The sequence below is a fragment of the Akebia trifoliata genome, chromosome 2 (assembly GCF_017979445.1).
Source record: "Akebia trifoliata isolate Shusen 1 chromosome 2, ASM1797944v1, whole genome shotgun sequence".
NCBI lineage: Eukaryota > Viridiplantae > Streptophyta > Magnoliopsida > Ranunculales > Lardizabalaceae > Akebia > Akebia trifoliata.
The window spans coordinates 28,544,358-28,616,446 of record NC_141376.1 but is presented as its reverse complement, the minus strand read 5'-3'; the positions used below and the strand labels follow the sequence as shown (position 1 = coordinate 28,616,446).

Sequence of the window (72,089 nt, the reverse complement as noted above, 5' to 3'; positions counted from 1 at the left end):
ATAGTACCCCATCCGCATAATCTTCTTGGCTAGCATGTGACCATTCATGTGAGGTCCACAGACTCCACCATGTACAGTCTCTATTAACCGTTTCGCTTCTGCTTCTGCAACACATTGGAGTAAGACCTCATGATGTGATTTTTTATACAGAATGCCATTGCTAATGAAGAATTGTCCTGTCAATTTTTGAATGGTTCTTCGATCATTTGACGTTGCATCTAAGGGAAGGGTTCGATCTTCGAGATATGCCCTGATGTCTGAGTACCAAGACTTTTCTTTGGGTTATTCTATTTCGACGGGTAGACAATAGGCTGGCCCGTCCTGAATTCCAATCTCAATTGGGTCGATGACCAGATCTTCTGAGATACTAATCATGGAAGCAAGCGTAGCTAGTGCATCGACAAACTGGTTCTTAGCTCTTGGCATGTAGGTGAATGAGATTCTGTCAAAGTGTGAGCTTAGTTTCTCTAGATACTCGTGGTAAGGGACTAGTCTCTGTTATCGAGTTTTCCATTCTCTAGTCGTCTGATAGACTACCAGGCTTGAATCTCCGAAAACATCAATCTCATCTACTTCGAGATCTAGTGCTACTTTTAACCCTGCTATGCACGCCTCGAATTCAGCTTCATTGTTAGAGTATTGGAATTTCAATCTGATTGCGATCGGTATATGGGACCCATCTGGTTTAATCAAGACTGCCCCTATTCCGTTTCCTCTCTGATTAGCTGCTCCGTCGAAGTACATTTTCCAGCCTGGTTCTTCGTCATCATCATCGTTTTCAATCTCGACAAATAATATGGCTTCATCCGGAAAGTTCGTCTTTAACGGCTCATAATTAGGCAACGGGTGCTCGGTGAGGTGGTCAGCGATGGCTTTCCCTTTTATGGCTTTTTGGTTGACATATGTGATGTCGAATTCTGATAACAATAACTGTCATTTCGCTGTATGACCTATTAGTGCTGATTTTTCGAATAGGTATTTCAAGGGGTCCATCCTGGCATAAGCATAGTCGAGTAGCTGAGTAAATAATGACGTAGTTGTTGAGATGCCCAAACCAATGCACAGCAAGTCTTTTCGAGTGCTGGGTATTTCGCTTCGTAGTTAGTGAATTTCTTGTTGAGATAGTAAATGGCCTGTTCCTTCCATCTTGATTCATCGTGTTGCCCTAGCACACACCCCATAGATGTTTCTTGCACTGAGATGTACATCAGCAGAGGTCACCCTGGCGTAGGGGGACTAAGACTAGTGGATTGAACAGATATTGCTTGATCTTGTCGAATACTTCTTGACAGTCTTTGTTCCACTTCTTCGGTGTATCTTTCCTTAATAGCTTAAAGAATGGCTCACAGATAGGTATGAGCTGAGCAATGAAACGACTAATGTATTGTATCCTTCCCAGAAAGCCCCAAACGTCTTTTTCTGTAACGGGTGCCTTCATTTTCAGGATATATTTAGTCTTTGCCGGATCTATTTCAATGCCCCTTCTGCTGACGACGAATCCTAGTAGCTTGCCCGATGTTGCCCCGAACACGCATTTTGCCAGATTTAACCTTAAGCTGTACTTCCTCAGCCTGTCGAACAACTTCTTTAGATTGACCAGATAATTTTCTTCAATGCTGGATTTAGCGATCATGTCATCTATGTAGACCTCCATTTCCTTATGGATCATGTCATGGAATAATGCGGCCATTGCCCGTTGGTAAGTCGCCCCCGCGTTCTTTAGCCAGAATGGCATGACTTTGTAGTAGAAAGTACCCCATGGTTTGATGAACGCTATTTTCTCTTGGTCTTCTTCTGCTATTTTTATCTGGTTATAGCCTGAGAAGCTATCCATGAACGAGAACATGCTGTGCCCTGCTGTACTATCGACTAGAGTGTCGATGTGTGGAAGTGGAAAATCATCCTTAGGACTGGCCTTGTTCAAGTCTCGATAGTCAACACACATGCGTATTTCCCGTCCTTCTTGGGTACTGGTACAATGTTAGCTAACCATTCTGGGTACGTGGAGACTATAAGAAACCCTACTTTGAATTGCTTCATGACCTCATCCTTGACCTTGAGGGTCCATTCAGGCTTCAGTCTTCTCAGTTTCTGTTTGATTGACTTACTTCCAAAAGCAATGGGTAGTTTGTGGACGACCAGATCTGTATCTAAACCCGGCATATCCCTGTATGACCATGCGAAGACGTCTTGATATTTTCGTAGGAATTCGACCATATCTTCTTTCTACTGTGACGTCAACAAGGCTCCGATCTTGAGAATTCGTGGGTCCTCTTCGGTACCAAGATTCATTGAGTTTGTATCCTCGACGTTTGGCTGAGCACCTCTCTCATGACGTTCTACCAAATCTTTGATTTCTTTGGGTGGGTATTCCATTTTGTCCTCAGACTCTTCTTCTCTCCTCATGAGGTCGAAGTCGAGTTCAAGATTGAAATCATACTCATCCCTTTCAAATTCTGTTTTATCTGAGTACTCATTTAATGGAGACAGATCCCTTGAAAACTCCTTTTTTGGTTTTTGAAAAATATCTATTTTTTGGGGTTTTGAAAGCTTTTTGATTTTTTTGGTTTTTGAGAAATTTTTGATTTTTTTACCTTTTGAGAAATATTTATTTTTTTGTGATTTTCTAGATACCTGAAATAAGAAGAACAATCATGCGAATTTGTTAATAAAGATAGGGAGCCCTCAAAATAGTCTTTACACGAGGATGAGGGCTCATTATGATCCTCGGGCAAATTGATGTCGCCTAACGACATTTTTTTTGAGGCCTCAACAGCCTCAAGAGTTAACGGGAATTATTCCCAGTTGTGCAATGTCTCCCCTTCTTTGAGGGGCGGATGAGATGAACGAGTGATTCGTCGGATGATTTGGTTGGTGGTTTGGAGATGACTATGATCTCCGATTGATTGTTGTCAGGTTGGGGCATAGTCCCTCCCAAACTTGGTGGGATGATGACTGATGCCCAGTCGATACCTGATGAAAATGGTGAATTGTTCTCTCGGTTAGTAGTGACCTCCACTTCAGTGGTCTTTTGAGCAGTCTCTGATGGACTTTCCTCGGAATTCCCATTGAACAAAACGTCAATGCCTTCTACGAAGGATGATTGGGTCTTCTTGAACGTGCAGTAGTGCGATATTTACCATTTTTGGCCTTTTTGCTGATAGTGGTTCTGATAAGTTGTCGGATCTGGCATGTGATTTTGGGAAGTTAACATTGATGTGAGGGACTCGCCCCAGATTCCAGATGTTCGATTCCCGATTTTACTTTATTGCTAGTCGAAGTTCCCTTTTCTTATCATTCATTTATGCAATGTCCCTTTTCGTGGGCCTAAACCCTAGACCAAAACAGGGAGTATGCTTCATTGCTTCGACCGGTGTAGCTCTTCCTCTTCCTCCCAGCCCCAACCCTTGCTTGGGTCGATATCCCGATCTTTTCATAACCCGCCCAATCATCAGGTTTGTTCTTAATAGCTTTGCCCTCACCTTCTCCTTCCCCTTCTCGATGTGATTGACAGCAGTGAATTGGTATGAATGGTAAAATGTTTTGTCCTTTGTCATCTCGATATCAATGAATGGCACATCTGGAGCTCTTCCAGTTGGAATAAGGTTCTCTGCCAATACTGATATCATCCTCTGTCCCATGATAAATTTGACTATTTGGTGTAATGAGGAAGGTACAGCTCCGGCAATATGGATCCAAGGTCTGTCCAATAACAAGTTGAATGTCGTTGATATTTCCATGACTTCAAATGTTATTTCGAAGGTGCAAGGACCTATCGTGATAGGTAAATCCACCTCTCCCAGGGAGTCCCTTCTTGAACTATCGAAGCCTCGGATAACCTTGTTATTGGGTTTCACATACGACCAGTCAGCGTTGAGTTTTCGGAAGGTTTCTAGCGGACAGATGTTAAGCACCGAGCCATTATCAATCAATACTCTAACGACCATCATGCCCTTGCATATGACCATGATGTTCAGTGGTTCGACGTGCCCTGTTCCCTCAGGCGTAAATTCATTCTCTGTGAAAATAATAGGATTGGAGGCCATGATCTGACCGACTGTTTGTTCCAACTGTGCTGGTGTCGTGGTCGAAGGTACATGTGATTTCCCCAAAACTCTTAGCAGTACCTCTTGGTACTCTTTCGATTTTTACATCAGTCCCAGGATACTAATCTGAGCTGGCTGTTTGTTCAATCTGTCCACTCTATTATGCTCACTCTTGAGAATGAGCTTAACGAAGTCTGTAGCTTCCTTGTCGGTGACCTTTGCCTTTTCTTCTGTCTTCTCATCCTTATACAGCTTATCCTTTCCCTTTGCTTTACTTTTTTCTTCATCTATCCCCTCTTCCATTGTCTCTTCGGTTTTTACCCCGATGTTTTCTCCATTTTCTGGTAATTTTTGGCATTTTTCTACCCTTGTCATATGGTCTATTTCCGCCACTATTATTTCTTTCACTGTTTCGACCCCCGAGGTTGTGGTGATAGTGGTCTCATAGCTCTAAGGAACTGCCTGTTTGGAGCTATAGGGGAATGGTTTAGGTGAGTGTATGATCATGGGGGGTGGATCGGACTTCATATTGAGGATGAGGGGTGGTGGCGGCGTTTTAAAGGTAGTGGTGGTGTATGGAATGACAAGTGGTGGACGTGAGGATGGAGCGTAGGATACGTGAAGGGGGGGTCGAGTTGATCCTTGAGAATATGGTGATGTACATGGTATAACAAGGGGATGTCGGGTTGGACTTTGATGGTTGGATGATCCGCAAGATATGACTAGAGGTGGTCGTAGCAGCATTTTGATGAGTGGGATGGATGGTAAGGTCAGCCATTTTGAGAGGCAATTGTGGATTTGGAGGTGGATTGGTTGTGTAGTGGTTGACTGTGTTAACTGACGATATCTTTGGCTCCTGGGTTAAGTGGACCCTAATTTTTGTCCCAGCCGGTGCTATCAAATCCGAAGGATTGAAGTTGAGCTCTCCGCAGACGACATTTATCCTATGCCTACTCCCCTCTCCATTGTGAGTGGGTAAGGGGTTTTGATTGACATTCTGTTGCTGGGGCGGGTTGGCAGGCCCATCTAGGATGAGGGCCTTTTTATCAATTAGGTTCTGTAATTGATGGTTGACCTGCCAGCATTGGTTCGTAGAATGCCCTGGTGCACCCATGTGGAATTCGCAGAATAAATTGGGGTTGTACCCTGGTCCTTTGGCAGCCTCCAGATTTGGTGGGCGTTTTGTAAGATACTTACCCCTGAGTAAGAGTGCCAATAATTCTGATAATGTCATGGGTAACCTAGTAAACACTCTATTCACTCTGTTGGGTCGTGCTTGCTGGCTCTGCCCGTATAGTGGTGCCTGCTGTGCAACTGGTGGAGGATTTGCCCTGAATTGATTTTGAGGGGGAGGGTTCCATGTTGGCGGTGCTGGTGCCCATGAAGTTGTCGGTGTTGGTGGTCTCGGTGCTGGTGAGGGAATGAAGAGGGGTCGGTTTGACTGTACGTTATTGACCTGAGTCTCTTCCCTTTTCTTTCCTAGAGGCACTGGCTTTCTCTGAGAAGGGATTCCCGTTGTTGCCCCTAGACTCGTGAAATCGAAGATCAGACCCGTTCGGATTCCGTCCTCGACCCTATCTGCCACTTGTACCAGATTCGAGAATGTGCTTTTGGTGTGCCCCACCAGATGAGTGTAGAAGGCATGCCCTAGTGTTGAGATAAACGTAGTGTTCATCTCTTGATATGTCATTGCGGGCCTTACTTGTGAGGCAGATTCTCGCCATCTCTGGGCATACTCCTTCACCGTCTCCCTCTACTTCCTTGTCATTTTGGCCATATCGTTTCGATCTAGCCCCACATCAGTATTGAACCGGTAATTTTGCCAGAATATTTTGGCTAAGTCTTGCCAGTTCTTAATGAGTGAATGATCTAGTCCAGAAAACCATTTGAGCGTCGGCCCGGTGAAGCTCTTTTGAAATAACTGTACCAACAACCTATCATCCTCGCCGTACTAGCACATGGAACCACAATACAACTTCAGATGTGACAGCGGACACCCTACTCCGTTATAGTTTTCAAACTCCGTGCATTTGAACTTGGCCGGTAGTTGAGCATTAGGGTAGAAGCACAAATCCTTGAATCGGGTTCCGTTCATAGTGTTGAGGCCCTTCATCCTCCTCATCTCTTCCTGTAAAGATTCGATCTGCTGAGCCAATTTTTCGTCTATTGCACTTTTGGCTTTCGTAGCTCTATATTCACATTCATCGTCAGGAATGACCACTGGGGGCGGTCGGTTCTGTGGAATATAGAGTGGAGGTCCCTGGTATTCAGGTACTGCAGGTAGCATCGTAGTCTGCGATCCCTGCGGAGGTTGTTCAGGTAACTTTTGATTCGATCCGGATGCGTATTGCTGTATCGTTTGTGCTTGTAGGATGCTGGCGTTGGCTAACACAGTACTGACTATTTTTTCTTGTCTTTCGATTATCTTTAGTAATGCTGTTATTTGCGGGTCGATACCTGATGCTTCGGTCACTGGAGGTTGTGTTGGTTCGAAAGAACTCATGGTGACGGTAGATGACCGGAGAAAATAGGGAGGCACTTTTAGCTGCTTGTATTTCTTTCGCTTGGCCACCTGTGGGTACAGAAAACCAACAGCTACTATCTTATTTACAAAAATAAGTATGCATGGTGTTTTATTAGATTAGGTAAAGTTGTTTATTATGAGTTTCGACGAAAAGGTAATTTCTCGGCACAGAACCGACATCACTACGGAGTTGGTAAGACGTTTTACAAAATAATTACATCAGCACGGAGCTGGCATCAGCACGGAGTCGACATCAACACGGAGTTGGCATCAGCACTGAGCTGGCATCGACACGGAGTCGGTAAACATTTTGAAAGCAAAGTTATCTCAGCATGAGCTGGCATCGACACGGAGTCAGGAAAATATTTTGAAAAGGTAATTTCATCAGCACAGAGCTAGCATCGACACGGAGTCGGGAAAATATTTTGAAAAATAATTTTATCAGCACGGAGCTGGCATCGACACGGAGTCGAAAAAATATTTTGAAAAAGTAATTTCATCAGTACGGAGCTGGCATCGATACGGAGTCGGGAAAACATTTTTGAAAGGTAATTTCATCAGCACAGAGCTGGCATCGACACGGAGTCGAGAAAGTATTTTGAAAAGGTAATTTCATCAGCACGGAGCTGGCATCGACACAGAGTTGGAAGTAATTTCATAAGATAAATCGAGTTGGAATAACTCATATTTTCTTTATAGCCTCCAATTCAGCTCTCTGAAATCACCGCTGGTTAGGCAGATCTCCAAGGAAGAGGCGGCGCACAATGGCACTCTTAAATCACCTTGTTCCTTGAATAAATGTAGTCTATCCCCCTCGTATCAATAGGGTAAGATCTTTCTAGGCACCGACTTTGATCAAAGACTGCAATTGGTGCTTCTTGAAGTCTTTTGTTTTTTATTTTTTCTATTTTTTTATTATTATTATTTTTTTTGTTGAAAAAGTTGAATGCCTTTGAGTTGATTGATCAATTTTTATCTTTGTTAGCTTATGAACTTGGTTCGAAATTGAATCTGGATTCGGCATGTAGTGGATCTGGGTCTTAGTCCCAGTTGGAATGGATCTGGGTCACGGACCCAGTTGAACGGATCTGGGTCAAGGACCTAGTTGTATTGGATCTGGGTCGTGGACCCAGTTGAACGGATCTGGGTGGGGACCCAGTTGTATTGGATCTGGGTCGTGGACCCAATTGACATGGATTTGGATCTGGGTCATGGACCCAATTGAACGGATCTGGGTGGGAACCCAGTTGTATTGGATCTGGGTTGTGAACCCAATTTGAATGGATCTGGCTTGTGGACCCAGTTGGGTTGGATCTGGGTCGTAACCCAGTTGAAAATGGATCTGGGTTGTAAACCTAGTTTGAAACGGCTCTGGGTCGTACACCTAGTTGGAAATGGTTCTGGGTCGTGGACCCAGTTGGAAATAGGTCTGAGTCATGACCTAATTTTTAGATGGGTGTGTGTTGTGGACCCGGTTTAAATGAATATGTGTGCGGGATCCGATTTACGAAATTATTTTTGGTTTTGGGAAAATCTGCAAATTTTTCCCTTTTTCTTTTCTTCATTCCATATCTCCCCCCTTTTTTTTTTCATTTTTAATTTGGTTATACCTTGTGAAAAAGATCGATTGACAAAAATCCATTTCACATAGTATTTTTTTTTCTTCAAAATTTGTGATCTTCTCACGAGGATGCTTTCAATACTTGACAAATGGTGAGGGTCTTTAAAAATGGACTATCGAGTTCATTTAGGGGGTCGAGTTCACTCTGGTCCGTGTCAATGGCACGGATTTAATCTACATTCCTTTCTCTGTGTCTTGAACACGGATGAGACATTTAATGTTTCAACCGTGTCATCAATACGGATGAAGCACATTTTGGTCTATCCGTGCCATGGACACGGACCAGAATGAAATCCAATTTCTGGAATTTTCACAGAAGTGTCTCTTTGCCCCTGTTTTCAATGTTCCCTCACTATTTTTAAGTCTTTTATTCTCTGTTTTTTTTTTTTGTTTTTGTTTGAACATGATGCAACAAGCATTCCCTCCCCTTTACCTAAGGGGATATAAATGGAAAGTAAAGCAAACCTATGATCTAATTGCCACCTTTGGGCTTACAATTTGGGCTTCAAGGCCCGACCACAACTTGTACGATTACAACATTGCTTGGGGGGTCAATTTAACATCCAAAACTTGTGTCCTGGCTCGTCTAGCCGGGCATATGCATGAGTTTAATAGGTGGTTTCACGGCTACCCGATCTTCAAACCTCGATGCATACCAAAATACACACGTCGTTGGTTGGTGATCGGGTTTGATGTGTTCATTCTCGACACTTGAAATAACGATCTCAAGCCGTAGAACTACTAAGCATCGGGGCTATGTATATTGAGGGTGAGGTGGCTAGGAAGTGGGGCTATGCTCGCAAGTGCACGTGTGCATTTTCATATTCATTATTTTTCAACGACCCCCTTACAAATATGTAGCTGTAGACACCCCATTTTTGCATCCGCCTGATTAATCAACTCGTCAACCCGATCGCAAGGATTCCCAATGATGGATGTGTATTCCGTTGCTTTATTTTGTTACCAGATGTGTTTCAGAAATCCGGATGAGGTATCTCGAACTGACAAAACCTTAGAAATCACGTTACGCTAGGAAAATACAACCCCAGAAACATAGAAATCATCATCTTGCAGACCAAAAAGAAGCTTCACGATAAAAATCACTAAAAATTGATCAAATTACCAAAATACCCCTGACATCAAAACAACACTAGAGCGTACGTTACGCTTAGAAAAACTCTCTCGAACACATAAAATAACAAATCGAAATCAAATAGATCATTTCACCAATTTTAACAGAATTTAACAAAATTACGAAAATGCCCCTCATAAAGTTCACAATCATTTCACATAAAAATTTTCATGAAGGATACAAACCAACATTTCCATTGAATTTCTTACGAAAAACTGATTCTAAAACATCCTAGAATATCAAAAACTGACTTAAAACGTGAAAAGTCCTCTCCGGGGGTAAAACGGTAATTTAACAATTTTCATGATAAAAAATTTCGAAATTAATAAATAAAACATTAAATAATTAAATTTAAACATTAATGAAATTAATTTAAAAAGTTGAACTTAAAAAATCGATTAATCGGAATCTCAGGCAAAATTGTTGAGGGTTCGTGGGATATTTCTTTAAGGACCCCTCCATTTGGGGGTCCAAAGAATTAAAGAAAGAATAGAGGGGGGTTCTCCAAAAATTAAAAGTAAATCAAGCAAGACTGAAGTCAAGGTATTAAAGTCAATCAAGTGAGACTGAAGTCAAAATTAAAGTCAATTAACCAAGACTGAAGTCAAAATATTAAAAGTCAATCAATTAAGACTAAAGTCAAAACATTAAAAGTCAATCAAATAAGACCAAAAGTCATAATATAATTCTAATTAAATAATAACTCTATCTAATAGAGTTCTAACTTAAAAACAATTCTACCTAAAACAATTCTAATTAAAACACAATTCTACCTAAAATAATTTTAACTAAAACACAACTCTAATTAAAAGATCTCTAATTAAACACTAACTCTATCCAAATCAACCCCTAAAAACATCTATAAATAGAGGTGCTCACACCCTATTTTCGTATCAAATAATAAACCCTAAGAGAAGTAGGTCCAGAAGCTCCCCTAGCCCCCCATAAACCCTAGTTTTGGAGCCCCAACTCCTTAGCTAACATCCCTCCTTCAATTTTAGTCTAGAAAACACCCAAAAGCCTTCTAAAAACATCCCCAAATCCGCAACGAACTTGAAGAGTTCAGATTCAAAAACAAGGAGATACCTTGCCTCGGAGATCCGAAGTCAAATCCGGAAACAGAACGAAGCAAGGGAGCACGGTACAAGGAGCTCTTTTTGTCAGATCTGAGGGAACCAAGTCCTTGCCATCGAAAAGGTAAATTTTTAATTTTTTTTTTATCTAGGTTTTAGCAATGTAATTTACTTGGGAATTTAGTAGAGACCGGCTTTGGCCGGGCGGGGTTGGTGCCTAACACCTTCCAACCCCGTAACTTGATCCCCGAATTCAGTTTTTTTTTTTTTTGGTTTTAGATTAGTTTTTATTCGTTTAGGGTCATTGATCGGTTCCTAGACCACAATAACTAGGTGGCGACTCCCAAACCTCAAGGGTCAAAAGCGGATCCGCGCACCCCGCGGATCGAGGGCGCTTTCAGTGGCGACTCCGCTGGGGACATTGAGGATCAAACTTGAAAAATCCCGAGTATAGGAACGTTGCCAATGACCTAGTTTTTATTTATTTTTTTTATTTTTTGATCCTATTTAATTTTTAGTTAGTTTTTTATTATTCGTTTATTTATTTATTTTTTTTATATATTGGTGGGCTTAATCATTAATTTCGGTTCAACTTTGAATACGTTATTCTAGCGTATTTTTTTTTTTCATATAGTTCAATCGAGAGTCACGTGGGGTGATTTTAAATAATACCAAATTTTAACGGATACTTTGTTGAGAGTGGAATAACGATCATTGAGGATAGAATAATGAAATGAAAGAGATTTTGTTTTGGTTATTCTTCCTTTTGGGGTATGTCGATCCATTTTTGGCTAACGAAAGATTTTTTTTTTCCCTTCAAGAAACATGGCGGATACGTTTTGATAACGTTTTTTTTTAAAAAAAAGAGAGAATTTTTTTTCGTTTTGATTAGTTGTTTGTTTTTCGCTTATTACGTAGGTAGTCAATTCCTTTTTTTTAGTAGGCAAAACATGCTGTCCATTGACAGCATATGTATTTAAAAAAAAAAAAAAAAAAAAAAAATTTTGAATTTCTGCTGGCAGAAACTTTTGGTGGTGTGTGCTTAGTAAATCAACTAATGATTTCAATGGGGTGCTGTTAATAGAAGATCCCTTCTAGTTATCTATTTCCCATTCAACCCTTTTGAAACAGTTTTTTTTAAAAGAATCCATCTTCTTCTCCATTGGAAAAAGAAGAGGACAGCAGGACGTCTCCTTCATCCCTCTCTCTCTCTCTCTCTCTCTCTCTCTCTCTCTCTTTCTCTCTCTCTCTCGTTCGAGTTTTCGGCCATGGCGAACTTTGTTATTTCCTCCAGAAAGTAAAGGAGTTCTGCTACACCCAGGTCAACTACAAAGAGAAATAGGTCTTAAGTTGTTAAGGTCGGTTGGACTGTTTGCTAGTTCAATCGTTCTAATGCACAATTTCGATGATCTTATGGCCATTTGGAGATAGAAGAAAGGGTTCATGGGCATCATCAGTTTTGAGTCTGATTACCTTGATTGACAGTGGGTACCTATTTCTTTCCAAGTAGATCAAATTGGCCTTAATATGGGGTTTTATTTTGATATTTGATTGTATGATAAAACATTGAGAATAGGACCTCTAGTATTGTAATCGTAATACCATAATTCTCAACATATGATCCGGGGTACATGTCTACTAATGCAACGTATCTGTAGCATTGTACATGGTGACTGGTTTGAACATCGAAATAGATCGAATATTGGAGATTGCCTATGTGGTTACAGACGGAAATTTGACCAGATCAATGGAAGGTCCTGATGCAGTTATTCGTCAACCTAAGGAATGTTTAGTATGTTATGTGAGTAAAAAAAAAAACAGCAAAAGGCGTGCTGTTAAGTAACCGTAACAATGGTAAAAAAAAAGAAAAGGGGAGGAGGTTCATGTGAGAGAACATGATATGGTTTGGATGTGTGAGTGTGCGTATGCTGCCAGCAACATAAAAGAGGAAAAAATGATTGTGTGGCAGCAACATTTAAAAAAAAAATGTGAAGTTTGGGTGGTGTGAGTTGCATGTGCTGCTGGCAGAACATATAGTTGTGATTTGTATGTTGTGGGGGCAGCAAGAAGAAAAAAACTGAATGGGCTAAATACTAATTGGCAGCGACATATTTTTAATTTTAATTTCTTTTTTTTTTTACTTAATTTCTGTGTTGTGTGATGTGCTGCATGTGCGTTGGTAGTAATACAAATTTTTTTTTTTTGTGGTGGCAAACATAAAAAATATGAGTCATGAATCATGCGTTGTGAGTTGTGACTTACGAGTTGTGAGTCGTTCATTATTGCTGCCAGCAACTTTTTAAAGCAAAAAAGTAAGAAAAAAACTGAGTTATGTGGGTTGGCAGCAACCAAACACAAAAGGAGTGAGGCTATCATCACCAATTTAGCAATATTTCAGATCTAGCTAAAAGCCTTTAATCTCTCCCATGTGAAAGCAACACATATTTTTATATAAAATTTTTTTAGAAATTTACTTGACAGATTCATTGTTGCATTTGGATATTTAAAAAAAAGGTGGTTTGCTTTTCTCACTAGCCTAGTAAGGTTCCTTTCTTACTAACGGTTATTGACCTCCCCACGTGGCAGCAATTTTATTTTTTAAAAAGGGGGGAAAAATCGCTTTTCTTACTAAGGTAGTAAGATTTCAAATCTTGTTAAAGATTTTTATCTCACCACGTGACATTTAAGAGCATGATCCAATACCATATGCTTATGGCGGGTAAAATTCTAAGAATTTTTAAATTTAATGTTTATTTCGAATGTTGATCTTAGATTTCATCGCCACCAATTTTCAAAACCTTGGATCTAGGTTAAAAATTTTGAATTTTATTGTTGGATCCAAATTTTTTCTATCAAATCTAAAAAGGCTATGATATTGGATTACCAATGAGATGATCACGTTCATTTATTAACCCTTAGTAAATTTTGAAATCTCTTTGTGTGGGTCAAATTAAATTACTTTTCAATTTTAAAAAATAAAAAAATAAAAATTTTGCGTAGATTGATCGATGATTAATTATTTTTGAGCTATCCTGGTTGATTAATCTTTTTTGTTTTGCCCTATCTTGACTGGTTGCCTGTCTGATATGCTATAATATTAATTGATGTGCGTGCATTGATCTTGATTGATGTTATGGATATTTATGTTTTATGATCATATTTTTTTTTAATATCCATATTGTGATGTTCTGATCTGACCCATGGGCCCATTTGTTTGGAAAAGGCCCCGGGCACACCCCACCTTACTTCGCACACACCACATGCACGTTTACCGCTTTACTCACTTACACGTCCCATTTAGCCAACGTGGCACTAGTGCGTGGCCCGGTCTCTTCGGAGATGCGACGTCATTCATGAAACCCACAACTCCAGTCACGTACCTTAGGGTATATCGAACTGGGGCATCAATACCGTCTGATCAGGTGATTCTGAGAGACATATTAATGCACCCATGCTGGGGTGACCTGAGCCTTTGTCCTATTGTAAGCCACACAGTCACATGTCCCGATTGCCAACGTAGTACTAGTACGTGGTCGGTCCCCTCGTGGGATGCCAAACCATTTACGAAAGCTACAACTCTTGACTCGTACCCGTAGGTATAAAAGGTAATCTAAGTATATCAATTGCACTTCTTGGTCAAAACCGGTGCCTAAGCAAGATCTTGCCCCGCTGTACCCTACTGTACGAGGGGGATAGACTACGTCTATTCTAGACGAGAGGTATTTAAGTGGGCCCTTGCTCAGCATTGTGCGCCACCTCTCAACTGGAGATCAAACTGGCTGTTTTTGGCTTCAGAGAAGTGAATTGAGGTTTTAGATTATCACCTATACGGTATATCAAACCAAGTCACCACGTATCGAAAGGTATATAGGTGTGCTTGGGCAAGGGTGGCCAGATAAAAATGCATTGCACGTAGTAAGCCTAGAGTCTAGAAACCTTCCCCATAGGTCACGACTCGAACTTATCGTGGGTGTTCCCGGGTTGTTTATTGAATGAATGCATGTGATTAATGAATGTATGTGAATGTATGTAAATGATAAGATCAGAATGCATATGAATGATGAAATGGATGAATGTGAATGATGAGATCAGAGTGTATGATTGTCCTCAAGGATAAAAATGTTGTTTTTGAAAATCAAAATGGGTGCACCGACCCAATAAAAAATCCATCTCTTGCAAATGACCCAGTCCAACTCGATCCAACAATCCTGATGGACCGGGCCATTTAAATCAAAATAGAAATCAAATTTTCAAAGAAGAAAAATAGTTTACAAAGGCAAAGTATTTCCCAGAAAAAATATTTTCCAAAAGAAGTGTTTTCCAGAAAAAGTGTTATTCTCAAACAAATATTTTTCATAAGAACAAGTTTTTCCTAGAGAAAATGATTTCCAAATAAAAAAGTATTTTTCAGAGAAAAAATATTTTTCAGAAGAAAATATTTTCCAAAAGAAAAGGAAATGATTTACAAAAGATCTATTTTTGCATGAAAAGTTTTTATGGACCTTGGAAAGCTACCAAAAAATGTTGCAAAAAATAATCAGATTTGTGAAAATTTTTATATAATAAAAACATTATTTTCCAATAATTTTCAAGAGTGTAACATAATTATTTTTCTTCTGAATAATCATTACATTAATGAATTGTTTAATGGATTGGTGCACAAAATTCAATAAAATCTCAGGGTTCATTTAAAATGTTATCAAGGGGGTGACACTGAAATTGGTTAAATTCACCTTCAAAGAGGTTTAAGGGTTATTATTGTGTCTAAGCTCAATCGTCCATCGTCTAGCTAGGGTTGTAAATCCGGTTAGTTAGAGTCAACAGTCAGAAATAACCTCAAAATTTCTCCACATCGTCGAGTTATTTTTTGAAAATCATCGTGCTTTAATCCTACCGGTTGTAAGTAATGTCTCAGTTCTCATCAAGCCCGTTTTGGGTAGTCTTGAGTTTTCATGAGTCATTTGGGTTAACTCGAGTCCTTTTTTTCCTAGCAAGGTCATGTCCTCCTTAGATTGAGTCTACTCTTTCCTATTGAGTCAAGTTAGTTCATCGAGTCTATAGAGGTGTCTGTTGCCCCATCTGAAATTGATCGTACAAAAGAAATTTTTGAATATCTCGAACGCATTAACGAATTAACTACTAATCTGGCTTCAAGGATAGATTTTTCTCCTGAACAAGAAGATAAGAGTTGGGCTCAAGAGAGTAAAGGTCATTGACCTCGGAACAGAATTAAATTCCTAAAGAGATTCAAATAGAAACCATCTTATCTCTAAAGAAACACAAGGGGATAATGAATTTTCTCAGAAATTTCAAAAGACTTGTTCGCGTGGGCCTATGAGAATATGTTAAGTGTAAGCTTTGGTGTTGTCTTACATGGATTAGATATTGAATTGATAAAATGATATCAAAGAAGATCTTACAAAATGTATCAGTGCTAGACTTTTCAACATGGAATAGATACTCGTCTATATCAATGGAATCAAAGAAAATGTTATAAAATGTATCAGCGTTATCCTCACTACATCTTGAGTTACAAATCACATATTATCAGTCGATATGGGGATACCTTTTGAACTGATCTCTGATAATGGGTCGTACTTCAAAGGATAAATCATTATTCTGTGTTTAAAGTTGAAGATTCGGAATCACAAATCATCACTCTACCGTCCTCAGATTAATGGAGCAGTTGAAGCAGCTCGTAAGAGTTTCAAGATAATCATCAAGAAAATATGTTAATCACACTGGGATTAGTTAGAAAAATTACCATTCACACTAGGAGCACATCGAAACTCAATTCGATCCTCCACCGGAGCTACTCCCTACTCCTTAGTGTATGGCATGGAAGCAGTCTTGCCAATTGAAATGGAGATTCCGTCTCTCAGGGTTCTGTTAGAAAGTCAGTTGTCAGAAGCAGATTGGGTTCGCCAACGGTATGAAGAGTTAAATTTGATCGAGGAAAAACGACTAAGAGCATTGTATCACGTGCAAGTTTATCAAAGAAGAGTCGCCCGTGCGTTTGACAAGAAAATCAAGGCCTATCACTTACAAGTCAGGGATTTAGTACTCAAAGAGAACAGGGCACCTATTTTTGATCCTAGGGGGAATTTCAAACCAAATTGGGGAGGTTCGTTCATCGTCAAAGAAATATTACCGGGAAAAACTGTCAGACTTGAAGATCATGATGGAGTTGAACTACCAGAACCAACCAACCTTGACCAGATCAAGCGGTACTACATTTAAGGAGGCCATCTTTGGCCGAATCAATCCTCATATTACCCAGTTACCCTGTTCAACATATCCTTTCTCAACCCTTTGTAGCCTTTTCAAAAAAAAAAATGAATGATGCCTTTTTTCTTTCTCAGCCCGATCACCTAACCTAGGGGAGGGAAACTTCGAACTACGTTTTTGTCTGATCCCAAAATTCTGGGGTACGTAGGCAACCTGAGAAATTACTTCAGGTCCGACCACATCAAAATAAAAAAATGTATTTCCCACACAAAAAATCAAAAAATCAAAAAAAAAAAAAAGAAAATTCAAAAGAAAAAGAAATTCAAAGTGGGAAATAAAATTTAAAGAAAAAGAAATAATTTAAAATGAAATGCCACACAAGGGGCATTTGGGTTTTTGAGCCTCAAAATCCATTTCTTTTTTATACCCAGTCCTAAGCCTACCTATAAAAGTCCTCCTAAGTACCGTGCGAAAAGTCAAGGAAGATATCAAAGCATGATCAGGTAGCAACTCTAGAAGTTCAGAGACAAAATAAAAAGATAAAAAATGATGAAGCCTGCTAAGTTGAAAACCCGAAAAGGGCGACTTAGGCAAAAATTAAGGCAAGCTCGCAAGGTTGAAAATCTGAAAGGACAACTTTGGCAACAATCAGAGCCAAGAAGAAAAAAAAAAGCTCGCTAGATCGAAAACCTGAAAAGGCGATCTAGGCAAAAGCTAGAGCAAGCTCGCTAGATTGAAAACCTGAAAAGGCGATCTAGGCAAAAGTTAGAGCAACAAAGAAAAACAGAAGAAAATCCCAAGCTGAGAGCGGTCCGAGCTGAAACATCAGAAGTCCGAATAATCAAGTTCAATACTTAGCTTAAACCAGGCATAGACTCAGAAGCCACAAGTATCTTGTCTACGATCGATCTGAAAATGTTTACTTCCCCAAGTGAACCAAGGGAGATAAAGGTGAATTCTATGATGAGTCTCGAAAGGAAATAATTTTGTACTCTTGAGCCTGACTCAAAACCTTTAATAAAATTAATCAAAATTAAAAAGTTGAGTCTTTATTGCGCTTGTGGTAATCAATTATTTCAAACCTTCATACAAGGGGCATTTTCTTTCTTTTTTTAATGTAACTTTTCCCCCTTATACTAGGGGCATTTTTTTATGATGTGTACAATTATTTTCAAGGCCATGGTCATTGTCAAACTAGAGGCATATTGCTTTTAAGCAATGTTAATCCTAAAAAATAATGAGAACCCCAAATTTAAGGTAACCCTCTTGATAACAATTTTTCAAAAAACTCTTGAGGTTCGAAAGAAATAAAAATTCAGGTTTTAAAACTTTTTGATAAATCCTTGAGGTTCAAACAAAGGCATTTCGGATCTCACATAGGAGATATAACATTCTTTCAGTCTCTAGATTATTTTCCAGATTCAATCATTCTTGGAATCAATCATTTCTCTTCCAGATTCATTATCTTCCAGATTTATTCGTTCTCCGGTTCGTTCTAATCAGTTTTCTCCAAAATTTATTCATTCCTCTACCAATTTTGCTCAGTTGCCACCAAGGGTTATCTTGGATGTTGCTCAGTTTCCGCCAAAGGTTATCTTGGATTTTGCTCAGTTTCCGCCAAGGGTTATCTTGGATTTTGCTCAGTTGCCGCCAAGGGTTATCTTGGATTTTGCTCAGTCTCCGCCAAGGGTTATCTTGGATTTTGCTCAGTCTCCGCCAAGGGTTATCTTGGATTTTGCTCAGTTGCCGCCAAGGGTTATCTTGGATTTTGCTCAGTTGCCACCAAGGGTTATCTTGGATGTTGCTCAGTTTCCGCCAAGGGTTATCTTGGATTTTGCTCAGTTGCCGCCAAGGGTTATCTTGGATTTTGCTCAGTCTCCGCCAAGGGTTATCTTGGATTTTGCTCAGTTTCCGCCAAGGGTTATCTTGGATTTTGCTCAGTTGCCGCCAAGGGTTATCTTGGATTTTGCTCAGTCTCCGCCAAGGGTTATCTTGGATTTTGCTCAGTTGCCGCCAAGGGTTATCTTGGATTTTGCTCAGTTGCCGCCAAGGGTTATCTTGGATTTTGCTCGGTCTCCGCCAAGGGTTATCTTGAATTTTGTTCAGATGCCGCCAAGGGTTATCTTGGATTTTACTCAATTTCCGCCAAGGGTTATCTTGGATTTTGCTCAGTCTCCACCAAGGGTTATCTTGGATTCCGCCAAGGGTTATCTTGGATTTTGCTCAGTCTCCGCCAAGGGTTATCTTGGATTATGCTCAGATACCGCCGAGGGTTTTCTCGGAACTATGCTCAGATACCGCCGAAGGTTTTCTCGGAATTATGCTCAGATACCACCGAGGGTTTTCTCGGAACTATGCTCAGATACCGCCAAGGGTTTTTCTCGGAATTATGCTCAGATACCGCCGAGGGTTTTCTCGGAACTATGCTCAGATACCGCCGAGGGTTTTCTCGGAACTATGCTCAGATACCGCCGAGGGTTTTCTCGGAACTATTCTCAGATACCGCCGAGGGTTTTCTCGGAACTATGCTCAGGAACTATGTCCAGATTATATTCAAATTATGCTCAGTTTATATTCAAATTATGCTCAGTTTATACTCAGATTATGCTCAATATATGCTCAGGTTTTACTCAATTTTCACAATGCACACACTTGCACATTTGTTCTTTTTAGTCGGGGAGAATTCTTTAAAATTCAAGGATCTAACACCGTCAGTGAGAGTTTGCGCTCAAGGACCTGACAACCTTTTAATTCGGGGAGAGCTTTACCCTCAAGGATCCGAACACCCTGACGAATTGCTAAATCAGGCTGCAAAATGAACTGTCACTAGCTTTGGTATTTAGATATCGCACTATCTACCAAAATAGATTTGCTATCTAGTTTGCTTCAACCCTCTGCCAAAGAGGGGCATCTGTAGACACCCCATTTTTGCATCCGCCTGATTAATCAACTCGTCAACCCGATCGCAAGGATTCCCAATGATGGATGTGTATTCCGTTGCTTTATTTTGTTACCAGATGTGTTTCAGAAATCCGGATGAGGTATCTCGAACTGACAAAACCTTAGAAATCACGTTACGCTAGGAAAATACAATCCCAGAAACATAGAAATCATCATCTTGCAGACCAAAAAGAAGCTTCACGATAAAAATCACTAAAAATTGATCAAATTACCAAAATACCCCTGACATCAAAACAACCCTAGAGCCTACGTTACGCTTAGGAAAACTCTCTCGAACACATAAAATAACAAATCGAAATCAAATAATCATTTCACCAATTTTAACAGAATTTAACAAAATTACAAAATGCCCCTCATAAAGTTCACAATCATTTCACATAAAAATTTTCATAAAGGATACAAACCAACATTTCCATTGAATTCCTTACGAAAAATTGATTCTAAAACATCCTAGAATATCAAAAACTGACTTAAAACATGAAAAGTCCTCTCCGGGGGTAAAACGGTAATTTAACAATTTTCATGATAAAAAATTCCGAAATTAATAAATAAAACATTAAATAATTAAATTTAAACATTAATGAAATTAATTTAAAAAGTTGAACTTAAAAAATCGATTAATCGGACTCTCAGGCAAAATTGTTGAGGGTTCGTGGGATATTTCTTTAAGGACCCCTCCATTTGGGGGTCCAAAGAATTAAAGAAAGAATAGAGGGGGGTTCTCCAAAAATTAAAAGTAAATCAAGCAAGACTGAAGTCAAGGTATTAAAGTCAATCAAGTGAGACTGAAGTCAAAATTAAAGTCAATTAACCAAGACTGAAGTCAAAATATTAAAAGTCAATCAATTAAGACTAAAGTCAAAACATTAAAAGTCAATCAAATAAGACCAAAAGTCATAATATAATTCTAATTAAATAATAACTCTATCTAATAGAGTTCTAACTTAAAAACAATTCTACCTAAAACAATTCTAATTAAAACACAATTCTACCTAAAATAATTTTAACTAAAACACAACTCTAATTAAAAGATCTCTAATTAAACACTAACTCTATCCAAATCAACCCCTAAAAACATCTATAAATAGAGGTGCTCACACCCTATTTTCGTATCAAATAATAAACCCTAAGAGAAGTAGGTCCAGAAGCTCCCCTAGCCCCCATAAACCCTAGTTTTGGAGCCCCAACTCCTTAGCTAACATCCCTCCTTCAATTTTAGTCTAGAAAACACCCAAAAGCCTTCTAAAAACATCCCCAAATCCGCAACGAACTTGAAGAGTTCAGATTCAAAAACAAGGAGATACCTTGCCTCGGAGATCCGAAGTCAAATCCAGAAACAGAACGAAGCAAGGGAGCACGGTACAAGGAGCTCTTTTTGTCAGATCTGAGGGAACCAAGTCCTTGCCATCGAAAAGGTAAATTTTTAATTTTTTTTTTATCTAGGTTTTAGCAATGTAATTTACTTGGGAATTTAGTAGAGACCGGCTTTGGCCGGGCGGGGTTGGTGCCTAACACCTTCCAACCCCGTAACTTGATCCCCGAATTCAGTTTTTTTTTTTTTTGGTTTTAGATTAGTTTTTATCCGTTTAGAGTCATTGATCGGTTCCTAGACCACAATAACTAGGTGGCGACTCCCAAACCTCAAGGGTCAAAAGCGGATCCGCGCACCCCGCGGATCGAGGGCGCTTTCAGTAGCAGAAGGAACAAACGTAAATAAATATTACAATCTTGATCAAGCAAAGAAAAACAACTTACACATAGGCAACAAACAAATAATGTTAGTGAATAATAAAAATAAAAATCTGTTTTTTTTTTTCAAAACAACCGAGTTATCAAGAGGGATGAACCAAAGTCCCCAGCGGAGTCGTCAGCTGTAGCTACATGCTTTCCATCATTACGATGACCACGTGTACTACAATTTGGAGTCACCACCATTCAAATTGTAAATGGGTGTGAATGGTCACCCGAGGTACATTTTCCAAAAAATGATATTTTTGGCATTTTAGTGACTCACAATGGATAAGGGGTGGTCAAACCTTGAGATTCGGGTAAGCGGCTCGGTTGGAGAAAAGGGAAGGTGTTAGGCACCCTTTATCCCCGCCACGTGGCGGTAACCTCTAATAACTCGATCATTTTGATTTTTAAAAGAAAGTGAAAAGTGTGCCATGTGGGTGTATTTATTCTCTAAGTAGAGATTTAATTTTGGCTTGATCATAAGGTCATTTCATTGATGGAAATGACCCTTATGAACCTTTAGCCTTGGGGTCCAATCATTACAAAGGTAAAATAAAATAGAAGAGGGGGATGTTAAAAGGAGAAAGAGGAGAAGGTTAGAGAGAGAGAGGGGAGGGGGAAGTCTTGAACCCACCTTGAAGCTACTTTCCTCTTCTTTCTTCTTCTTTTAGATCTTCTTAGGTCCTTAGTGAAGTATGTGAATGAAGTTACTTTTTAGAAGGTGGTATGAGAGAGTAGTAGAGTAGAAGAGGAGTGAGTAGATTTTTTTTAAGGAGACTTGGAACCATTTTTGGGATGAGAAGGGAGGTATTTATAGATGTTTGGAGGGGATTTGGGGTATAATGGGGTGAAGAGTTGAGAGAAATAGAGAATAGCATGGTTTTTAGAAGATGAGAGTATGAAATTTGGGTGAATTTAGGGGTAGTTTTGTAAAGAATGGAAATAGATTGTATTTCAACCCAAATGGTTTGGATCCTATCCAAATCCATTTGGGTAGAGTGTTGGGTGGGATGAGATGAGTGATGGTTGATGGGAGGAGTGGAGGTGTAAGAGAGTTGTTTAGGGAAGGAGTGTTAGGTTGATGAAAAGGGTAAGGTGGAGGGATGGGTAGTGTAAGAGATTGGTTGATTGATTTTTGGGATAATAAAGGAGATGATGCCATGTGGCAATCATGATAAGAGGGTGAGGAATGAAATTGGTTGATTGGTTGATGGGGTTGTTTGATTAGAAAGAGAGAAATGGGTTAGTTGATTGATGATGAATGAAGTATGGGTTGAATTAATTTTATTAGTGTGTTTTAAGGAAAAGGATGGGTGTGGATATGGGTTGTGATGTGGGTGGTTGTTGATGTTAGAGAGTGATGGTGTGTTAGGGTATGTTGAGTATGGGTTGTGATGTTGGTGGTTAGAGAATGACGATAGATTAGGTTAGGGTAGGGTATGGGTTGAGGTGATTTTTGAGGGAAGGTGATGTAGGTGGGTGATTAGATGAGGGAGGTGAAAGGTGGTGATGACATGTGTCATCTTTTGATATTGAGGGGTTGATTGGTTGATGTGGGTAATGGGTAATGGGTTAAGGTTATGGGTTAGATAATGAGTTGAGTATGGGTAATAGTTAGTGGGCTTTTAAGTAATGGGCTTTAGTTTAGGAGGTTATAGGTTATATTGACTTGGATAAGGCTTATTTTGGATTGGGATTTTGAAGGTAGGTTGGTTTTAGGTTTAGGTGGTGTGGAGTTGATTTCGGGTCAAGGATAGGGTTGGGAAATGGATTTAGGAAAGAGTTGAGGCCTTGTGGGCTTTAGGTGGTCTTAGGGTTTTTGTGGATTTCGAGCGTGGAGCGGTGATGTTGGACACATGTGGGATGGGTCACACCCCTTCTTGTGGGCCCCTTAGATCATGGGGAGGTCTTAGGGCATTGATTTATTCAAAATTACCATTTTTTAACGTTTTGGGCCCTTGAGGCCCGTTGGCCTGTTTTGTTGGAAAATTGGTATTTCAAATGAGCCGGGGTAAATAGGAGTGTGCCGAATCCTTTTAGTGGACCTACTAACCCATTTAGAGGTGTTAGAGGCCTTGATTTTGGCGAAAATCGATGATTTCAATGCTTCGGGCCTTCGAGGCCTGTTGGCCAAATTCATTGAAAAAAGTTGTTTTTGGGCCCTTTCAAGTGAGGGCCCATTCAAATCGGGGTGTTTACACTCAAGACTACCCACAATGGGCTTAATTAGGACTACGGACTGAGACATTGCTTACAACCGGCATGACTGAGGCATTGTGATCTTCAATGAACAATTGGAAAATATTGAGATATTCTAAAGGATTTCTAACGATTGATTTGGCATTGACGTTTGTTCTAACTGATCGGATTAGTAACCCTAACAAAACGATAAACGATTGAGCTTAGGTGCAAGATAGCCTTCAGATCCCATCAAATGTGAATCTGATCAATTTCAGTATTACCCCCTTAATAACATTTTAAATGAGCCATAAGGTTTTATCGAATTCTATGCACCAATCCATTAAACAATTCATTCATGTAATAATAATTTTATTGCACAAATTTGATTATTTTTCGTAATCATTTTTTAGGAAAACATATTTTAGTAATTTTTCAAGGTCCATGCAAAAAAATAGATTTTTTTGTAAATCCTTTTTCCTTAAAAAAACTAGATCTTTTGTAAGTCATTTTTCTTTCATTTTCTTTTCTTTTGGAAAATATTCTCTTCTGAAAAATCATTTTTTCTCTGGAAAATATTTTTCATTTTGAAAATATTTTTCTTTTTGGAGAACATCTTTTTTTTAAAAATTGATGGAAGTCCGAATTCAACAAAAAGTTTGAATATCATTTTGATTTGATTGGTCCGACCCATCATGATTGTTGGATCGAGATGGACTGGGTCATTATGAATTATTACAAAAAATGGATTTTTTATTGAGTCGGTGCACCCATTTTAATCAGGTAAAACAAAACCTTAATCATTGAGAACAACAAAATATTTTGATTTCATACATATATTTTAATCTCATCATTCACATCATCACATCATCACATACATTCATCAATCACAAGGTCTCATTCAATAAATAACCTAGGAATACCCACGATAAGTTCGAGTCGTGACCTACAGGAGAGGTTTCTAGACTCTAAGCTTACTATATGTAATGCATTTTTATCTAGCAACCCTTGCCCAAGTACACCTATATACCAGACAGTACGTGTTGACTTGGTTTGATATACCGTATAGGTGATAATCTAAAACTTTAACTTACTTCTCTGAAGTCAAAAACAACCAGTTTGATCCCCAGTTGAGAGGTGGCACACGATGCTGAGCAAGGGCCCACTTAAATACCTCTCGTCTAGAATAGACGTTGTCTATCCCCCTTGTACAGTAGGGTACAGTGGGACAGGATCTCGCTTAGGCACCGGTTTTGACCAAGAAGTGTAATTGATGGACTTAGAGTATCTTTGATATACCTATGGGAACGAGTCAAGAGTTGTAGCTTTCATAAATGATTTGACATCCCACGAAGGGACCGACCAAGTACTAGTACTACGTTGGCAATCGAGACATGTGACTGTGTGGCTTACAATAGGTTAAAGGTTCAGGTCGCTCTAGCTTGGGTGCATCGATATACCTTTTAGAGTCACCTGATCCGACAGTACTGATGCCCTAGTTTGATATATCTTAAAGTATGTGACTGGAGTTGTGATTTTCATGAATGACGTCGCATCTTCGAAGAGACCGGGCCACGCACTAATGTCACGTTGGCTATATGCGACGTGCAAGTGTGCAAAGCAGTAAACGTGCTAGTGGTGTGTGTAAAACAGGGTGGGGTGTGCCCGAGGCCTTTTCCAAACACTAGGCCCATGGGCCTGATCATACCATCATAACATTGATACCACATAAACATGAATCAAAATAAACATTATTCCAATCATATTATTAAAGATACGCACATCAAACCTATCAAGATCATGGCACAGTTAGATAGGCAATTGAGACAATGAATAATAATTAGATCCAATCGTTGGCACAAGCTCATTATTTTTAGTCCAAACCAAGGAGATTCTTTTTATGGTCCAATCAATGGTGGTTTTGGGTGACCCGAAATAAATCGAGGCTTCAATGAACATTAAATTGAAGATAGCATGATAGTTGTTGTGATTTGGAGTGATGAATCCCTTTTTTTTATTTTTTTATTTAAAAAAAAAAAATTAAAAAAAAACTAATTGATTTTAAAGAAAAGAAATTCTTTTTTTTTTTTTGGTTGCCAACATATAATTTTTTATTGTTGTCAAAACATCCAACATGCCGTCAACACATACAACACTCATTTTTTCGTATATGTTGCTGTCTAGCAACACACAACAACAACAGTACAACAGCAACACATAACACGCAACAGCAATACCCAATAGCAACAACAACACACAACAGCAACACCCAACAACAACAACAACACAAAGCAACACCCAACAGCATTAGCACTTTTTTTTTGTTGCTGCCAACAATACACAACAACACATTTTTTTTAAGAAGAAAGGAAAAAAATAATATGCTGTCAAAGGTCAAATCGACACGTACCTAATGAACAGCCAATAAAATTTTCTTCTCTTATGTATACCATCAAGGAACAAATCGGCACACAGCCAAAACTTTTTTTTTAAAAGGATAGATCTAGATAAAAAAAAATAAATAAATAAATAACCTGATCCGATAATCATTATTCTACCATCAATAAAAACCACCTCTTTACAATCTCGCATTATTTTGGGTCATCTTAACCACAGAAATAATACTTGATTGAACCAAAATAATATGCTAAAAAAAAATTGCCAAGAAAATATAATACAAACCTAAAAATAAACGAGTCAAATAAACTAAAAAAAAAAAATTAGGTCTAAATGGCAATGTTCCCATACTTGGGACTTTTCAAGTTTGATCATCAAAGTCCCCAATGGAGTCACCACTGAAAACGCCCTCGATTCGCGGGGTGCGCGTATTCGCTTTTGACTTTTGAGGTTTGGGAGTTGCCACCTAGTTATTACGGTCTAGGAACCGAACATTGGCTCTAAAAGACAAAAAAAACTAATCTACGAAAAATAAGAAACTAAGTTCAGGGATCACGTTACGGAGTTGGAAGGTGTTAGGCACCAACCCCGCCAGGCAAGCACCGGTCTCTACTAATTCTTAAATAGAACTACATTGCTAAAAAGACCTAATCAATAAAAAAATAAAAATACTTACATTTTGCGAACACAATGATTTTTTTCCCTCAGATCTGATAAAACAACTTCTTGTACAGTATTCCTTGCTTCGTTCTGTCACCGGATCTGATTTCTGATCTCCGAGGCAAGGTATCTCTTTCTTAGATCTGGATTCTTCGAATTTTTTTTATGGATTTTGGGGTGTTTTTGAAGGGCTTTTAGGTGTTTTTCAAGTTAAAATTGAAGTATAGGTGCTAGGTAAGGAGTTTGGACTTCAAAATTAGGGTTTATGAGAGGCTAAGAAAGCTTTTTGACCTACTTCTCTTAGGGTTTATTATTTAATACGAAAATAGGGTGTGAGGACTTTATTTATAGATTTTTTTAAGTGTTTGTTTAGATAGAATTAGTGTTTAATTATAATTCTTTTAATTAGAATTATATTTTAATTATAATTGTTTTAGGTAGAGTTATATTTTAATTAGAATTCTATTAAATAGAGTTATTATTTAATTAGGATTGTTAAATAAAATTATTATTTAATTAGAATTCTATTAGGATTTTGACTTTTGGTCTTGTTTGATTGACTTTAAGATTTTGACTTTAGTTCTACTTGATTGACTTTAATATCTTGACTTTAGTCTTACTTAATTGACTTTAATTTTGACTTTAATCTTACTTAATTGACTTTAATATCTTGACTTTAGTCTTATTTGATTGACTTTAATATTTTGGAGAACCCTCCTCTATTATATATTTAATTCTTTAGACCCCCAAATGGAGGGGTCCTTCAATAAATATCTTGGCAACCATCAACAATTTTGCTTGAGAGCTTGATTGATCGATTTTTTGGTTCAAAATTTTAAATTAATTTTATTAATGTTTCACTTTAATTATTTAATTTTTTATTTATTAATTTCAAAAATTTTAATTATAAAAATTACAAAATTATCGTTTTGCCCACGGAGAGGACTTTTTGTCTTTCAAGTCGGTTTTTGATGTTTTTAGGATGTTTTAGAATTATTTTTCGTAAGGAATTCAATGGAAATATTGGTTTGTGTCATTTATGAAATTTTTTGTGTAGAATGGTCATGAACTTTATGAGGGGTATTTTCGTAATTATTTTGAATTCTATGAAAATTGGTGAAATAATTTATTTGGTTTTGATTTGTTGTTTTATGTGTTTGAATGGGTTTTTCTAAGAGTAACGTAGGCTCTAGGGATGTTTTAAAGTTAGGGGTATTTTGGTAATTTGATCATTTTTTAGTGATTTTTATCGTAAAATTTCTTTTTGTCTGCAAGATGAAGATTTATATGTTTCTGAGGTTATATTTTCCTAGCGTAGTGTGGTTTCTACAGTTTTGTCAGTTCGAGATACCTCATCCAGATTTCTAAAACATATCTGGTAACAAAATAAAGTATTGGAATAAACATCCATCATTGGGAATCGTTGCGATTGGGTTGACGAGTTGATTAATCAGGCGAATGCAAAAATGGGGTGTCTACATAGGGTCCATCAAAACCATCCACCGGATTCTGATCGCACAGAACTAGCATCGTTTGTAGGAACAACAATAACAAATTGATTTCAGTCGAAACAATTGTGAGATCTATAAGAACTACTGAAATTAATGCACCCCCACCTATGGTACCAGTCACAAATGTCCAATTCTTGACAATGATAAAGGTCATAAGTAAGCATCAATAAGAAATGTGAAAGAGGATGGATGATTTAGTCGAGCAAAATCAAAATTTGAGGAAGTGTCTTGATAATTAGCTGTCAAAAAGATAAGATCCCCCACCGAGGGATCCTTAGCCTATAATTAAATATGATTGTGCTTCAAATATAAAAGGAAATGTACCGCTATTGATCCCTACGGGAAAAGGCGAGACAGAAGCTGCTACTGTAGCTACTCGAGTAGAGCTCGTACTGGATTTGACTCAAAAGGAGATTAGAGAGATGATCAGAAAAAAGAAGGAGATGATGAAGAGTACTGATATAGGCACAACGACGGTACAAGCTATTCGGGGGATTTAGAAGTTTCCCTTTACAATATAAGTCCTAGCGGAGGGAATTCTGAGGAAGTTTATGACACCACACTTCACTCCTTATTCTGGAACGAAAGACCTGTTGGAGCATCTTTTTCATTTTTGGCAGATGCTTGCCTTGTGGGAAGGAAATAAAGAATTGATGTCAAGTTGTTCCCTTCGAGTTTTAAGGGAAATACGTTAACATGGTTCCACAAGTTGCAATGTGGGTCCATAGCTTCTTTCGAGAAGCTTTGCATTGCCTTTGTAACAAGTTACATTGGCTATAGGAAGAGCGGTAGAGACGTTGATGTGTTGCTCAGCATGAGAATGCAATCTAGGGTGATCCTCAAAGACTTTACAAGGCGATTCAAAGAAGAGGCAATATCTTTGGAGAACTACTATGAGAGAATGGCCATAGTGGCATTTAGGAACTCCTTGCCATCTGGTTTGGGATTATATAGGTCTCTTGTGAGGAGGAGACTAGAGGTATTGTGCAAACTATTCGAAAGAGTATAAAAATATATTTGTTTGGAAGACAACTGTTAAAATTCGACCAGGAAGAACAAAGTGATAAATACTGTGGTGAAGCCCAATAAATAATATCAACCACAGCAATAAAGTAGAATGAGATCGCTCGAGCAGGGCAGATAGTGGAGGAAAGAGGGGACATATTTTGCTATGCCCCACAGTGAGATTTTGTCGCTCATTGCAAATGAACTATATTTTGAATGGCCAATACCCCTACCTCAAGATCAGATAAATTGAAATGAAAGATATCGGGAGTATTGCAAGGTGCGGGCGCACACCACCAACAGATGCCAAGCTTTGAAAAGGTTTTTACAAAAATTGACAGAGCAGGTCAGATTGAGAGACCTGCTAGAAGACCTCTAGAGATAGGAACCAGAGGCCTGATCAGCCACTTGTTGAAGGACAAGATGGAAAGGCAACAGTGATACATGTTGTCCTCAATCAGGAAAGCAAAAGGTCAGGCCAGAGCAGGACTGACGAAAGGATCAAGAGACATAAAGCAAAGCACATGGTTCATGCTACACAGCAAGGAGTGGACCTATAAACAGATAAAGCCTTACGAAGATCAGACTGTGGCCTTCATAGAAATGAATCTGAAGGGGGTAGTAAGGCCCTATTATTACTTGTAGTAACCCTCCAAGTGGGCACCTTTACTCTCAAAATGGTACTAATCTACAACGACAGCTCTGTTGCATTTTGTATGCCTTAGTTTTTTTAAATATGGGTCTCGACAGAAATGTGCTCACCCCAATAGAAACACCATTGATTAGGTTTGACAGGAAAATGAACCAATCGTGGGGGGAGATAGGTATGTCCGTGTAAGCAAGGCTGACAACCTTGATGACCAAGTTTGTGGTTGTTGAGGCGAGCTCCTCATACAATGCCATCTTGGGCAGATGGTGAATGCATGAGATGAGGGCCATTCCCTCCACGTACTACCAAATCTTAAGGTTTCCAACCTTACAAAAGATGTGGGACATACGAGGGGATCAGATAGCAGCCCCAAGTATGTACGTTAGATAAGGAAGAGCCCTCCAAAGTCAAGGTTCGACAATAACAATTACAGTGGGGAGAGAACGAGCCTAAAGAATGTTCAGATGGTGGGTATAGGTGAAGGCAGGTAGATATGAGTAAGAGCAGAACTGATATCAGAATAGTTGAGAGAATTGACAGATTGTCTAAGGAGAAACCAAGACGTTTTTGCCTGGCCCATAGAAGAGATGCTAGGGATCAGTCCAGAAGTGATCTACCATCACTTGAACGTGGAATCAGCTTCCAAGCTAATAAGGCAAAAGTCAAGGAGATTAACACCACGGTTTAGAGAAGTAGTAGACGAAGAGGTGAATAAGCTTATCAGAACAGGTTCATCAGAGAGGTGCAGTTTTCGGATTGGATAGCAAATATCATGGCAATACCTAAGAAGAATAGGAAAGTTTGAGTTTGTATAGACTTTACAAACCTAAACAAGGCATGCTCAAAGGATAGTTTTCCTATGCTAAGGATAGACCAACTGGTGGATGCAACTTCAAGCCACAAAAGGTTATCTATAATCAAATACAACTAAACCTGGTAGACCAAGAGAAGACAACCTTCATTACTGAGCAAAGACTTTATTGTTATAGAGTTATGCCCTTTGGGTTGAAAAACGTAGGGGCGACTTATCAGAGGCTAATAACAGAACTCTTCAGGGATCTATTAGGCAGGATTACAAAAGTCTACATTGATGATCTACTGGTGAAGAGCAAGAAAGTTCACATTGTTGATCTAGAAGAAGTTTTTTCTCGAATGAGAAATGTGGGGATGAAGTTCAATCCAGATAAGTGCATTTTTACGTTAACTTCGAAAAAGTTCTTGGGCTACCTAGTCACAAAGAGGGATATAGAAGCCAACCCAGATTAGTCAGAATGTTACTAAAAAGGCCCTCCCCGAAAATACAGAAGCAAATTCAAAAATTAGTAGGAAAAGTAGCAACCCTTAATCGATTCATCTCTAGATCTTCGGATAAGTGTAGGCCCATGTACTAGTTGTTGTCGAAGAATACCAAGTTTGAATGGACAGAGGAGTATGAGCAAGCCTTCACAAAGTTGAAGAAGTACCTAGGTAAACCACCTATACTCTCTAAGCCAGAAGTAGGAGAGGAGTTGGGATTATATATAACCATTCATAATGCGTACTCAACTCAGTCTTGGTCAGGGCTGGAACAATGATAGAACAACCTATTTACTTCTTGAGCGAAACCTTCACTAATGCCGAGACACGCTATTCCAGACTCAAGAAGATGGGATTAGCGCTAGTCTACACAGCATTGTGCTTGAGGCCATATTTTCAAGCGCACCGAGTATAGGTCATTACAGAGTATCCCTTGAAGTTTATTTTAGGGAAGACGTAGGGATCGGATAGAATGGCAAAGTGGGTTATGCAACTAGCAGAGTTTGGGCTTGAGTATAAGCTTAAAGTTTCACTAAAAGGCCAAATAGTAGTAGATTTCTTGACAGACTTCCCAGTGGAAGAAAAAATAGATCTGTTAGCAGAAAAGCTGGAGCATGCAAAAGAAAGGCAAGAAACGCACAACCACCCAAGATGGAAAGTTTACGTGTATGAAATTTCAAACCTGGAAGGGTCAAAAATAGGAATGGTTTTGATCACTTCTAACGAATCCATAATAGAGAAGACAGTTTGATTGGGATTCAGAGCGTCAAACAATGAAGTAGAGTATGATGTGATGTTGCTCGGCCTCAAATCTTTAGCAGGGTTGGGGGTAACTAAGGTTACAATCTATAATGACTCACAGCTAGTAGTCAATCATGTCAACGAACATTTGAAGCTCGATATCTCAGAATGCAACTCTATCTAGAAAAGATCAAGTTTGCCATACATCAAGCTAGGGAGATCAAAGTAGAGCACATACTGCAAACAGACAATAGACATGCAGATGCCTTAGCTTTCATAACCTTGATGCTAGCAGGATAAGATATAAGAGAAATGCCATTAAAATACCAGAAAAATCTTGCAATAGACGAATCGGAGTTAGTCAACGTGGTAGCAACAATATGGAATCAAATATGGATGAGCCCAATCCTAACTTTTTTGCAGCAAGGAGAGTTACCTGATGATCCTAAGGAGGACAGACAAGTCAAGAGTAGAGCAGAAAGATATACTATCTTAGATGAGATTTTATATAAGAAATCGATTGGAGGACCACTTTTACGTACCTAGCACCAGAGGAGGCAAAGGATGTGTTGAGCGAGATTCACGAAGGAGATTGTGGAAATCACTCAAGAGTAAGATCATTTGCCCACAAAGTACTCTTTCAGGGGTATTTTTGATCCCAGTTGCAGAAAGACGTAGCTTTGCACATCAAGTACTGTCGCAACTGTCAAAGTTATGGGAATATAATTCAACAGCTAGCGGTGTAATTCAATACCCTCATAAGCTAGTGGCCATTCGTGTAATGGGGAATTGATCTAGTAGGCTCGCTGCCTAAGGCATTGGTAACCTGACTTTCCTATTAGTAGCGATAGATTACTTCACCAGTGGGTAGAAACACTCATTTTAGCTAGAATATGACAGTAGGAGGTCCAAAAGTTCTTATCGGAGAACACAATATGTAGGTTTGGTTTGCTACACACTACAATCTCAGATAATGGGAGACAATTCACAAGAGAGTAGATCAAAGATTTTTACAGAGAGCATGGGATAACGTAGTTATCTTCCACGTCGCTATATCCCCAGAGAAACGGACAGGCTGAAGCTACCAACAAAATACTAGTTGATACGTTAAAGAAGAGATTAAGATAAACAAAGGGAAGATGAACAACAGTTTTGCATAGTGTATTATGGGCCTCTAAGACCACTACCAAGTCTTCAACAAGCATATCTCCATTCGTTATGGCCTATGGAATGGAGGTGGTGATTCTTACAGAAAATAGCTTCCCCACAATAAGATCCAAAGTTGTGCAGACTGACCAGAATAACCAATAGATAATCGCAAAATTGGATCTGTTGGAAGAAAAGTGAGAGGCAGTACTAATTAGATTAGAGAGCTATCATAGCAAGCTACAGAGTTACTTCAATAAGAAAGCCCACCACCAGTAGTTTGAAGAAGGCGACCTAGTGATATGTAGGGTATTTCAGAATGCAGAGGAGCAGAATAGTGGTAAGCTGGGCGCTAACTAGAAATAACCATATAGAATAGCAAGGATAGGCCAAAAGGGAGTCTATTATTTGGTAACAATGATTGATCAGCTGCCTAGACTGTGGAATGCATGTAACTTGAAAAGGTATTACCAATAAATAATATTTTCTAATGGCTATTAACCTATGCATAGGATTTAGCATTGAAGGGGGATCCCACCTGGATCCGGGCCTGGGTGGGTCTTTTCTACCTTAACTGGTAAGATAAGAAGCTGGTCAAGCCCCAATTCTGATATGATTAATAAGAGCATTAATCTGGATCCTACCTGGATTCAGACCTACGTGAGTTTTCTCTGCCTTAATTGGTAAAGTAAGAAATTGGTCGGGGTCCTACTCTATCATGAGTTTAAGAGAACTTAAGTTGGATTTCACCTGGATCTGGGCCTACACGAGTCATTCCTGCCTTAATTGGTATGGTAAGAAGCTGGTTGAGACCCAACTCTAACACGAATAACGAAAATACTAATATGGATCCCACTTGGATCCGAACCTATATGGGTCTTTTCTGCCTTAATTGGTAGAGTAAGAAGTTGGTTCTATCACGAGTTCAAGAGCATTGAAGATGGATCCCACCTGGATCGAGTCTACGTGGGTCTTCTCTACCTTAATTGGTAGAGTAAGAAGCTGGTCGGGGCCCTACTCTGCCACGAGTTCAAGAGCACTAAAGACGGATCCCACCTAGATTTGAACCTACGTGGGTCTTGTTTGCCTTTATTGACAGAGCAAGAAGCTGGTCAGGGTCGTATTTTGACACGAATAAGATAACACTAAGTCGAGCTCAGTTTAGAGTTTGGTCTGCGTAGCTCTCTTATGTTCCAATCAACAGAGTAAAGAATTGGTCGACTATACTCTGTCCTAAGCAGCAAAGCCAAGAGAATTGCTTAGTAGAAGACATCTACCTATGGGTAGGAGGGAAGCCGTTGAAAGAATGCAGTTTGCCTTACAAGATTAAAAGTGTAGAAGATTAGAGCCTTCTTCAGGAACAATAACTCAAAGGCATTTCCCCAAAAGTTAATATACCCATCTATTAAAAGGTTCCAACTAAGTAAATTTTACACAAGGTAGAACTTGGGGGAAAGAGGTAGTAAGTATGAGCAGTGCGACAATTTAGCTGTGGATTCCGCAGTGCAAATAGTTTACATTGAAGGTAGATTAGCAGTTGGCCTAATTATAGCAGTGGAATAAGCAGTACAACAGTTTAGTTGTGGATTGTGCAGTACAAGTAGTGTGGATAAAGTTCACGTTGGAGGCAGATTAGCAGTTGGCCTAAGTAAATTAGCTTAAGTGTTGAATAATAGATTTGTTAAAATCTTAAAGAAAATCATAATGTTAAAGTTTATGCTAAGTTAGAAAGTAGACTAACAGCAAAAGCAGTATGAAGAGGTAACATATTATGCCAAAGATAGAGCAGTAGTTGTGTAAAAATAATTTTTTTCCATTAATAGCAAAAAGAGAAAGTATAAGAGAAAGATCCCAAAGATGGGATAGTACAAAAAGCAATAACAAAAGAAAAGAACAAATCTTCATTCAGTAATAGAGGGCTAGCTGGCAGAAGGCGAAGTCTGATTAGTAAGGATTAGGGGATTAGCCTCAATAGGAGGGTTCGGAGGGTCAGCCGCTTCATCCTGATTAACGTCAATAATTGGGACAAAAAGTAGAGCAGGAGGTAGATCACTAGTCTGAGCAGGTGAACCAGTAGGCATGGTTTGGTTCAATTTTACGCTATGCCCAATCTCTATAAGCTCGCCTGGGACTCGCTCTAAGACAACAATAGGGTTTCCCTCATTATCCAATTGGAAAGTTGGGGGTCGCCCAAAACGCCTAGTCTAAGACATATTCCTGATAAGAGAAACAAGAAGTGCATCTTCCATATCTCCTTATTCGTCTCCATCTTTATCCTCCTCCTCGTATTGAAGTCGAGCAGCCTCGAAGCCTTCATGTTAGGCCTTATTAGAAGTTTCCTCTACCAATCAAGAGTATTGGGCCTACAATCACCCTAGCAATCTCTTGGTCTAAGCCTCATTTTACTTGGCTTAAATAGCTAGCCGATTCAATACTAGCTCTAAGGGAGCCTAACCCGAGCTCATGTTGTTGCATTTTTTCTCAGAGATCTGCTAGCTCTACGTCCCTCCTTTGCACTCTCTCTTTGTAACTAGCCAGTTCTTACTAGAAAACACCCTAGAGATTTGTTAGCTTCTTATTTCTAGCCTCAAAGGCTAGATTTGCTATGGAAAATTGGGCTAGATTGGCCTCAATCTCCTCTCTAGCCTCTTGGGAAAATTGGCTAGAAAATGCCAGTTCATTTTGGAGTAGGGTTATTTTCTCCTTATGCTCCCTAGCCAAGATAGCCGCCTGGTCCTCAGTCACATGCCACTTCAAGAAGACCAAGGTTCCATAAACGTGGACCTATGAAGAAGAATCAAGCAGTTAAGAAAATAAAATTGTAGAAAAAAAAAAGACAAAAAACGACGATTACCTCAGTTTGAGAAGAAGTAAAAGTAATAGTGAAGCAAAAGGAAAGAGAGAGAAATTTTTGCAGAATACAAAGAGACAAAATTGTAGAGTTATAGCACTATAAGAAGGAAAATGAGCACTAAGTCTCCTTGAGAGAATGAAGGAGTCCATACGCTTGAGAGGACAACTTAAGTCTAGCTAAAGCGTTGCAGTTTGGGGAAGTGCATATGGTAGTAAGGTACATGGACGAACACAGATGACGAGTAATCCATCTTAGCCATCAGTGATGATTTGAAATGATGTTGCATTAAATGTGTCGATTCATGAAGAGCAGAAGTAATTATGGAGAATCAAGGCAACCAATGAGAAAGTAGATATGTGCCTCAAGAAGACGGAGAGACTTCACGTCTCCTCAAGAAGGGGTAATTGTAGAAGGAAATAACCGCATAAATATCTAAGCCACACATGTGTCCAAGCTGATTAAGTGGTACCACGCACAAATCATCATACATGCGTTACCCTTCAGTAGGACAGGTCAAAACTAGAGATCTCCCTAGTCTAGTTAGAAGGGTAGCACATCACTTAATGTGATCTGGTCTACCAAGTAGGGCAACCTGGTCATAGAATAATCGTAATCCTGATACGCGCACGTCAATCCTAGAGATATCAGAGGAGATCTCTGCAGTATAGTACAATCAATCCAAAAGATCCACGTTCGGAAAATAGATTCAGAAAATCAAGGGATTTCCTAGGATCGCCATCCAAAAGGGGAGAAACCCTGATTCGTAACCAAGATCCATAAATAACACAATAAGCACTAGTGAAGGGATTTTTTTGGTGGATTGGAGGTTTAACCAGTTTTCTTAAACCATTCATCTACTTCTCTAACTTGAGCATCAAAGTGATTTTGGCAGATGCCACCCTGCCATGATGAGAGAAGTGACCAGGGTGACTTCGGATCAGTGTGGCAGGGTCCATCTGCATCGTCCATCGAATTTTAATCGCACAGTAACCTAACTAAATAGCATAAAATAAGGAGGTCGTATCTTTATTAAACCGTGATAATCAGACTACCCCACATGGCAAACTTAATTGACTATGCTGACGTGACACATTTGGGAATAGTAAATTTGTGCTCCTCGGGATACAAGGCTGCACTTCCCCATAAAAAATGTATCTCGAGGGAACCATGTACCTTGTGAAGCGTAGATCTACGATTCCTAAACTTTTCATGTTAAGTAGTCTATTGAGTATGCCGCGGGGGGTAGTTAGATTATCACGACTCATCTTTATTATGGGCTCAAGCCAAGTCATTTGACATTTTCCTCTTAGTTATTGCCACATTAGCAATCATTTCGACTATTGATCTTTTCATTACAAAGTCCAAGATTGAGAGTAAAACTCAGGAAAAAGAATCATGAGTACTTATATATATATGGGAAGTGTTCGGAGACCCTAACATAGGGGTTAGAAGTTTCAGAATGGGCTGATTTCTGGTGAAGATGATCTCCTCATCATATAGATCATCCTCACAAAAAGTCAACCCATTCCAAAACTTCTAACCGATACATTGAAAAATGTTTGGCACAATGTTTGGCTCTTTTTAGGGCCTTCGAACACCACCATATATATATAAAGAGAATTGAAATTACTAATTAGAACATTTAGAGGGGGGGTGAATAGGTATTCTTCCAAATCAAATCTATTTAAAAATTTTAACCAAACAATAACAAAATTAGACAATCAGATTTGCAGAAACAACATATAGTAGTAGAGTTCAAAGAAATTTAAACCACATAAGAGGCACATATTTATAGTGATTCAGTGGCCTCGATCTCTAGTCCACTCTCAAAAAGTTCAAAATATTGAGCTAATATCTTTTTATTCAATGCTTTTGGATTACAACCGCTTACACAGAAAAGTGAGCACACCACCACAGTACTATGATAGGGACTTTCACCCAAGCCATTCTAAGATTTCACAAAGAAAAATCTTACTAAAAAATAACTAATAAAAAAAACTTTCTCTCTTTCTCTAACTCAAAATATTACAAAGAGAAGGATCAGAGAAGAAGAAATAACATATGAAAAACTTAGAGGTTATCTCTCAGATTTGAAAATATTTTACTTTTCTTTTTGTTTGATGAAAAACTCTGAGAGGTCTGTCTTATTTATAGAAAAGAATGAGGGATTGATAGACTCTAAAAGAGTTAACAGGTTTAGAGAAATCAAAATATTAGATTTAATTTGAAAAATATGTTTGTTTGAAACAAATTTAGAAGAGGTCGCACGACTTCTTCTTAGTGCTTGGTCAATTGAACAGGTCTGGGTCGATCGAGTAACCAAACTCAACAGCTTTGAGACTTTCAAGTTCGGTCAACTGAGCAATCTCGATAGCCCGAGTGAACAAATAAAGAGGTTTTCAAGTTTCGGGTTCAATAGACCGAATATATGGGGTCCTTCGAGATAGAAAAGAATGAGGTTCATGAGTTTCAAGTTTGGTTGACCGAATATGAAAGAGAAGAAAAGGAAGAAACTTAATTATGGATTTGGTCAACAAACCAAGGACACTCACACACAAACTTGAATTTCTTCAGTTCATTTTTGACGAGTGTTGAACTAGGTCTTGTCTTTCATTCTTCTTGATCTTGAATTTGTCCTTCACTTTTCTTGGTACGTTCTTTGAATTTGATCTTCAATAGAATTTTACTTGGACGATCTAACTTCAAGCTAAGCACTACTTGAAACAATCTTATACATTGATTGATTACAATGTATAAAATATATAAGAAAATCAATTTACATAAAAAATCATGGATGTGAACAAATCCGTCTACAATCTCCCCCTACTTTAAATTCATGACAATTACTCATTCATGAATAGAGCTTCCTTTAAAATTGATCTTCAATATCCTCTTGAGATCATTGAAGCTGCATAAAAAAAATACTTAAACCATCTCATAGCAACATATTATAATTTAAAAAAGATAAGATAACTCCCCCAATCATCATGCAACCTCCCCCATATTACATCATTATGTAAAAAATACAAATTTGTCCAATAAGCTTTCGAAATTCAAGTCATGTATTTACCAAGTGACAAAGAAAACACACACACACAATCATTACCAAAAACATACACAAACACAGTATATCATTCACAAATGTGTGTGTGTGTGTGTGTGTGTGTGTGTGTGTGTGTGTTCAAGATGTATTCAAGTTCAAAAAGTGTAGGTTCATGATGTCTCCCCCTAATTGGCTGGATATAATAAAAATTACATACCAAAAATAAATAAAGAAGAGATATTAATCACTATCATTCTCATTAGCTCCACTTCCAGCATCGTCTCCCGAAGACTGAGGATACATAGGATAGTCGTTATGCTTGCTTCACAAGAAGTTGTCAATCAGGGTAACTTTCTTATGAATGCCTTTAAGTAGCTTTAAAACTTCTGAGTTATTGTTAAAAGACTCAGAATGAACCGATTTTTTACCTTTAGATTTATCAGTTGTTGTTGAGGTTTTGAGCTTCATACATGATAAGGTAACAACATTGAGACAATTCATTTGATGAAGAATTGAGTCAGAGGGCTTAGGATGAAGACCATAGGACTCAATGATTTTGGAGATAATAATGGAAAATGGAAGAGTAAGACGGAAGACAGTATGAACTATTGCTTCAATAATAGAATGAATGATAACTGAAGCCACATCAATGGGTTGTCGATTATAGATACACCCCAATAAATAGAACAAATCAGGGCTTATCTCATCACGGTGCCAGACTTTACTGACCAAATTTTAGGTCAACATCCTAGCAAGCAGTTTATAGTCAAGAAAGAGAATCTACACCGAACAATACCCTATGTACTACTCTTTTGTTATCGCTATGGTATGTTATGTCACGAAACATCTATATATAATAGTATCACCTATACTTTAGATAAAAATTTTGTGTTATAAATTATTAGCTTGTAGAATAATTAATTTTTTCTATTGCTAAGTAATTTGAAATTTCTTTGGGTAGAAAGGTCCTTGAGTTACCTCAACTCTCGACCCATACCTTAGGAATCACAAGAGTCCTAGGGCATGGTATCTAGACCAATAAGCCATAGGTGTTAGTAGATCTCTCCCTCGCATAGTATTGAGGGTTATGCTCAAGTTTCGGGTTCAGGGCATGGTCGAGTATCTCCCAGTCATATTGTTGAGTCAACGATAGTCAAATTTAGGGCGTGATATAAAAAAATGATACAAGACATAACAATCAAAGTCTCATTATTTTTGTTGTTATAATTCATCTGATACTATTCAAAACAAATGAAGTACTGTGTTTACGATTAACATTTTAGTATATTTTTCTATTATCAAAAGCATGGATTACAATAACGTAGCATATCTAATTAGCTAAAGCAAAAAAATAAAAAATAAATAAAATAAATAAAATTTGAACAGTAAATTAAAAAAGGCATCATACACAACAAATCCTTGAGGGAACCATTAAAGGCTGAATATTTACTTACTTTAACATACCAAACAGGGGATCAATGATGTGGCATGGTTTGGTAACTTTGAATCCACTTATTATGCCACCAATGTAATAGGAACCTTGCCTTACATTAATGGTTCCAATGGATGGATTTAGTTATCTAGAAATTCATAGAATAGCTGTGCTTCATAAAAGACTATTCAATGCTTCTAGGCAATCTGGTAATTCACTATTACATTATACTATAGCTCAATGTGAGCGATGATGCGTATGAAAACCCTTAAGATAGACCCATATGGAACTATGATTTAGTCAGGTTGACGTGAGTCACAAGTTGCCACATTAGTTGGAGTACCATGACTCGATGCCACTTGTGAGTGTGGGGAGGAACCCGCAACATGGCTTGCATTTTTGTATTACATTAAAAGCATTAAAGCATTATAAAAGGTACTAAGCATGCTCCGGCACTTAAGACTTGCCCTACGTCGGTTGGTTGTGTCCAGTGGGTGTGCTACCTTTGCTACCAAATACTCCGAGATCATGAAAATTTCAATCTGTTCCTTACTATCAGGGTATTATATCACATTAATACTAATCTTCTTGTACTCACATTTTTTCCTTCCAAATCAAATAATCCCATAACATAAAAAAATCTAAAAGAATGACCATCATCCATAAAATAGATTGTTAATGGGCTTTCCAAGCTTTTTCAAAGTCTAGTATGAAACATGAGTACCTATTCTAGATCCAATCCTGATCTAAGGTGAGCCTACAACTCAAAGACAAAGCTCGACCTAATAATAATAGATATAACGGCTCAAGCCATCAAAATTGAGTCTAGCCTATCTATGTGTGTATCATCATGAATTTGAGAATTAATAGTGGGTCTTGTACAAAAAACCATAAATGGATAAAATAATGCTGAAATATAATAAATATTTAGAGAACCTTAATTTATGCGGAAGAACTTAAATGGAATACATGATCCATAATCATAAACACAAATCTTATTAACATTCTTTAACTAATACTAATATAAGTGAAAATAAACTTAGGCTTGGATTGGTATGGCTCGGAGAGGCTCCGATTTTTTTAAAGTTAGCCCAAACTTGTCTTGAACACTCACATCCTCTGACTTTATGCCATCATCAAGCTTCCAACTAAATGAGTGGAGAAGTGATGCCAACATCAAGTGAATCATTTTATATGCCAATGGCAATCCTGGACAAATTCGTCTACCTGCACCGAATGGGATGAGCTCGAAATCTTGACCTCTAAAATCGATGTCTGACCCAAAAAATCTATCAGGCATGAACGAATTGGGCTTTTGCCATATGTTAGGGTCTCTGCCGATAGCCCACACATTCACTAGAACTTGTGCATGCTTTGGGACAGTGAATCCACATATTTTTACTTCGGTTTCAGCTCTACGAGGAATTAAGAATGGAGCTGGTGGGTGTAGACGCAATGTTTCCTTGATGATTGCTTGTAAGTAAGGGAGCTGAGCAATATCTGACTCCTCCACGGGCTTGTTCTTGCCAATATTTTGTTCAAGCTCTGATTGAGCATTTTCCATTATATTTGGGTGGCGGAGTAGCTCTGTCATTGCCCATTCTAATGTGCTTGAGCTTGTGTCTGTCCCTGCAATAAATATATCCTGCATAAATCATTTTACATTAGAATGTCTACTACTCTACTCGGAATCTTTAGGTTACCTTTTAAGGTTTTCCTATGACGTACCTCCATAATCAATGGGCCATATTGAATGGAGGAACAATATTTTGTAAGTTACCCTAAATCCCATCTTTTCGTTACACCCTAATATTCACCTAAGATCTAAATCGTATTAATCAATGATTTTCTATAGCATGAACTACTAATCTTCTACTCAAATTAAACTTAAAAAAGGAAAAAAAATTATTAAAAAATGCATCAAACACAATTGATTGGATAAAATTTAACTTGTGATCATAGTGATGAAACCATCAATCAAATTGGACATATATTAATATCTACGCTACTATGTAACGAAAATGAACCATTAAGGGATTGACATAGAATTATGCCAAACAAGCGCATATTAAAGTGCAATTTAGTGATAAAATTACAATGTCAGGACCATATAATAAAGTTAGATAGTTTTTTTAAAATTACCAAAATATCCTTTTTGTTTATTCTCCAAAATGAACTTAGTTAATAGAATAATGCTGAAGTGATTTGACATCGCACACCCTGACATGAAAGTGCATGGGAACCATAGATACTTTCCTCAAGATACAAGTGAAAAATCATTTATGGTTCCTGTGTAGGATATTCTTCGTAAAAAGTAACACATGGAAATCTCGAGGAAACATAGCGGAACATCTAAATTACAAAATGATTTAGCCAAACGTCCAAAATAATATAGAAGGAGAAGAAAGGTCAATTTTGCCTTTAACTGCACTCTAAGGGTGTGTAATCCAAGTTTGGGGTTCTCAAATCCCATAAAATAAGGAGTATAACTATAATCGCGGAAATCAAGGCAAATCCCCAAAATGATGTAACCATTGAAACGGAAATCAAAGAGAAAATCCAGGAAGATCTAAGGGAGGAAATCAATCTAAATACATAGATGCAAGGCACTGAAAGGTATGAAATTTTCTCTGAAAATGCCCTACACTATTGCTTATACTATAAATCCTGACTTGGGCATTGGAGTGGTGTTGTTGCGGGCACACTTAGGAGCATAAGAAGGCTATAATTCCTTTAATAGTGAGAATCACGAGGTAGTGCAAGTTTTAACATCTAAAATTTGACGCCGTCTGTGGGAAACGTTACTAGGAGATAAATGACCAACATGGTGAGGACAAGACATGAAGGACTTGGAGAGCCGACGAATTCCTCACCAATGGATCCACCACCAGCACCGCAAGACCCAATGCTGGCACTACACCATTTGTTAACAGAGACGAGGGAAGAAATGCGTTAGAGGCTGAAAAAGCAAAACGATGAGACCATGGCAATAAGAAAGGGAAATGAAGAGCTCAGACAAAGATTGGGTAAGGGGATCGAAATAGGGGAAAACCTAGTAGGGGAAGGCAAACAAGGACCTCCACCCCCTATAGCAGAACGAACTGAGGGTGAGCGTACTGTGAACTCAACAAATATCAAAGCGGAATAGGGAAGCTCAAAATCTGAAAATCCTATGATGAGGAGAGAGGTGGAAGAAATGTTGTGAAAAAGAGATAAGGAAACCATTTGAGGAAAAGATCTGGGACAACGAACTCGGAATGCAATTCGGGAACTCAAGGGAAAACCATTTTCACCAGCAATAATGGGATCTGACCCTCAAAATTCCACCCCCCAAAGTTTGAGGCATACAACGGAACAAAAAACCCTATGGATCATATCCTCCACTATCGGAGTCAGATAGTGCTATACCAGAACAACAATTTTTTTTTTTACTTTGCAAACTCTTTCCAGCAACTCTAAAGCATAGGGCTATGTCCTGGTTTCAAGGGATACCTACAAGATCGATAACGAGCTTCTTTGAGCTCAAAGAAGCCTTCATCGAGCAGTTTGTGCACCTATGGAAAAGGAAAGTTGGAGTAAACATGTTTTTCCATCTATGACAAGAAGTTGGGGAGAGTATCTAATCTTTTAAGACTCATTTAATGACGAAAATATTGGTTGTGGAAAATCTGGATGAGGCGACCACGTGTGCAGCCTACATAGTAGCAATCATCCTTGGAACTCGGTTGTATGAATCATTGGTCAAGTCCGACTCATCACGACTTGAAGACCTCAATACCAAGGTAGAGAAATACATCCTAATAGAAGAGTCATTGAAAATTAGAGGGCTGGTAGCACAAACTGTCATTTAATATGGAGGACCCCAAAGCCCCAAAAATATCGAATGGATCGAAGAATGTATGGCAGGAAATGACATTAGGAACTGAAAGGGCGGTCAAGGTCGAAAAGAGGATGGATGTACACACCGCTTAATGAGAAGATGTCCGAAATATTGAGGCACATTTGAAATGACCCGAGTTTCGTATAATCGCCTCAAGAGTGCCGAGGGAAAATAGGAAAACTGTATTGTGAGTATCACAGAGTAAAAGATCATTCGATCGAAGATTGATATAGATTATGACATATCATCCAGGACATGATTGAAGATGGAAAACTCAGAAGGTTTGTATCGGCAACTACCAAAGAGAGATAAAAAGATCGGAGAGGTGAAGAGAAGATGCCACCTCCCCAACATCTTAAGGAAGAGAGACACCAAGAGCTTGAAGAGTAGATGATAGTGCACACGATCACCGGTAGGTACGACTCAGATAAGAAGACTAGACGAATGGACAGGACAATGGTAAAAATGATATGTCACGAGGTCGATGTTGACCATGTATCCCAAGGAGTAGGTGAAGTACAAGGATCAGGTTCTACCTTGGGAGAACAAACAATAGTATTCACTAAAGACAACATCTGAGGTATAGCTATACCCCATCAAGACGTCCTAGTAATAACACTGTCGGTTGGGAGTGTACACCTCCGGAGAATCTTGGTTGACGCAGGAAGCGCAGTGGACATCTTTTTCTTAAGAGTAACAAAGAAGATGGGTGTGTCAAAAAGTCTTGAACCAACTCAATCAACCGTATTCAAATTCAACAGAGCTTTAACTATTTAAATCGGGGAGATTTTCCAGTTATAATAGGCCCTAGAGTTGTTATGACAAGGTTCACTGTCATCAATGTAGATTTGGCGTACAATGCCATACTCGAAAGGAGATGGATACCCGAGATGAAAGCAATCCCTTCAACTTACCACCAGGTGATATGATTACCAAGTAGAGAAGGGATAATGGAAATCAGATGAGATCAAGATATGTCCCAACGATGCTTTACAACAACACTCAAATTCGAAAAACAAGATGAAATCAAGTCATGGAAGAAAATGAAAGAACCATTTGATGAAGACGAGCAATTGTAGCAATGATAGAAAAAAGAATCGCTAAAAGAATGGGTAGCCTCGATTGAAGAGATGAAACAGGTGGATCTCGAAACTAGTAGAGAACAAATGACTAATGTTGGGACATTACTACCAAAAAAAGAACAGGATAAGTTGGTACAATTTCTAAGAGTCAACAAAAATGTTTTTGCATGGTCATTTGAAGACATGTTGGGAATAGATCATTTTGTCATGTGACATCGATTGACATAAACGAAATAGCTCGACCAGTTCGGTAGAAACCAAGGAGACGGTAAAAGAGGAAATCAACAAACCTTTGAAGGTTAGATTCATTAAAGAGATCAATATCCCGAATAGATAGCTAACGTAGTGACTATGTCAAAAGACGAAAGGATCAAAGTTTGTATGAACTTCACCAACCTAAACAAAGTCTGTCCAAAAGACAATTTTCCTTTGCTGAGGATAGATAGATTGGTAAACTCAACCTCTGAGCACGAAACGATGTCTTTTATGGACTGATACTCCATTTATAACCAATTCCCTTTGGCTCTAGAAGATCAAGAGAAAATGTCGTTTACAATAGAGCAGGGCTATTCTACTACAAAGTTATGCCTTTCGGGCTAAAAAACGTCTGAGCAACTTATTAAAGGCTGGTCACCAAAATGTTCGAAGACATGATCATGAGAACGGTAGAAGTTTACATCGACAATCTGCTAGTAAAAAGAAAATGGGCAAAAGATTACTCAACGGACCTCGAGGAAAAATTTGAACAATTGAGAGAGTATCGAATGAAATTAAACCCAAAGAAGTGCATTTTCGAAGTATCATCTGGCAAATTCCTCGAGTATATTGTTACTAAAAGAGAAATCGAGGCCAACCCCGATTAGATATGCTCTTTGATTGAGATGCCAAGTTCGAAGAACCTCAAATAGGTGCAAACATTAACTAAGAGGATAGCATCCCTAAACAAGTTCATCTCAAAAGTTTCAGATAGGTGCCGACCACTATTCAATTTATTGAAGAAAGGAAAAGGGTTCAAATGTAACGAGGAATACAAGACAGCCTTCTATAACCTGAAGAAATACTTGGGGCAGCCGCCCATACTTAGTACTCCAGAAGAAGAAAAGGAATTAGGGATTTAGTTGCCAGCCACAACGCTATCAATAAGCTCAGTTTTATTCAGGGTAGATCTCGGACGAGAATATCCAGTATATTTCATCAACAAAACACTCGCCCCAATGGAGGTGATGTACCCAAGAACTAAAAAAGTCAAATTGCCATTAGTTTACCGGACCCAAAAACTCAGACCATATTTCTAGTTTCACCAAATCTAGGTAGTAACTGATCACCCTATAAGGGACATGTTACATAGGTCAAATAAATCCAAGAGAATGATGAAATGGGCTATAACACTCGGAGAGCATGATTTACAATTTGAAAGACGAACGACATTGAAATAACAAGTGTTGGCAGACTTCCTTGCTAACTTTCCAATTGACAATCCTGATTGGAAGGAAGAAAAAGAGTGGCAATGGAGGAATTAGAAGCATGGAATGCCCAGAAAGGGTAAGGAATGTACGTAGATGAGTCGTCAAACTACAGTGGGTCAGGGGTCGGCATAGTACTGGTAACCCCAAGCAAAGATAGGCTTGAGAAAGTAATGAAGCTCAGTTATGGTGCTTTAAATGACGAGGCGAAATACGAAGCAGTCATAAATGGGCTCAAAATGGCAAAAGAACTGAAGATCGACAAGCTTCTAGTGTTTATCGACTCAGAACTAGTTGTAAATTAGTGTAGTGAGGAAGAGCAAGCGAAGGATTAATGGATGGCGAGATACTAGGCAGTATTAAAGAAAGAGTTCGACAAATTTGCGGAGATAAAAATAAGAAAAATTCTATGGGACAAAAATAGACATGCAGTCGCTGGCATTCATCACTTCAATGATATCAGCATAAGGCAATCATCGACCATCAATTGGAGGAGTGTATGCAGATTGACTGAACACTTGATTGGATGGGGTGACTACATCAAATATCTCAAGTCAAAAAGTTTCTCGAAAGACAAAAAGAAAGTTAGGAATCTTTTCTACAAAGTCAAAGACATACACTAGTTGACAAAGAGCTATACAGAATCTCGTTCGAAGGCCACTTTTAAAATATTTGAACTTAGAGAAGTCCAAGTTGGTGATGGTGGAGATACATAAAGGAATATACGGGAATCACTTGGGGGGTTGGTTGATGGCAAACAAAGTAGTGACTCAAGGATATTACTAGATGAGTATGCAAGAGGACTACAAAAGGTATGTAAGATCGTGCAACAAATGCCAAAGGTATGCTGGGCTGAATCTCGAACCTTTGAGAGAGCTCCATCTGATGACAGCTCCTTGGTTGTTCGTGATCTGGGGGATGGATATTGTTGGTCCTCTACCTCGAGAAATAGGGTGTAAGACATTCATATTGGTGGCAACGGATTATTTTACGAAGTAGATAGAAGCCATACCACTCACACTATAAAAAATATGGAATACACTCACTTTACTCGTCACCGAGATATCTACAAGGGAACGGACAAGCAGAAGCCTCCAACAAAATAATAATAGATAACTTGAAGAAAAGGCTGATTGACCATAAGGCAGGATGGGTACAAGAATTGTACAGCGTGTTGTGGGACATATCGAACGACGCCCAGACGGGTTACTGGGTTAACACCATTTACGTTAACATATGAAACAGAGGCAATCATCCCTATTGAGGTTCAAGTCCCCACAACAAACACAGATTGCCGAGACAAGCACGGATGAATAGTTGATAGCACAGAATCTCGATTGGTTAGATGAAACTCAAGAGTAAGTAATAAAAAGGCTTGGCAAGTACCAACAGCAGTTGAAGAGATCATATGATTGGAAAGTGCAAAAGAAGTCATTCAAGATCGGCGATATGGTGTTACAAAATGTGTTCTACAATACACGAGAGCTAAATAATGGAAAGTTCGGAGCAAACTAGGAAGGACCATATATCGTACATCAAGTAGGAGAAGTCGTAGTATATTATTTAAAAACTAGAACTGGAGATGTAATTACGGCACCATGGAATGCCTTTAACCTTAAGAAGTAATATCAATAAAGATTTTTTTCTTAATTCTCATTAAATATGTCGACATAACTAGGAGTTGACTTAATAAAAACTTTGACCCATTATAAGAGCCGAGCTCAATCATACGGGGTTGGTTTAGTAAAATTCTTGCCCTATAATGGGAGATAAGCCTAATCATGTGGGGCTGGTTTAGCGAAAGCCTTGGCCCATTATGGGAGCTGAGTCCAACTGTGTAAGGTTGGTTTAGCAAATGTCGTGGCCTATTATCGGAGTCAAACCCAACTGTGCGGGATTGGTTTAATGAAATCACTGGCCTGTTATGGGAGCCGAGTCCAACTATGTGGGGTTGGTACTTTTATTATTTATCTAAGTCTTGGATCATTCTAGGATCCAAGACCGATCTGAGACTTCGATCAGTTATTTTATGTCTTGGGATCAAAGTCTGATCTAGGACTTTGATCAGTTATTCTATTTTTATCTAAGTCTTTCTTCATTCTGGAATCTAAGCCCGATCTAGGATTTCAATCAATTCATTTATTATTTATCTAAGTATTGGCCTATTATGGGAGTTAAGCCCGATCGTGTGAGGTTGGTTTACCAAAAGTTCAGGCTTGTTGGATGAGTCAAACATGACTGTCTAATGGTACAAGTTATGGCTCATAAGGCGAACCAAAAGCCGACTAAATGAAGAAACTAAGGTACTTGGGAATGGAAAATCTTATTCAATCTACACTAAACCCGAGGAAATTTCCTTAAGAGATTAAAAAGATAAGGAAAAGTCATTTCTCATTAAGAATATAAAATCTATTACAGCTGGTCAGTTACAAAATTGTTTACAAAGGATTGGAGGTAGGATCAGCAGTATTGAGAGCATCTACATTATCCTTGGAGATCTCAACAAGATCGGTGGGTGCAGCAACGACTTTCCCTTCCAAAGACAGCTCGACCTTTTTCAATTTGGCATTTAGCTTGTTGTCAGCCCCCTCCCAAACTGACTCTGAGTCATCGAGCTGAGCTTGGAAGAGAGTAAGTTAGTCCTAAAACGTCTTCTCTTTCTCTACTTTATTAGCCTCTAACTGCCCTTTGACTAAGACAAGTTCTTCTTCAACTACGATGAGATCCTACTTCACCTACTCCAACCTTTTCTTCGAGCAATGGAGCTCCAATTTCATGGCATCCAAGTTAGCCTGGATCTTTAGATTATTGGACATGGTGGCATCCCTCTCGCGAAGCAACTTCTTCGTAGCTGCCTCGATGTTTTCACAATTGGTAATGGTCACATCCCTAGATTGTCTAAGCTTGTGGACGCCATGTTGTATTTAAAAAGAAACAAGAACTCAGCAAGTATGTATTAAAAGTAGAAAAATTAAGAGAACTGGGAAAACTCACCGTAACCATTGCTTGGAATATATTGTAGAAGAACCGAGTGGAGTCCTCTGCGAAATGCTTGTTGGTAATCGTCTTGTCTTTGTGGAAACATGATTACTCAAACATTGCCTATGCAATCCGTGAGTTGGAGAGCGCGGAGCATTATTCTGTGACCAGTTGGCTGGCCATGGATGGGGAAACAAGCCAGGGAGTGCTTGAAAGTTTACTTCCCCTAGGCCTCGACCTAAAAATTAAGGTTGAGGCTTGGGTTGGAGCAAGGGCCAGAGGAGCAGGGGCTGCAACAGAAGGCAATGGAGCTTGAGGGGCCTCAGAAGGGCTAGTATTGGAAGAACGGTGGTTAGTGCCCCTCCTCAGCCTTTTCAAAAGAGGTCATTCATCTTTTTCTTCCTCCACCTCAAGACGGGTAGAAGGCGGTACCTTCATCCCCTCATTGTTGGAGGTGTCAGAGTTGATAGTGGGCACAGGCCAGTTCTATCGAAGCGACATATCTTCAAGGTCGTGGAGAGGATAGGACTCGATATTCAATTGTCTCACTTTTGCTCATCCTCCATGCGAGAGTCAATGGGGGCAAGGAAATTGGTAACCATTAGTCCATAAGAGAATAACGAGACGAAACAACATGTCATCAATTTGAAAACATGTAAGGCCCCTCAAATATTCACCATAAGAGGTGGTGTTGTATTTTGTAATTAAATTGTAATGGCGGATATAAAAAGGATGCTTCTTCTAATGTAACTAAATTATTTCTTCTGTCAGCTTTCAACCCATCTCTCTCTCTCTCTCGAAAAATGTTGGAATGGCACAAACAAAGATACAATGGTGACAAAAATGATGTGGTGGTGCGCACATAACCGTAGATGTTTTTTACTCGTATCTCATGAAAAAACATTTATAGTATTATGCACGACACCATGAGTTTTTGTCACCCATGTGTCACCCCAGCATGACTCCCCTCTCCCTCTCTCAAGCACTTTGGACATGATGGGGAGCATCACTGAACATCATGAGGTCAAATACCCTTGGCATTTAGCTTGTTCCAAAATGTTGAGTGACTATTTACTCACAGCCAAACACTTATTTGACATGTGGCACTGATGACGTAACTAAGAAGAGAGTGTAAACACGTGATTTCGCAATTACGATGACTACATCTACAATGGTTTGGAGTCGCCACCATTCATTTTTGTAAGTGGGTGTGAATGGTCACCCGATGTGCATTTTTTTTAGAAAATGTGACATTTTTGGTATTTGGTGACTCTCGATGGATAAAGATAAATCAACCCTTGAGATTCGGGTAAACGGCTCGGTTGGAGAAAAGGGAAGGTGTTAGGCACCCTTTTCTCCCCACTAAATACTGGTAACCTCAACTCAACTCGGTCATTTTGATTTAAAAAAATACAAAAAATGATGTGCCACGTGTTGTGCATTTGTACCCTAGACAGGGGTTCATTTTCGGCTTGATCATAGGGTCATTCCATTGATGGAAATGACCCTTATAGACCTTTAGCCATGGGGTCCATTCATCCTAAAAAATAAAATGAATGGGAGAGGGGTGATAGAAGAGGGAGGAGGAGAGGGTGTAGAAGAGAGAGAGGGGGGGATTGCCTTGAACCCACCTTGTATCTTCTTTCTTCTTTTCTTCTTCTTCTTTGAGTCTTCTTGAGTCCTTAGTATTTTATGAAAATACAATTCTTGTATGGTTGAAGGAGTAGAGAAGAGATGATGAAAGAGATGAGTGGAGTATAATAATTTTTTTTTTGTATATGAGACTTGAGGAGGATTGGTGATGGTTGTTAGTAGTGAGAATTGGAGAGAATTTTGTAGTGAAAGTTGGGGGCCATTTTTGGGAAAAGGAGGAGGGTATTTATAGATGTTGAGGAGTTATTTTAGGGATATAATGGGGTAAAGTGAAGAAAAAGGATAGAATGGTTATGAGTTTGAGAGAAAAGTGGGTGTAATTTAGAGGAGATTGGAGGGTATTTAGGGAAGGGGGGTTAAATGGGTGAGTTTTGACCCAAATGGTTTGGATCATACCCAACCCATTTGGGTGGAGTGTTTGGTGAGGTGAGTTTAAGATGGTGGTTGTGATTTAAATGGAATTTGATTTAAGAGAATGGAGGATTTAAAGAGGTAGTTGATGATATTTTGGGAAGGTGTGGGAGATGATGTCATGTGTTAAAGTGGTTGGAAATGAAGGGTTGGGATAGGTTGATGGGAGAGGTTGAGTGTTTGACTTGAGAGGATGGTGTAGGTTTAGGTTGTAGGTGTAGGTTTTGTAGGGAATGATGAGGGTAGATTAGGGGAGGTATAGGTTAGGGGTGTGGGTAGATGTGTTTGATTTGAGAGAAAAGGTGATGGGTTGATGTGTGGGTAGATGTGATTTAAAGCAAATTAATGGGATAGGTAGTTGGGTGAGGGAGGTGAGATGGGGTGATGACATGTGTCATCTTTGATTATCAAGATGGTGATTGGTTGATGTGGGTAGTGGTTGATGGGTTAGGGTTGTAGGTTGGATATAAATTGGATATGGATTTGGGCTTAGGGGCTTTGGAGTGTTTTGGACTTGGGTTATGAAATGGTTTGGGGTTTTAGGGATTGGTTGAGGGTTATTTTGGAATGAATTTTGAGGGTATAGGTTGGTTTTAGATTTTAGTTGATGTGGATTGATTTTAGGTTAGGGGTAAGGTGAGAAATTGGATTTTGAAAAATTGAGGGCTTGTGGGCCTTAGGTGGGTCTCTGGTTTTTACGAATTCGGAGGCGGAGCGGTGGTAGTAGAGAAGGGGTAGGCATCCCAAGTCTCATATTTTTTTAATTTATTAAATTTTTTGAGATTTTTGAATTTATTGAATTAATCAAAATGCCACGTGTTGGTAAATCGGGCTTTTTAGGCCCGTTGGAGAATTTCATCGAAAATTTGGCGTTTTTGATTTTGGAAGCGGAGCGGTGAATATTGGGAAAGCGTAAGGTAGGCTAAGTCCTTTTGGGGGGCCTCCTAAACCATTGAGAGGTCTTAGGGGCCTCGGTTTGGTCAAAATGTCACTTTTTAACTCTTTGGGCCTTTGAGGCCCATTGGCCTACTTTGTTGGAAAATCGATATTTTGAATGGAGCGCGGTAGATGGGAGCATGCCAAATCTTTTTGGTGGACCTACTAACCCATTGAGAGGTGTTAGAGGCTTTGATTTGTCAAAAAATGTCATATTTCGATTGGTTTGGGCTTTTGAGGCCCGTTGGCAATTTTTATTGAAAAGTCTGTATTTTTGGGCCCTTTCGAATTTGGGCCCGTTCAAATTTGGGTGTCTACAGCTGCCCTTCTTTGCAGGAATTGCGTGCAAAGAACTGCAAAGAATAGACTAAACCCCTATTTGCACGGGCAAGAGAACTTTGTAAAACACGATTTCGAATTTCGAATTAAATTGATGAAACTCAGTCCATTCCGAAACTTTTTAGCCATATAAGACAAAACTTTGTCTAAAATGTTGTCTAGGATTTTGTCAAAATTATCCGACCTACATATATATATATATATAAGGTAGCGTTATTCTGACAAATCCTAGACTACATTCTAGATAAAGCATTTTGTCTCATATGAGCTAAAAGTTTTAGTATGGGCTGATTTTTCTTGAGTATGATCTATATGGTGAGAAAATCATTCTCGCAAAAAATTAGCAAATTCTAAAATTTTTAACCCTAGATTATGAGTTGAAGAATCGTGAATCGTCTAATTTTTACCATTATTTTATAATCACCTTTCATTGGGTTAGAAGTTTCAGAATAGGCTAATTTTTTTTTTGTGAAGATGATATACTTAATATAGAGATCATCCTCACAAAAAATCAGTTCATTTCAAACTTTTTAGCCATATAAGACAAAATTTTATCTAAAATATTGTCTAGGATTTTGTCAAAATCACTTGACCTATATATATATATATATATATATAGGCAAGACATTTTTCAAAACATGGGTTAGAAGTTTTGGAATTGGCTGATTTTGGTGAGGATGATCTCTACGGTGAGGAGATCATCATCACCAAAAATCAGCCCATTCCAAAACTTCTAACCCCATGAAAAATGGTTTACAAAAAATGGACGGTCCACGGTTTTTCAACTTGTAAACATGGGGCTAGAAGTTTTGGAATGGGCTGATTTTTGGTGAGGATGATCTCCTTACCGTAGAGATCATCCTCACCAAATATCAGTCCATTCCAAACCTTCTAACTCATGTAGGACTGAAAGTTCCCTCGATGTGTGCGGATCCGCTTTTGACCCTTGAGGTTTGGGAGTCGCCACCTAGTTATTACTGTCTAGGAACTGATCAATGACTCTAAATAGATAAAGAACTAATCTAGAATAGAAAAAAACTGAATTTGGGGATCATGTTACGGGATTGGAAGGTGTTAGGCACCAACCCCGCTCGACCAAAGCCGGTCTCTACTAACTTCCCAAATAAATTACATTGCTAAAAAAAACCTTGATAATAAAAAAAAAGTAAGAGATTATACATTTCCGATAGCAAAGACCTTATTCCCTCAGATCCGACAAAAATTGCTCCTTGTACCGTACTCCTTGTTTCGTTCTGTCTTCGGATTTAATTTCTGATCTCTGAGGCAAGGTATCTCCTTTTTTTGATCTGGACTCTTCGAGTTTGTTATGGATTTTGAGGTGTTTTTGAAGGACTTTTAGGTGTTTTTTAGGTTAAAATCGAAGAAGGGATGTTAGATAAGGAGTTGGGGCTCCAAAACCAGGGTTTATGGGAGGCTAGGGGGCTTTTAGACCTACTTCTCTTAGGGTTTATGATTTGATACGAAAATAGGGTCTGAGGACCTCTATTTATAGATTTTTTTAGGGATTGATTTAGATAGAGTTAGTGTTTAATTAGAGTTGTGTTTTAGTTAGACTTGTTTTAGGTAGAGTTGTATTTTAATTAGAATTGTTTTAGATAAATTGTATTTTAGTTAGAACTCTATTAAATAAAGTTATTATTTAATTAGAACTCTATTAGGATTTTGACTTTTGGTCTTATTTAATTGACTTTTAATATTTTGACTTTAGTCTTAATTGATTGACTTTTAATATCTTGACTTTAGTATTGCTTAATTGACTTTAATTTTGACTTTAGTCTCACTTGATTGACTTTAATACCTTGACTTTAGTCTTGCTTGATTGACATAAAATTTTTGGAGAACCCCCCTCTAAAATATCTTTAATTCTTTGGACCCCCAAATGGAGGGGTCCTTAAAGAAATATCTCACAAACCCTCAACAATTTTTCATGAGAGCTCGATTGATCGATTTTTTTAGTTCAGAATTTTAAATTAATTTCATTAATGTTTTACTTTAATTATTTAATATTTTATTTATTAATTTCAAAATTTTTAATTATGAAAATTGTGAAATTACTATTTTGCCCCCGGAGAGGACTTTTCACGTTTTAAGTCGATTTTTAATGTTCTAGGATGTTTTAGAATCGATTTTTCATAAGGAATTCAATGGAAATATTATTTTGTATCATTTATGAAATTTTTTGTGTGAAATGGTTATGAACTTTATGAGGGCATTTTCCTAATTTTGTCGAATTCTGTTAAAATTGGTGAAATGATTTATTTGATTTCGATTTGTTATTTTATGTGTTTGAGAGAGTTTTCCTAAGCGTAATGTAGGCTTTAGGGTTGTTTTGAGGTTAGGGGTATTTTGGTAATTTGATCATTTTTAGTGATTTTTATCGTAAAACTTCTTTTTGTCTGAAAAATGATGATTTCTAAGCTTCTGGGGTTATATTTTCCTAGTGTAGCATGGTTTCTACAGTTTTGTCAGTTCGAGATACCTCATCTAGATTTCTGAAATATTTCTGGTAACAAAATAAAGCAATGGAATTAATATTCATCATTAGGAATCATTGCGATCGGGTTGACGAGTTGATTAATCAGGCGGATGCAAAAATAGGGTGTCTACAAAGACAAAAATGGTTGGCTAAATTGTTTGGTGCTGAACGGGACCCTATATACATATATATATTAAAAGAGAGCCAAACATTTTTTTAAATAGGGGTTAGAGGTTTCAGAACGGGCTAATTTTCTGTGAGGATGGTCTTTATGGTGAAGAGATCATCTTCACCAAAACTCAACTCATTCCGAAACTTCTAACCCTAGTTTACAAGTTGAAGAATAGTGGACAATCCAATTTTTATAATCCACTTTCGATAAAGTTAGAAGTTTTAGAATGAGCTGATTTTTGGTGAGGATGATCTTCTCATCATAGAGATCATCCTCACAAAAACTCAGCCCATTCCAAAACCTCTAACCCATACATTGAACAAATGTTTAGAACAATGTTTGCTCTCTTTAGGGCCTCTAAATGCCACCTTATATATATATATATATCAGGTTCGACAATCAACATTAGGGAACCAACATGTAGTCAACACATTTGTCCTATGTGACTTAAAAGTTTTGGATTGAACTGATTTTTGGTGAGGATGATCTCTATAATGAGAAAATCATCCTCACAAAAAATCAGTCGAATCTAAAACTACGAAGTCATTTAAAAGCGGTTTAGAATTGTGAATCATCGATTATTTACTGAAAATATGTAAATTATTTTTAATGGACCTAGAAATTTTAAATTCGATTGATTTTTTGATGAGGATGATCTTCTCATCATAGAGATCACCCTCTCAAAAAATGAGTTCAATCTAAAACTTTTAAGCCATATAAAATAAACATGTTAACTTCATCTTGGCTTCCCTAACGTTGGCGGCCCAAGGCCACCCTCTCTCTCTTTCTCTCTCTATCTCTATATATATATGGGACGCGTTCAGCATCAGTCAAAAAACTTTACGTTTCACCTTAAGAAATTCAGCCATTGGATCTTAATCGATTAAATGGTTAAGATATAATATTCACAGCTGTAGACCACTCATGCGAGACGCAAAGTCTTTTGTGAGATTTTTTTACTTATTTCCAAATAAATCCTTTCTAATTTTATGATTTATTTACAATCACCTCCCTGACCACACATTATTTAACCCATTTCATACTTTTTATTTTTTTTATTTTATCTCACTCTCTCTTTCTTTCTCTCTCTAATCTCTCTTTCATTCAACTTCAACTGAACCCCTTTAGTTGCAACTCATCCATTCAGTCTCAATCAAAATCCCTCCTCCTTCTACTCCCCTCTCGCTCTCTTGACATCTAATTTCTCAATAGGTCCTCTATTAATGTAGAGAAATAAGAAAGAGAGGTGTTTGTAAATTGTGGGGAGAGGGAAAACCTAAGACTGCCATTAATAGAGAGCTTTGAATCTCATTTTGTATAAGCATATGTAATAGGTAGACATGACAAAGCTTCATTCACATTTAAACAAAAGAATTGCCTTTCAATATTAATCAGGAACAAAATGAAGGATTAAACAAGTGAAAATATTCTTTCTCTATAAAATAGAAAATCCTATCCTAATCGTCAAAATAAACAGAAATATAAATTCTTCCCAATTTAATCTTTTTTGTTTTTCCCCACAAACTTACATCAATTAAACTCTAATTCATTTAAAACTGCAGAAACCTCTCCTTTAGTCATCTTTTTCTTTATTTCAAAAACTCCATTACAAAAATGAAGAGAGAGATTGAAACAATGTTGAAGAACCCTTTCCATTCTTGTAATATTGTTAGGTGTTAGTTAATGGTTCAATTTCTTATTTGCTAATGATTCACTTTCTTGCCAGTTCTTCCATAAATATGGCAAAAGAAGGATCAAAAGGTTTATAAGGATGCAATATGTGATCCAATGTAAATCCTAATCATCCTCTATCTTGGTTTTAAAATACGATTTCTTCTCAGATGAACTCATCTCATTTCAGATGAATCAAACCATCACAATGTGAAAAAAGCCCAAATTTGATGGCCCAAGGCCGTCAAATTTCATAAAATTCGACTAACCAAAAGGTTGAATTGGCATCGAATTTTCATTGTCAAATTTTTTTTTTGACGGGCTAAATCTGTCAAATTAATGAAGGATGAGAGAAATTCGACAACTCTAAGCCATCACATCTGGGAATATCAAGAATTTCGACCATCCTTGACCGTCAAAATTCAGTTTCTAAAATTCGTGGGCCTTGGCCACTCAATTTTTTCTGTAGAAGTTTCCAGGTTTCACGTAGTGCATTCTTGTTTATAAGGGTTGATCGTTTGATTCCGTCGAATTTGCAATCCAGCAATTTCTTCAACCTTCAATGAAGGAGGAGCGATGAAGAAGACAGATGATGAAGAAGGTAATCGAATACAAATATAATATCTAAATTATTTGGTTTTTAGAGTGGAGAGGGAGATAATTGTAAAACGTAAAGATTTAATTGTAAAATAACATAAGAAGGGATTTATTTGAAAATAAGTAAAAAAATCTGACAAAAGCAGTGTGTCTCGCCTGAATGGTCTACAGCTGCGAAAATTATATTCTGACCGTCCGATCAATTAAGATCCTACGATTGAATTTCTTAGGATGAAACGTGAGATTTTTTGATTGATGCTAAACGCTTTCATATATATAATGACAATGATAAAAGAACCCTCGAAGATTTGATGTTGATGGTTTTTTGTAGGCCTGTCAACGGATAGATATCCGATCAGATAGTGATGTATTCGAATTCGAATCCGAATTTTTTTAGTGATATTCTAATTCGAATTCTAATCCGATCGGATACCACTAACGAATATTCGAATTCGTATCTGAATAAATTATCGGATATCCGATATTATCTGATTCGAATCCGAAATTATTTACTATTCGAAATTATCTGAAATTTATCAGAAAAAAGAAACCCTAACTTGACGAGAAAGAGATTCTGATTCGACTTATCCATGGACGCCGATGTCCCAGGTGAGCCACTGAGAGAGATTCCAACGGTGACCGCGAGGGGTTGAGATCGTGGAAGACGATGAGATCTGTAAAAAGCTTTTGAGAGAGAGGGAGAGAGAGAGACAGAGAGACTTCGACGCCGATTCAGCCTGTCAATGGACGCCGATGCTGAAGGTGAGCCGTTGAGAGAGATTCCAATGGTGACAAGTGTTTTCAGCTGAAGACGATGAGGGTTGAACTGTTGAAGACGATGATGGCTGTCGATATCTCGTTGAGGGTTGAAGACGATGATGTCTCGTTGAGGGTTGAGCACGATGAGGGCCGTCGATGATGGTTGAAGACGACACGAGGGCTGTTGTAACTAGATCAGGCCAACCATAGGGCTGTTGATGAGGGTTGAAGACGATGAGGTGAGGATGAGGGCAGAGGGCAGAGGGCAGAGGGCTGAGTTCTGTTCGACTTCGACAGAACCGAAGTTTTAACTTTTAATGTTTTATACTTAAAAAAATAATAAAATAAATTATTATTTTCGAATCGGATATTATGGAATTCAAATTCACCTATATCCAAATTCGTATTCGAAATGCTATCGGATATTAAAAACTATCTGAATCCAAATTTGATATCCGAAAATTTTGGATAATACTCAATTTTTCAAATTCGAATTCGAATTCGAATTTGAATTTTGACTATCCATTGATAGGCCTAGTTTTACAAACAAAGAACATAAAATGACATTTTCTAAAGTAGGCCGACACGATCTCATTTCAAATGAGAGGGAAAGTTGTGGCCTTTCTTTTCTATTCTGACATGTCACTATCTACTGGTCCCAGCACCGAACATGACTAGACTTTTGAGAAGATGGTGCCGTGGGATTATATGGCTAAACAAATTTCAATGAAACCTATATTTCTCTTTATTAGAAAACTTGTATTTGCATTCCATCTCAACCACAAGTTTGACGCGTTTTTAGATCAGAAAAGTCCAAAGATGATTGTAATGCATTATGATTTTAAAATTCGGTTTGAATCCAAAATCTCCATCAAAAAATGATTTGTGAGTTGGTCTCATTCACTTCAAATACCGAGTTAACTCAAACAATATGTCTTGGTCTTGGACGAGTTTTAAAATCATGTAATGCATGGATAAGTCAACTTAAAAATGCTCTCATGAGTTAAAGTTAAAGTTCACCGTCCCTTTGATTAAGTTCACCGTCCCTTTGATTAAGGGCCTCAACTGTGGGCTCAGTACTTGAGGTTAGAAAAAGTCTTATTTTCAGAGATACATTTTTGAGAATCCCGAGGATCTCAAAGTAGCTTAATGTGTTTTCTTTTTTCTGAAAGATCAGTACACTTTTCATAGGATGTAAATTTCCAGAACCCTATAGAATATTTTTTTTTCGATTAACTTGGTAGTTCTCATCGTTATCGTCGTGGTGTATCAGCATTTTATTCCAAATTACTAATAACCATCACCACCAAAAAAAAAAAAAAATTTGATAAACATGAGATATCAATAGAGATTTAGTTGTACTAACCTTGAGTAAAGCTTTGATATGTTGTCGGCTGAACTCGAAATTTTTCTCTTGGCTAAGTCCGAGAAGATTATCTATTAAATCATTAGATTTGGACAACTTGTTGTTCATAATTCCATCCAAAACATCATCTAATTTACTATTATAACTCTCCATACGACGCCTTATACCTTGTGGATCAATGGATTGGAGCATCGGGAAGAAGTCTGCCAAATTCGGTCTACCTGCCTCTTCCATCATGTTCCACACAAGATTCTTGAATTCTTGTGCAGATTCGGAGTTGAGATGAGCCATGTCGACAGAGAACATAGTGTTCGATAACAAATTAAGCGTGGTGACAAAAGCGGCTTTACCGATATCCACCGCTTCTCCAATCTTGGATTTATCACGAATGTAATCAAGGAGGTCATTCACTTTTTGGCGTCGAAGTCCTTGATTTGCATCGAGTCTTTGAGTGGAAAATATTTGTGAATTGTTAATCTTTCGAAGGTTGCGCCAAGTTGGGGAAGTAGGTAACCACACCACGGAGAACTCGTGGTGGTTGAGGGATCGAACTGCATCCGGAATGGTTCGACTAGCAAAGGATTGATCATGGTTTCGAAGGATTTCTTTTGCCATGCTTGAAGAAGAAACTACTATTGTGGTAACACTTCCGAGCTTTAGAGTCATCAGAGGGCCATAGATGTTTGCGAGCTCGGAAAGTGACTTGTGTGGTTTTTTCCCAAGTTTAAAGAGGTTTCCGACTAGGGGAAGAGGAAGAGGACCAGGTGGAGCTTTACAAGGGGAAGACTTCTTTCTGCCACTTGTAGAAGAGGTGAGGACACGAAGACATATTATCCCCACAAAGAAAATAAACAAAACAAATATTGTGTAATTCATTCTCTCTCTCTCTCTCTCGCTGATGAGGTTGGGTGTGGATCTGTGAGATGAGGGATGCGTTGGGAGGTCCATAATAACGCAAGGAGTGAAAGTCCCTACTCCAGGAATTGGATTATAGTGACACGTGGCATACTGGTTGTTCACTAACCATGACTTGAGATGGTGATGGGATCTCTACTCTTGGCGTTGTGATAGAAGATGACATATTTTTATTCATAATGCCAGCACGAGCAACTTGTTCCCACTTGACACTAGGCTAATGGTAAATCAGGCTGATTTGATTTTCTGGAGATTCGTTATACTTGGAGATAATTGGAGTATGACGTCTGAAATTTTCTGGAGATTCGTAATATTTGTCTAATGGGGGACAAACTGATATGCAAGTTGGAACACCTATGCAATCAGGTTGTGGGATAATATTGAATATTATCCAAATATTTCTGATATCGAAATTTTATTCGGATGATTTTTAATATTGGATATAATTATGGATACAAATTTGGATATTGGTCATGTTGAAATAATAAATTTGATTTATTATAGGTTGTCTCTAAAGTTTCTAGAATATTCTTGTAATTGCTAGAGTTTCTAGAATTTTCATTTATTTACTAGAGTCTCTTGAAATAGTCATGTATTTTCTAGAACACTCATTTATTAATGGGTATATAAGAGTTATGTAGAATAATCTAAGTCATTTAATGGTGTATCTAAAATAATCTATAGTCCTATAAATAGAGATGTTCTCTCACCATTTTGTATCAACCAAAAAAAGATCAAGTTGAATTCAATAATAAAAAAACCTCTTCCATCCAAAATATTCTCTCCAATTTTCTCTCTTTAATTCTCAACAAAGTGGTATCAGAGCAGCCAGGTTCATGAAGAAAAATGGCAAGTGGAGGAATGGTCCCCTTCCAAGTTCTAATGCTCACCAAGAGCAATTATGACAATTGGAGCATCAAGATGAAGGCATTACTAGGAGCTCAAGATGTGTGGGACGTTGTCAAGAAAGGACATAAGGAGCAAGACGATGTTGCTCTTTCCCAAACCATGGGAAGTCTTGAGGGATTCAAGAAAGAGAGACAAGAAAGCTCACTACCTCATCTATCAAGCAGTGGATGAAGAAACATTCGAGAAGATCTCAAATGCAACTACGGCCAAAGAAGCGTGGGAGAAGCTTCAAACTTGCAATAAAGGAGTCGAGCAAGTTAAAAAAATTTGTCTTCAAACTCTTAGAAGTGAGTTTGAACTTTTATTCATGGAGGAATCTGAACCAATTTCTGATTATTTTACTAGAGTATTGGCCATTGTTAATCAATTAAGAAGAAATGGTAAAGATATTAGTGAAGTGAAAGTTATGGAGAAAATTCTTCGTACTCTAAATCCAAATTTTGAGTTCATTGTTACGAACATTGAAGAAAATAAAAATTTAGAAATCATGACCATTGAGCAACTCATGGGTTCTTTACAAGCCTATGAGGAAAAGCAAAAAAGAAAAAAGAAGCAAAAGGAGGCTATGGAGCAACTACTATAACTCAATTTGAAGGAAGAAAATTTTGGAAATTATAGAAATCAAAGAAGAAGAAAACGTGGAGGTGGACGAGGAAGAGAAGGGATGGTTTCAACAACAACTTCAACAATTCCAACAACTCTAATAACTTCAACAACGAAGAAAGAAGTCGAAATCCAAAAGCAACAAGAGGGCACGGAAGAGGCAACTTATGGTCAAGGAATGACAAATCTCATATCAAATGCTATAATTGCAATAAGTTCGGTCACTATGCCTCTGAGTGTAGATGGCCAAGCAAGGTAAAAAAAAAAGGCCAATTTCGTCGAAGATAAAGGCGGAGAAGAAAGTACATTGCTGCTAGCTTACAAAGACAAAGATGAAGACCAAGAAAATAGATGGTATCTTGACATCAGTGCTAGCAATGACATGTGTGGACAAAGGAGAATGTTCGTGGAGCTTAATGAAGCAGTAAGAGGGAATGTCTCATTTGGAGATGAATCAAAAATACCCGTGGAAGGCAAAGGTAAAATTTTCATACGCTTAAAAAATGGAGGCCATCAATTCATCTCAAATGTCTACGTTGTGCCCAACATGAAGAATAATATTTTGAGTTTGGGACAATTGCTAAAGAAAGGATATGATAATCACTTTTAAAAAAAAAACTTTTCTTAAGAGACAATAAAAGTAATTTGATTGCTAAGGTACCCATGTCAAAGAATAGAATGTTCCTCTTGAATATTCAATACGATGTTCCAATGTGTCTAAAGGCGTACTATAATAACTCATCATGGCTATGGCATCTACGTTTTGGACACTTCAATTTTGGCGGGTTCCAATTTTTGGAGAAGAAGGAGATGGTGAGAGGTCTACCATGCATCAACCAACCCGATCAACTTTGCGAAGGACGTTTGCTTGGCAAGCAATCCCGAAAAAGCTTTCCGAAGGAGTCATCATCAAGAGCCACAAAACCGCTTGAGCTCATACACACCGATGTTTGTGGACCGATTAAACCAAACTCTTTTGGTAAGAGCAAATACTTTCTCCTTTTCATTGATATTTTTTCAAGAAAAACGTGGGCTTATTTCTTAAAAGAGAAGTCGGAGGTGTTTGAGAATTTCAAGAAGTTCAAAGCCCTTATTGAGAAAGAAAGCTATCTTACTATTAAGGCCATGAGATCTGACCAAGGAGGAGAATTCACATCAAACGAGTTCCAAAAGTACTGCGAAGATCATGGAATTTGTCGTCCCTTAATGGTACCGAGATCCCCCCAACAAAATGGAGTGGCGGAGAGGAAGAATCGAACCATAATCGACATGGGTCGCAGCATGCTCAAGAGCAAAAGAATGCCCAAGGAGTTTTGGGCTGAAGCAGTGGCTTGTGCAGGCAAATTGCTCTCTAACAAGAAGTGTGTATGAAAAGACACCACAAGAAGCATGGAGTGGAAGAAAGCCTGGAATTTCTCACCTCAAAGTCTTTGGAAGTGTTGCTTATGTTCATGTGCTTGATGAAAAAAGAACCAAGCTCGACGACAAGAGTGAGAAGTACATATTCATCGGCTATGACTAAAGATCTAAAGGCTACAAGTTGTACAACCCAATTACCAGCAAAATTCTCATTAGTCGTGATGTAGAGTTCGATGAAAAAGATTCTTGGGATTGGAACACACAAGAAGACGAGTATGTTTTTTTCCTTACTTTGAAGAAGAAGAAGAAGAAGAAATTGAGCAACCAAGGATGAAAGAGACAAGACAAGGACCTCAAGAGCCTACTACTCCACCGAACTCACCAATCAGAAACTTGCATGAAGATTCGTCATCAAGTGAAAGTTCGACTGAGAAGACGCCACACTTAAGAAGCTTACAAGATCTTTATGAGGTAATCGAAAATCAAAATCATATCACTTTTTTGTGTCTCTTTGGTGATTGTGAACCTTTAAGCTATCAAGAAGCGACAGAAAGCAAGAAATGGAGAGACGCCATGGATGAAGAAATCAATTCAATCATAAAGAACAACACATGGGAGCTAGCTATACTTCCACAAAGACACAAGGCGATCGGTGTAAAACGGGTATAGAAGACGAAGAAGAATGCTAAAGGAGACATGGAGAGATACAAAGCAAGATTGGTAGCTAAAGGCTATAGTCAAAGAGAAGGCATTGACTCTGATGAGGTATTTGCTTTTGTTGCTTGTCTTGAAACCATTAGATTAGTAATTTCTTCGGCAGCCCAAAATAGATGGAAGATCTACTAAATGGATGTAAAGTCCGCTTTTTAAAATGGTTTCCTTGAAAAAGAAGTCTACATCAAGCAACCATTGGGCTATGAAGTAAAAGGACATGAAGATAAAGTTTTGAAGTTGAAGAAGGCTTTATATGGCCTAAAGCAAACGCCGAGAGCTTGGAATACTCAAATTGACAAGTACTTTCAAGATAAGAATTTCACCAAGTGTCCATATGAGCATGCACTCTATATCAAAGTTAAAAATGGAGATATTTTGATTGTATGCTTGTATGTGGATGACTTGATCTTTACAGGTAGCAACCCGAGTATGTTTGAAGAGTTCAAGAAAGAAATGGCAAAAGAGTTCGAGATGACAGACCTTGGGCTCATGTCTTACTACCTCGGCATTGAAGTAAAGTAAAAGGACAAAGGCATCTTCATTACTCAAGAAGGCTATGCTAAAGAAGTGCTTAAGAAGTTCAAGATGAATGACTCTAATCCAGTTGGCACGCCGATGGAATGTGGAATCAAGTTGTCAAAGCATGATGAAGGAGAAAAGGTGGACCCAACTCTCTATAAAAGCCTTATTGGAAGTTTACGCTACCTAACTTGTACTAAGTCGGATATTCTCTATGCCGTTGGAATCATTAGTCGCTATTTGGAAGCTCCAATAACAACCCATTTCAAGACTGCAAAGAGAATATTTCGGTACATCAAAAGTACAACCAATTATGGCTTGTTTTATTCATCTTCTAAGAATTATGAGATAGTTGGATACAGTGATAGCGATTGGAGTGAAGACTTGGATGATATAAAGAGTACCACTGGATTTGTGTTCTTTATAGGAAATACTACTTTCACTTGGATGTCAAAGAAGCAACCAATCATCACATTATCAACCTGTGAAGCTGAATATGTTGCTGCAACATCATTTGTTTGTCATGTTATTTGGTTAAGAAACTTGTTAAAAGAATTGAATTTACGACAAGAAAATCCTATCGAGATTCGTGTTGACAGCAAATCAGCACTCGTACTAGTAAAAAATCCCGTCTTTCATGAAAGAAGCAAGCATATTGATACTCGTTATCATTGTAGACACTCCAATTTGAATGGGCCCTCACTCGAAAGGGCCCAAAAATAGTGATTTTTCGATAAATTTGGCCAACGGGCCTCAAAGGTCTAAAGCATTAAAATTTGACATTTTTGACAAATCAAAGCCTCTAACACCTCTCAATGGGTTAGTAGGTCCACCAAAGAGCTCGGCATGCTCCGCTCCATTCAAATATTGGTTTTCCAACAAAATAGGCCAACGAGTTAAAAAGTGACAATTTCATTGAACCAAGGCCCCCAAGACCACCCAATGGATTAAGGGACCCACCAAAGGGATCAGACTCATCCTATGGTGTCCCAACCTCCACCGCTCCATTTTTGCATCCAAAAAAATCGATAAAATCCTTCAACGTACCCAAAAAGTCCGATTTGTCAACACGTGGCATTTCTGATTAAATCAATGAGCGAAAAAATCTCAAAAAAATAAAAAAAATAAAAATGTGAGACTTGGGATACCTACCCTTCATCTACCCTCCACCGCTCCTCCCCGAAATCAACAAACACCTTAAGCCCATTAAAGGCCCATGAACCCTCAAATCTACAAAAATCAATTTCCTACCTTACCCCTAATCTAAAAGTGATCACATATCCCCTAAATCCTAAAACCTATCTACTCCCAAAAACCCAATCCAAAACTAACCCTATCCAAGCCAAAATAACCCACAACCCTTCTAAACCCAAGCCCAATACACTAAATGCCCACTAACTATTACCCATATCCAACTCATTATCCAACCCACAACCTTAACCCATTATCCATTACCCACATCAACCAATCACCTTCTCAACATCAAAAGATGACACATGTCATCACCACCCTTTACCTCCCTCATCTAAATCACCTACCCCCATTACCATTCTCTAAATAACTCATCTAACCCACATCACCTCTCTCTAAAATCATCTCAACCCATACCCTACCCTAACCTAACCTATCCCCATTCTCCAACCAACCACATCACAATCCATACCCAACACACCCTAATCTATCATCCTTCTCAATCAAACAACCACCCACATCACAACCCACATCTACACCCATCATTTTTTATAAACACTCCAATAAAATCATCTCAACCCATACCCTTATCATCATCAACCAACCAACCCATACTCTTCTTTCTAATCAAACAACCACCATCAACCAATCAACCAATCTCATCACCTCACTCTCTCATCACATATGCCACATGACATCATCCCCTTCCTCCTCCCAAAAATTAATCTACCAACCTCTCACACAACCCATTCTCCTAAATCTAAACACCTCACCTCCTCAACCAACCTAACACTCATTTTCCAAACAACTTTTTACACCCCCACTCCCCCCATCAACCATCACTCATCTCACCCTACCAAATATTCTACCCAAATGGATTTGGGTGAGATCCAAACCATTTGAGTCAAAACCTCACCCATTTTCATTATTTACAAAACTACCCTCAATCTCAATCCAAATTTCATACCCCCATCTTTAAAAAAGAATGTCATTACCCATTCTCCTAACCCTTAACCCCATTATACCCCCAAACATCCTCCCAACACCTATAAATACCCCTTCCCTCCTTCTAAAACGGTTACCAACTCTTACTAGAAAAAAAGAAAAAATAATCTCAACTCATCTCTCCTCTACTCTCCTACTCTCACTATAACCTAAAAAAAAATATACACACTTTTTCATAAGTCTACTAAGGACTCAAGAAGAAGAAGAAAAGAAGATCGAAGATACAAGGTAGGTTCGAAGTATACCCCCCTTCTCTCTCTCTATCCTCTCCTTCTCCCTCTTTTAATATCCCCTTCTTCTCTTTCATTTTCATTGTAAATGAGTAGTCCCTAAGGCAAATGATTCGAGGGTGCCTAACACCTTCCCTTTTCTCCAACCGAGCCACTTACTCGAATCCCTAGGTTTGATTAGTTTCTATCCACCGTGAGTCACTACATACCAAAAATGACATTTTTGGAAAATGTATATCGGGTGACCATTCACGCCCAGTTATAACATAAATGGTGGCGACTCCAATTCATCGTAGATGTGACCGTCGTAATGACGAAAATCATGTATCTACAGCTAGCAACTCCACTGGGGAATCATGGTTCACCCCTCGTGACAACTCGGTCATAAAAAAAAACAAAACACATATTTTTATTTACTAACATGGTTTGTTTGAGGTTTCCTATGTTTCTTTTTTTATTTTGTTTCACATGTCCATTGTAATATTTATTTATTTTTCGTTGCTTGTATTATATATTTATAAGGGGGTCGATGAAAAGAAATGAAAAAAATGGCACGTGCACTTGCAAGCATAGCCTCACTTCCAAGCCACCCCACCCTCAATATACTTAGCCCGATGCTTAGTAGTTCTACGACATGAAATCGTTATTTCAAGTGTCGGGAATGAACACATCAAATCCGATCACCAACCAACGACGTGTGTACTTTAGTATGCATCGAGGTTTAAAAATCAGGTAACCGTGAAGCCACCCACTAGACGCATGCATATGCCCGATTAGTCAATGCTAGAACACAAATCTTCAAAGTTACATCGGCCCCCAAGCAAGGTTGTAATTGTACAAGTTGTTGTCGGGCCTTGAAGCCCAAATTGTAAGTCCAATGGGACACCCCTAGTTCACTAGGTAGATGTTCCAATTTATTTTTATCCTCCCTCAGGTAAAAGGGAGTAGTGCACATAGCATCATCCAAAAAAAAAAAAAAGAGAAAAACAGCGAACCAAAGACTCAAAAACAGGGGAGACATGGAAAACAGGGGCAAAAAAACAGTTCTGTGAATTTTCAGAAACTAGATTTCATTCTGGTCATTGTCCATGGCCCGGATAGACCAAAATGTACATCATCCGTATTGGGAACACGGTTGAGACAAAATATACGTCATCCGTATTTGGAACACGGTTGAAACAGTGAATGTCTTATCCGTGCCCAAACACACGGATGACAAAATGTAGATCCTATCCATGCCATTAACACGGACCAGAGTGAGCTCGACCCTACAGTATGAGCTCGACAGTCTATTGTTGAACCACCCCCTTTACCATTGACCAAATATTGAAAGCATCCTTTTGGGAAAATCCTAAATTTTGAAGAAAAAAAAAACTATGTCAAATGGATTTTTGTTAATCAACGTTTTCAATAAAGTACAACCAAAAAAAAAATAAATAAATAAAGATATAGATAATGAAAAAAGAAAAGGGGAAGAATTTGCGGATTCTCCAACTCAAAATAATTTTGTGAATCGGGCCCCCACTTGTATTCATTTAACTGGGTCCATGACCCAGATCCAATCCAACTGGGCCCACGACCTAGACCCATTTTCAATTGGGTTACGACCCAGATCCAATCCAATTGGGTTCACGAACCAGATCCATTTTCAACTAGGTTACAACCTAGGTCCAATCCAACTGGGTCCACGACCCAGATCCATTCTCAACTGGGTTATGTCCCAGATCTAATCCAATTGGGTCCATGAACCATATCCATTTTAAATGGGTTACGACCCAGATCCAATCCAACAGGGTCCACCACCCAAATCTAGTTCAACTGGGTCCACGACCCAGATCCGTTTCGACTGGGTCTAAGACCCAAATCCACTACAAACCGGATCCATATCCAATCTCGAACGAAGTTCATAATCTAACAAAGATAACAACTGATCAATCAACTCGAATGCATTCAACTTTCTCAAAAAAAAAGGAAAAAAACAAAGATTTCAAAAAGTACCAATTGTAGTCCTTGATCAAAGTTGGTGCCTAAAAAGATCTTACCATGTTGATATGAGGGGGATAGACTGCGTCTATTTAGGGAACAAGGTGATTTAAGAGTGCCATTATGCACCACCTCTTCCTTGGAGATCTGCCTGGCCGGTGATGATTTCAAAGAACTGAATTGGAAGCTACCAAAAACATAGGTTGTCCCAACTCAATTTATAACAAAAATTACTTTTCAAAATATTTTTCCGACTTCGTATCGATACTAGCTCTATGCTGATGGAATAACTTTTTCAGAATGTTTTCCGACTCCGTGTCGACGCCAGCTCTGTATTGAGGAAACTATCTTTTTCAAAATATGTTCCCAACTTTGTGTCGATGCCAGCCCCGCACTGATGAAACTACCTTTTTCAAAATATTTTCCTGACGCCATGTCGATGCCAGCTCCTTGTTGATGAAATTATCTTTTCAAAATATTTTTCTGACTCCGTGTCGATGCCAGCTCCGTGCTAATGAAATTACTTTCCAAAATACTTTCTCGACTCTGTGTCGATGCCAGCTCCGTGCTGATACCAACTCCGTGTTAACACCGACTCCGTGTCGATGCCAGCTCCGTGCTGATGAAATTACATTTTTAAAATGATTTATTGACTCCGTGTTAATGCCAACTCCGTGCTGATGTCGACTCCGTGTTGATGTCGACTCCGTGTCGATGCCAGCTCCGTGTTGATGCCAACTCCGTGTTGATGCCGACTTCATGTCGATCCCAGCTTCGCACTGAGTTAATTCCATTTTCAAAAATATTTTATCGACTCCATGTCGATGCCAGCTCTATGCTGACGCAATTCTTTTGTAAAACATTTTACCAACTCCGTGTTGATGCCTGCTCCGCACCGAGAAATTATTTTTCTGTTATAACTCATAATAAACAACTTTACCTAATCTAATAAAACATCATGCATCTGCATTTTTTGTAAGCAAAATAGTAACACTTGGTCTTCTGTACCCACAGGTGGCCAAGCGAAAGAAATACAAGCAGCCAGAAGTACCTCCATATTTTTTGAGATCATCTACAGTCACCATGAGTTTTTCTGAACAAACACAACTCCTAATAGCCGAAACGTCAGGCATCGATCCACAAATCACAACATTATTGAAAATAATCGAGAGGCAAGAAAAGAAAGTAAGTGCTGTGTTAGCCAATACCAGCGTCATACAAGCTCAAATAATACAACAACACGCGTCTGGATCAAATCAGGACTTACCTAAGCAACCTTCCCAAGGACCACAGACCACCATACCGCCTGCTGTGCCTAAATATCAGGGGCCCCCACTATATATCCCAAAGAATTGACCACCACCTGTGGTCATTCCTGATGACGAATATGAATACAGGGCCACGGAGGCCAAGAGCGCAACGGACAAAAAATTGGCTCAGCAAATCGAGTCTCTACAAGAAGATATGAGAAGAATGAAAGGCTTCAACAAGATGAGGGGAACTCGATTTAAGGACCTCTACTTCTACCCCAATGCTTAATTACCGGCCAAGTTCAAGTGTCCGGAGTTCGAGAAATATAACGGAATAGGGTGTCTTCTGTCGCATCTGAAGTTATACTATGGATCCATGTGCTAGTACGGCGAGGATGATAGGTTGTTAGTGTAGCTATTTCAGAGGAGTTTAACAGGGTCGGCATTCAAATGGTTTTCTGGATTGGATCACTCACTCATTAAGAATTGGCAGGACCTAGCTGAGATGTTTTGAAAAAATTATCGATTCAATACTGATATGGGACTAGATCAAAACGACATGGCCAAATGACAAGAAAGCAACGGGAAACGGTGAAAGAGTATTGCACAGAGATGGCGAGAGTCCGTTTCACAAGTAAGGCCTGCAATGACCGAGCAGGAGATGAACACCACGTTTATCTCGACACTAGGGCCGCCTTCTATACTCATCTAATGTGGGACACCACGGGCACATTCTCAAATCTAGTACAAGTGACGGATCGGGTCGAGGATGGGATCCAAACCGGTTTGATATTTTACTTGACAAGTTTAGGGACAACAACAGGAATCCCTTCCTAGAGAAAGCCAGTGCCTACGGGAAAGAAGAGGGAAAAATCACAAGTTAACAACGTACAGCCAAACCGACCCCTTTTCATCCCTTCACCAGCACTAAGACCACAAACGCCATCAATTTCATGGGTACCAACACCACCAACATGGAACCCTCCACCTCAGAACCAATTCAGGGCAAACCTTCCACCAGTTGCACAGTAAACACCACTATATGGGTAGAATCAGCAGGCACGGCCCAACAGGGTGAACAGAGTGTTTACTAGATTACCCATGACATTATCAGAATTACTACCAATCCTACTCAGGGGTGAATATCTGGTAAAATGTCCACCAAACCCCGATGCTGCCAAAGGGCCAGGGTACAACCCCAACCTGTTATGTGAATTCCATATGGGTGCACCAGGGCACTCTACAGATCAATGCTGGCAGCTCAAACATCAAGTACAGAACCTGATCGATAAAAAGGCTCTCATCCTAGATGGACCTGCCAACCCGCCTCAACAACAGAATATCAATCAAAACCCCTTACCAACTCACAATAGAG

At 38.6% G+C, this 72,089-nt stretch overlaps 1 protein-coding gene across 5 annotated transcripts; it reads right to left on the bottom strand.

The window, feature by feature from the left end:
• Positions 1 to 41,107: 41,107 nt before the first annotated feature.
• On the bottom strand, positions 41,108 to 61,160 carry LOC147410047 (geraniol 8-hydroxylase-like). 5 transcript variants are annotated; one of them, XR_015175577.1, is made up of 4 exons: positions 60,037 to 61,160; positions 58,469 to 58,882; positions 54,154 to 55,498; positions 41,729 to 41,860 (listed from the first exon to the last, which is right to left on the bottom strand). XR_015175577.1 is itself a non-coding variant. In XM_086432237.1 (3 exons), the coding sequence occupies exons 1-3, from the start codon at positions 60,982 to 60,984 to the stop codon at positions 41,271 to 41,273; spliced, it is 1,458 nt and encodes a 485-aa protein (XP_086288363.1). In that variant the 5' UTR covers positions 60,985 to 61,063; the 3' UTR covers positions 41,108 to 41,270. The 5 variants fall into 5 exon arrangements, 3 of the variants coding, with proteins under 3 accessions (XP_086288363.1, XP_086288362.1, XP_086288364.1); XR_015175576.1 differs by having other exon boundaries at positions 41,737 to 41,876; XM_086432237.1 differs by lacking the exons at positions 54,154 to 55,498; positions 58,469 to 58,882 and having other exon boundaries at positions 41,108 to 41,876; positions 60,037 to 60,107; positions 60,204 to 61,063.
• Between the last annotated feature and the right edge of the window lie 10,929 nt (positions 61,161 to 72,089).

Bases quoted from the DNA above. Each gene is read 5' to 3' on its own strand.
- LOC147410047 (XM_086432236.1), bottom strand. From the start codon at position 60,984: ATGGACCTCCCAACGCATCCCTCATCTCACAGATCCACACCCAACCTC. The intron at 41,877-60,036 runs GTTAGTACAACT...TGATTTATGCAG, and splicing joins ATATCAAAGCTTTACTCAAG to GATATATTTATTGCAGGGAC.